General features: G+C 33.5%; 1 protein-coding gene across 1 annotated transcript; it reads right to left on the reverse strand.

The window, feature by feature from the left end:
• Positions 1 to 24,082: 24,082 nt before the first annotated feature.
• Positions 24,083 to 60,597, reverse strand: LOC133334947 (uncharacterized). The gene is made up of 4 exons (XM_061543256.1): positions 60,349 to 60,597; positions 55,998 to 56,109; positions 41,827 to 42,011; positions 24,083 to 24,903 (listed from the first exon to the last, which is right to left on the reverse strand). Exons 1-4 carry the CDS (start codon positions 60,595 to 60,597, stop codon positions 24,301 to 24,303), a joined length of 1,149 nt encoding a protein of 382 aa, XP_061399240.1. The 3' UTR covers positions 24,083 to 24,300.
• Positions 60,598 to 67,305: the final 6,708 nt, after the last annotated feature.

Here is a 67,305-nt window from a genome sequence, read left to right on the forward strand (position 1 = left end):
GCTCATGCTGTCCTGCATGTAAAGTTAAAATATATCGGTCATATTAATTTTTGATCACAGGATTTTAAATAAAACACAATGTGGTTGTTTCCGGAAGGAGAGAAGTGCCCAACGTTGGTATGATTAGGACATGTCTGTTTGTTACCACCTACTGACGATGTGAGGACATTCATTTTCTTCGCTCCTAGAGTTTGTCGCTGCAGCAATGAAAGTACAAATCAATTTCTCTAATTGCACTTCATTAAATATTTATTACAACAACTGGCCTACAAAATTACAGCATTTAGCCACCCACTTTTGTGCAGGCGAATGGAGTGCATGGAATAATTACGCCTGTTGTGCCTTCTCTGCATGTGTCGAGTATTTTGTCTTTAGATCAGTGTCGGGCGAAGCACCGCACGCGTGCTATCTCGCGAGAGCAAATATCGCTCTTCTATCACACACATTCAACTGAACCAATTTTACGCTCTGCCCGTGCTGATTTAGATGTCGCCAGAGTGAATGTCCTCATGCAAAAGTGCAGTACAAAATACATATGAAAGTCAATAGTATCAAACTGATGATAACTGTGATTATAAATGAAAATTATAATCCTCGTGATATGTCTCTTTAGCGGAAATAATGTTGGTGAAGTTATGTTACATTTATTGTGTTAATATATAATCTATATATGTATGTATCTATGTACATACATCTATATATAAAAGGGACAAATCTTTAGTTACGCCGCGTAAAACCAAATTGGAATGGGTAGATTAATATCTAATAAACATAAAAAATTCGCACATAAAATAAATAGATACATAAATTGAAGAAATATTATCTTCATTGTTATTGTATTATGTCGAAGTAATTTTTTGACATATTTTGTTAGTTTTCAACCCTTTGGTCGTTACAGAAGGAGTGGACTAATAGATTGCACTGGACTAATTGATTCGGATATGATCTAGAATTGGTAAAAAAACTATTGCTTTGTGCGAAGCTTCGTATTAGATCTACGTATGTTCAATTTTTTTATTTATTTGAATGAACTTTGAATTGAGCTATTTATACTCTTTCGAGTCAAGCTTAATGATCGGAGTTTCGCAACGAAAAGGAAATTGAGGAGAAGAACCTACACACCCACAATTATGCAATGCGTTACGCCGTTTATTAAGCGGCTTATCTGGCTTATTGGACTATGTGGCTTTACAAAGGACGTATGTTAATATCTTGTATTTATGTCGCCGTATATGCGAAATTCAAATTTGTCTATATTCGACATTTGTCCTCATTTTAGAAACATTCCTTTTCAAAGCAGATTTTTGTTGTAGCGATGTAGAATAATCCACGCACCTACAATTGCTGCCATGGAATACACATGTTTTTGCGCAGCCTTTTTAGGAAGTGTGTATATTGCTCAGAACGCTAAGTGGTCTGGCAAAATTTCTGTTGATATGAGGACCTATGTTCGAACCCTAGCCGTGCTCAGCTGAAATAATTTTTATTTATTTGAATTTCGGGTGATAGTTTGAATACATTCTTAAGTGGCTTCTCCTGGCTTTCGTTTTCATTGCAAAAACTTCGATCATTAAGCTTGACGTGAAGGAGTATAAATAACTCATTTAAAACATGGACCCTTTGACCCCTCAAGGGGAGATGATCAATAATTCCCACATTAATATATATAATACAATTTTAGTAAAAATATTAGGCAAAGTTTGGATCAAAACGTACAATCCTTTCGCAGGATATTATAAATTTATGTTTTACCAAAATTTTCTCTGGTTTTCCTTTTCATTGCAAAATTTGATTATTAATCTCAACTCGAAAGAGAACAGCCCAGCAGCATTAAAACAAGTAAAAAAAAAATACATTGAATCGTTTGTTAACTTCATATATAGCGAGTTGTGTCATGGGATATTGTGGTGGCAAGATTTAACACCCAGTGAAATCAAAATTGCAATCAATTCGAGTACAAATTTGCCCAAAAATTGAATTATAGATCCAAAATAAATATGACTCTTGGTTCTACCGACATCGACTCAATTTTAAATTGAGCTTAGATATCAAGATTTTGCATTTAGATTTTATTACAATTAAAAATCATGTGGAAATCATAAAAATTAAATCTTCTGAATGATAATTCAAACTTTTTTGAACTTCAATTTAATTGAATTTGACAAAATTGTATATATTCAACAATTTTCGCTCAACCGAAATGACGATGATTCCATCCAATTCTGTAAACAAGAATCCTTATATTGAGGGGGTTATGCATATTTGCTGTGCACCGAACTCAGTTTGGAAAGCCACACAGCGTATATCCTTCTCGTTGTGGCACCTTTTGTTAATTACTGTGAAGTGTTATTAAACGATAGCATCTGGAACAAAAGGAAATGACTGAAACAGTGCACGAATCCACAATGATTTGACTTCATTTTTAGGAAAACCCCACAATGCCAAGGAAGTAGAGCATATTTAATACTTTGACTTAAGCATTTTGGGTTGTCCTTCTCCACAAAAGCAAATATACGAACATGAATATATGTAGCGGTGTATGAGGGTATAACGAATAGCAAATTATGTTATTGAAGAAATTCATATTGAAACTGTTTTGAAACTGTTTTTGAATGGAATGTATTTTAAAACTATGGTCCGTAGCATCATTTTTTTGGCCAAATCTCATAAAAGTTAAAATTAGGGATAATTGTTAGTTCTTAGTTCCAATTTCCTTCAAATACTTGCACCTAATCATTTTAGTTCCCTTAGTTTCAATATGTTTACTATCGAGAACAAATAAATTCGGGTTTTGCAGCAAACCTTTACATTTGATCGAACTATATGTAAATTTGTCGGTCAACTTCTTGGCCTTCTTAAACCGGTTATACTAATGTTGTTGAACACATCGCATGTAGTTAATGTCTTCTGAAAGTAGAACTAAAATACGAGCCGTAATGTATAATGGCGCACCTAAAAACACAGTGTTTAAAATTAACGAAATAGGGAGAAAACTATATGTAGAAGCTTTATACAAAAGGTGTGCCGACAGCGCCAAACTTCTCTAACTGAATACAGAATGAAGAATTTATATTTTCACTGTTCCATGGATGGATTTGGGAAATACTTCGATGAAATCGGTTCAGAGTTATATATAACTCCCATATACACTGGTGACCAAAACTAAAGCGACTAAAGTTGCAAAGATAATAAAAGCCGCATAATTTTTCAAAAAAAAAAAAAAAAAATCGATAATCGATAATCGGATATTTTATTCACTTTTTTAAAAAAAATTTGGATTTTTTACATATTAACCCTGTCGTGATTGTTGATAAATTTTTGTCGTGCTCCTGTTTTTGATTAAAAATATTTATTTTGTGTTTTTTATTAACCCGTTTGTGAATCTTAAAAAGTGTAAATAGTGTTTAAAATCTATTTTTGGTTTGTCTGTGCAAATTGGTGTAGAGAGTTTTTGTGATAAATAATAAAAATCAATTTATTTTCTAATTGGTATTCTGTGTTCCTTTTCCTGTTTGTTTTCCTTGTTACATTTCTTCATTTGTTTGTTGTAACATTATTCTTGTTTATTTTCTTATTATCTTCTCAAAACAGAGTTGCCAATAATACTTATTTTGTAGAAATCAAAGGATTATGAATTCCAGCTACATTTTTTAATTTAATCTTTTTTTACAAATATTTGAATTAAAAAATGTTAACAATGGTCTGTCCGTAGGAATTGTGTAACATCTCTAACGAAGATGAATTGTGCGTTACATGTTGGTTTTGTTTAAGGGAACCCCCCCCCCCATTCTCGATTTTAAAATTTTCAATGGGCTGGTAAATGAATACTTGTTGTTGTTTTGTTGTTGTTTTTTGTAATTAAAGAAAAGTCCTTATTTTTGATGACGGGCACTGGAACATCGGAATCAGGAAATTCCACGGGAGTTAAAAAGAGTACATGTCTGGCTCTCGTATGAACTAGGATTATTGACTTCACTCTAAAATTAACAAAATGGCGGACATTTGAAAAAATATTTTTGGAAAATCGCCGATTTTTACCAAAAACCAAGTTAAAAAATAAGGAAGATCTTCACCGATTGGCTTTTTCCTAGTTCATACGATAGCTATACACTCACAGAGAAACGTGTAAAAATTTGAAATCGATTGGGCTATTAGTTTTTGAGTTATCGTGCCCGCCATTCGCAAAAAAATGTTTAGAGAAAAACGCGTTTAAAGTTTGAGAAGCCCTTCAACCATCACTTGATGCTGACACAATAAATCGGCTATATCTTCAAGAGTTCTTGAGATTTTTACTTGAAATTTTGCAGGGACATTCTTGAATTAGTGTGGATTGGAATTAAGTCAAAAAAATTTTGACCCCGAGAAAGGGGGGGGGATCCCCTTAAATCAGTGGCATGTTAAGTGTGCTCGTATCATTGCGAACGTTGTTGATACTAATAGAGACAATGTTGGCGTTCGTTGGTGCTGTGTTCACTGCAGAAAACTTTCTGCCGATTTTTATAATTTTGTAAAAGACTTGCAATCGGAGCTTGTATCCATTAAGAAAGACTTTACATCATTAAGAAGTCGTTTTGAAAATTTTTCGAATTTGTTTAATAAGTACCAGGAACTCGATGAATTTGTATCGTCGCCGTCCGTTTCTGGGCAGAAACGAAAGCGGGATCTTTACCCTATAGAAAAATCTGTAGTGTCACAGATAGCAAAATAAAAGAAAGAAAGTTTCCCAATGGTTCAAAAGGCGAGGTATCCAGCTGAGCATTTTAATGATTCAATGCCTCATAGGTGTGCTGCCGTAATCAAAAATAATGGTTATGGTGTCGATTACTAGCAAAATTTGCGTATTAAAAAAATCAAATAGTTCCTTTAGTTTTGACCAAGCTAAAATTGGGCCAATTAAGTTTTCTATAGAATATGTTTTATTTCTAAATAAATTTAGCTTTTATATTTTTGTTTTCTTTTTTTTAAGTGAATTAATTACCCATTTATTTCTGAAAAATAAAAACTTTCACTATAAATTTATTTTTAAAATGTTACAGGACATTTATACAAATTCGATTTTAAGTAAATGATGCCCAAAGACTCAAAATATGACCGATTGGGACAAAATTTTGCAAATCGTACTGATGGGTATATAGCCTAAATTGTGTCAAGTTATGTTAAAATTGGTTCGGATTTTAAATAAATGGTTCTCTAAAGACAGATTGCCTTAAAATTTTACACCAACTACTGGAGATAGTATAACTTAACGCGTGTTCATCTTGAGTTAAGAAAAGAATGTTCTTCAACGTATGTGAAATTTCTGTATCTTGTAAAAATGTGTATTTATTTACTACAATATTCTTCACGCCAGCCAATTCAATAACCTGCAAAAATATATAACAGATCATAGATATTAGTGAAATGGTTTAATAATATTGCTTTTATATGAAGGAATTTGAGATGGATTCAGTAAGTTTGAAGATTTTACGAATTGGTAACATCTCAAAAAATTCATAATTCTAGATTTAGATGACTTATAGGAATAAATTTTCAGGAAAGTTCATACTGAAAAATTAGGCACAACCCGAAAAATTGGTGGAGCCGAGACAAATATGGATTTTATTCAGTATTCTATATTACAAACAGATCCTTTTGTATCATTGTACTGCCATAAAATATTGTAAGATTTTCAGTCTTGCGTTTCGGAAGACAATAATTTATATACTTCTGAAGTGTGTTCTGAAACTAAGTCTTGGTCCTATGGAATTTGATTGCATATTAACGATTTTTTAGGCCAAAAGAGATAATGTCATCCTTCTTGCGGCACAATGTGAACTTGCGGCACAGTGTGTCGTGAATAAAAGTAATGTACCAAATGTTGGTGTCAAATGCATATCATATGACCGTGTGCTTTCAATTCTGCAAGATGTATTAGATAGATAAAGAAATATGTCTTCAGTTGAACACTGCTGGACATTGTCCTTTTCAAAACAAAACTTTTACTGTTTGACTATCTCAAACGATGGCGTATATTTGAAATTATTAATCACAATGTTGTCTAGTATTTCTTTTATGTGATTGTCATCTTTAAAGTACCAACAACAACAATTATTTGATTGTTATATTATAGAAGATCCTTAGATAGTTATTCACTTCCCCTGCTTGCTTACTGTTTTTAGAGGATATGTGTGGTTATGATTCATGTCTGTCTGACCCAATGTCTGTTTGTAGTAATATTGATTACAAATTATTGCCGAATGATTAATAGCTATTGCCAATGATGACTGTGTACAACATAAATAATGAAAATTATAATTGGCCACTGTGACGTAATGTGAATGGACGAATTAAAATTGACAATCTACATAACTCTTTGATTATTGCTAGAATAATCCACAATCATTTCACGCACATCCTATTACAGTTGATGAGTATGTGCGTAACTTTTTGTAGGTGTATTGTTTGTTTGTTGACTTAGGTAACAGATGTTGGCTTCTTTCAAGTCGGTTGAGTGTTAAGATTGATAACATTTTTATCATTTCAACAGAGCACACATCCATCCATAGAAAGCAAGCTAAGCCACAATGAGCTAAAATCTTCAATGTTCCACGCCCCTACCGCACATCCGTCTTTCATTTCTTTTGTGTAAGACTATTGAGACTGAATGCTCAGATCTGTTCGAGAAACTTGTCCAAGCTATGCTACTGCACTTCTGCCTGAAAATAGATAAATAATGTGCCAGTCGCTCAACGAAATAACAAAATAGAAGGAGTAACTTTGATTCTGAAGTCTTCTTGCTGCTCCCTTCTAAGAATTCATTCATTTGTGCTTAGTAAGTACTCCTCTGCACAAGGATTTGGTTGCTCACACTAATGGCTGAGGACACTATCGGATTTCTTTTCTTCGATATATTCGATGCTTTACTGTCGACAGTTTTTGGCAAAGATGTTTTCATGTTATTATTTTTTGTTGTTGTTATAGATTTCTTCTTTACTTGTGTCTCATTCTCTTTGCAGCGATGAATGTACCCTTTAATCCTTCTGTGTGTAGTGATGATTCGGCATGTTTTGCGGATGCTGTGGCAGCGAATAATGATAACTTTCTGAATAGAAAATTTCAATTCATTGCCATTTCTATACGGTTTCGATATGTATGGGTATGTCATTAGAATAAACTGACTTCCATACACACAAATATACACGGTTATTTTAAGTGGAAATTTCATTAAAATATATTTATTCTGTGGTAATCTCTGTCTGTTGGTAAAATTTCAAAAATATATGTGTATACATATGTATTGTATTTGTTTGCAACTGAAATGAATTTGAAATCAATTTAACACTAATGACTTTTGCAAAATGTAAACACTAGCATAAAGAAAACCTTAATATGTTCCGCCATATCATTAAACCATATGTAATGTAACAACGTCGCATGTGATTGGACAACATTAGTGTGACTCTATAAGTACGGTTAAGAAAACAAACCCCTTCGGGTTTGGTTGACCTTTTCCCAGAAAAGTCCTTATTCGTTTCATAATTGTACAAAAACATATAAAACGTTATTTAATTTAGAGGAAGAGACTTAGTCCGTGACAAAGTTACAGTTAGGAATTTTAAAATGTAGCTTTCCAAAAAATCGCAGTGTAAATTCAAAATTTCAATAAAACTCTTTAGAGAAATTGTCAAATTCAAATGCGTTACCAAGAGTGACGTATATGAATCCAAATTAGTTTGAATTTGCACATAACAAAAAATAGGGGAAAGACCACACAAGTCTTAAAAAGTTGCACACGCAAACACGGTGCAGCAAAAAGGTAACACATTGCGACTTAGTTGCACAATGGGCTGTAGTGTTGGAGTAAAATAAATTATTTGTAAATACTTCGACATGTTTGGTCGGGCGGAACATTCTATACCCTTACTTTAATCGGTCGGTCGAGACTGTTGTGACATGTTAAACATTGACCCCAGGATCTTGGAGGTTAGTGAATGTCATTGCATAGCCTCCATTTCAAGGCCCGGTCCTCGTGTGTGTATTTTGATGGCCATAGCATTTTGGAGATGGAGCGGCGCTTCCAAAATTCTGGATTGTCGAACTCCAAAATATGTAAAATAGGGTGTGAGGTTTATACGAGAGCTACAAAAATTAACAGATGAGAGTGCCACTCCGACATTTGCTTTTATTTTCCGGTGCTTCAGTTGAAATGCAATAAAAAAGGTAATTTACACTTTCACTACATACATTTTCACTATGGTGAGTTCTAATTACACGTGCAAAAACATGTTTTTAAAATTAGTTTCAGAATTCGTATTTAAATATCACTTCATTTTCAAACCACATCTGCTTATTACAGCATTAAGCTAAATTGGTTTTATGACATGTGGGTAAAATCCCCCCTTAAAGTGTGGTACGAGTCACTATGTGAGTGTATTCAGGCCATCAAATGGCAACATTCCTTAAAGAATTAGTATGTATGTTTTGGAATTTTCATTTTAATAGACTACGATTAGACAACAAAAAACAAGCGTATCGTTCGCCGTGCCATTATAATTATCACAGTCATCGTCGTCAATGTCATCGCTATCATTATCTCTTGAGACAATGACAGTAGGTTACAGATATGATGGGGTTCGCCTAATTCAATTGCCAGACCCAAGTGTCTTTCATGATGTCGATGAGACAGCCAAAAACAACGGGAGCAACAATAACCGCCGTCAACTCCATTATCATCATTCCTTATTTTATGTTCGCACACGCATTCACATCTACGCACATTTATACATACGCACATGCAAAAGGAACACTTAATGGTAAGTGTTTTTATTTAAATTTTATTTCATGTTGTTTTTTTTTACTTTGTTTTGTTTTCGCTTTGTTAGCATAATTTTCAATATTCCATCGAGTTCTTTATATCCAATCAGATATAGACATGGCATCGTCTATAAAATGATGGCATCGTGTATGTGAACGTTTGCAAAAACAATTTTCATCATGGAACACTTCATGTTTGTGGGTGACCTTCTGATGTTTACAACATTGGTTTTATGCACCCCTATTTTATATTTTCGTTACTATTATATAGCGTCTGTGTTTAGGAAAATAAGTGCCCTATTCTTCAATAGCAATCAACTCAAAATAAAAATCTATTTCTATTTAAAGATGTCTGGATATATGTAGTTTAAGGACGACTATTTTACTAAAAGTTATATTTATTTGGTAAATTTGTATTTCGCTTCAAATTTTTCAGGATTATATTTGTCATTTTTGTCCACAATGTTTTGCAAGAGCACACTGATTTGTAACATGCAATCGCTACAGCTACTTTTCGCTAAATATACAGCTACTTTTCCTTATCAACTTTAAGTCACTTCAAGGTGGAGATGTTCAAAGGGTAAATGCTCGGTGAGTAAATGAGAAACTGATATATGAAAGGACTTACAAATAGTTCCAGAATAGTTTTCAAATTAATTTCTAAGTGATTACGGTTTGTATCAATTTGATCAAATTTCTAATTTATGGAAAGGTTCCAATCGTATAGTGATGATCCGGTAGGCTCTGGACGAAATCTTGAGTCAAATTGTATATAAAATACTGGTTATTGGTTTTGGTCGTCGGTTACGTAGTCCAAAATATCCTAAATTCAAATTTATAAAATTCACACAACACCTTGAACAATCCTCGTATATTTGGAATATTCTTCATGTGTTGTAGCGTATCAAATAGTCGGAATGGTATATTTTCGTTCATATTTTTTTTTTAATCTGAAATGTAAACAAAAGACTAAATACAACTTCATGTATGTGTGTGTGAGCGTACATGTATGATTCTATGAATATGTGCTAATATGCGGTGCGTTTGTATGTGTGCCCTTTTCATTAATATCATATTAAGTGTAAAAAAGTAAATAAAACAAAGATCGTAAAGTTGTATGTGGTCTTTGTTTGTTTGTCGGAATATGTACACACATAAATTTATGAAAATTTGATAAGGATTTTAATTTATTTCTCAATTTTGGAAACAAACAACAAAACGTTACGGTACACCAGGCTATTAAACGCAACTGTGTGCGAACGTTTGTTAGACGTAAATCGTATCAATGGTAGCGTATTGGAATATTGCTTTGCTTACAGAAGGAACATCAAGGAGAACGTGAAAACAATGTATTGCCGAACCCTAAATTTGGAAATGGTAAACCAACGTTTTTGAACCTTTATCCTGAAATGGAGAGTATATACTTGAATAATTTAGTGTTTCCAGTTGGAATTCTTCGTTGTTAGCAAGAAGAATTAGATCAATAACATTCCAAAACATATTTATACCCTCAGTCTTATGGCCAATGAGGGTACATACGCTTTGATATGGCAAAAATGTGCCTCATCGAAATATTAGAGTCGATTACGATGACCATCCATCCGTCTGTCTGTCGGTTCCACTCCTTTAGGTACTCCACAAAGTGGTCAACATTTTTTTATTCAACCTATTATCTTTATCAAGCCTAGATCAAGTAGGGACCCATTGGTCCACTCCTTCTGGTACCACCCCACAAATGGTCAAAATTTTCAATATTTTTTAAATCCGATATCAAACGAACGGACTATCCAATTTGAATAAACCTTTGTACAACCTATCTTTAGTAAGCCTAGATTAAGTCGGAATATGAGACTATTGGACCACTTCTTCTGGTACCTCCCGCACAAAGGGTCACATTTTCAATCTATATAAATACAATATTAGGCGAAAGAAATGTACGATTTGAACCTAACTTTGAACAGCCAATCATCTTTACTAAGTCTAGATTAAGTCCGATGCTGGTACCTATTGGTCCGATCATTCTTGTACCTCCCCCTTAAAGGGTCAAAATTGTGTATATTAAGAAATCTAATATTAGAAATAAATGTCCGATTTCATTCAAACTGTGCACAAACTCAAACCAAGTTCAAAGGTGTGAAAGTAGTCAACAATTTGATGAAAATTAATACTATAATATCATGTGAATAAAGTACCAGATTTTAACCATAAAATTTCAGTTTTGTTGAACTTAATACAGTTTTCTATTCTGATTTGAGGAATTATCCTAATTTTTTACCGATAGCATACATTAAATACGACAAGATAATTGTCAATCCCTTTATTAACAATACAAATATAATAGTGGCTTAAATGTATCACACATAAAAATAATGTTTTTTTCTTGATTTTTTATGTTGCACAAAAAATCTCCACTGAATGCAGCATTTCAAATTGTAACAGAGTAATACAACTTTAAACTGATGTTTAATTACTGGCATGTAAAATATACAAATGCACTTAACATGCTGGTACGAGTTGTGCTGGTATATGTGTGCGTAAATAAATACCTGCTTATATAATGCGTATGTATGCAAAGGTTATGCGCGAGAATGTTTTTACATAAACTTTAAACAAACAAACAACAGCCAACAAACAACAGCCAACAACCAATCAGTCATACACGCAGTTCAAACTTTTACATGTCGGTGCATAATATTAAGAAGGACTAAAGTTAAAATGTTCACTAGTGAAAAGAATAAATTAAATGAAATTTAAATGTTCGAGATGAAGGGTGGGGTCGAACTCTACATTACTTTCACGATGCAAAAACACATACATAGTTTATAATGATACGACAATTTTATTGTTGAAAAATTCCGATAAAAGACGTTTGCTCTGTTTTTTAATCTGTATTGAATTGAGGTTTGAGCCCTGATCTTTGATGTTAAATTATGTTTACCATATAACATCTCAATGGCGTTTATAATTTTAACATACTTCTTAAGTCTCTAATTTTTTCGACAAATTATTTTTCCAAAACGCATTTTGCCCTGCCTTATGTTTTAAATTTAAATTCGAAATAATATCTATTCCTAAAGATATAAATACTACTATTAAGGATCAAAGAGGCATTTGAAATCTATTTTTCCCACTAACACTTTGACTGCCACGCGTGTTTACAAGAAAATCCCCGTCAGGCCACCCGTGCCACTGTAAGATGCGTTCTCTGCTACCGCATGAAATAATTTGGGGAAAAGCCTTAGACGCGCATGCAAAGCGGTGTTACGCAAATAAAAGAGAAGAACTGGAACGATCAAAGGCACGAGCAAATCTCAGAAAACCCACTACTTTTTGTCCAAGCTGCCCTGGTCAACCGCAACTTTGCAGTGAATGCTTCAATATTTTGCACTGTGAATAATTTTGTTAATAAACGATTTTTAAAAAAAAATTCAACAGTATTATTATCTCCTGTCATATATTTATCTAAATATGTTCGGAAATCCTTTGGAAGGAGTCACCCGACGTGTCCTGATGAGAACTCTTGCTGTCACCCGAATACGGGTGACACAGCAGTTAGTGTTAATAGCAGCGGTACATCTGCTATGCAATGAATATTTGTTGTATACACACAACTATGTTGTAACACCGCGAAATGTTGGTCCTAGACCCTCCTTCCTTTAAAAATATGCACATCGCCTCATTTTCGATATTATGAAGAAATTAGCCGTATTTGCACCAAAGATATTCCAGGACTCCAGGTGAATAAAAAAATTATTACCAGGTGAATAAAAAAATTATTATTATTATGAAGAAATTAGCCGTATTTGCACCAAAGATATTCCAGGACTCCAGGTGAATAAAAAAATTATTACCAAATTGAGTCTAGATTTTGATTCGACATCAAAATTCTATGTAATTTTTTAAATGACTGGAAATCTGCTGGAAATTCCAATGTTGTAACTTCAACGTAGTAGCACATAGAACGTATAAAGATTGTCATAACTTATACGCCCTACGTTTCTAATTTGAGTTGTTATTTTGTTATGCTTGTGTATTTTTTTTTTCATGCCATAGTCTTCTCTTGCTGTCAACATTTTAATCGCGAAATACCAACCAGAAAAGGATAAAAACTCAAAATATATTTCTAGTGTTGGACATTTGCATTACTATATCAGACGTATTTTGCATTAGTTTTTTGATATAAGATAATATATGAGAACGCTGTATTGAAATCTGGACCATGTTTCACCATTTTCTATATGGTGTATGCAAAATGTTATATTATTCGGACAATAAACACGATTTTTACATGTCCCCTTATGTGTGTTGGATCTAAATCAATGATATATTTTATTGTTATAACTTGCATCCAATAAACACCTCTCGCACCACTTTGCACACTGCTACAGAATTTTTTTTCTTTCGTCAATCTTTGACACAATTGTGCATTTTAATATATTTTTCCAATATTCTTAGAAATTTTAAACATTTCTGTTGACACTGGGAACTAAATTATATATATTCAGATATTAAACATTTTTTAAAATATTCGTCGGAAAAAATATATAAAATATTAAATATTAGCATATGCAACATTTCAATTACGCTTCTCATTGCCTCCAACAAATGGGTAATTGGCCTCATCCATATAGCTTTCATTACAGCCTAATAAACTAAACACAAAAGGGATTGAGACATTCAAACAATGTTTCCTTTATTATTTTAATTTCATTTCTTTCTTGTATAAAACTTAATTGACTTTTTCACGTGAGCTTTTTTACGCCTTCTTGGATAAGCATTGGAGCGTGTCTATTGTTGTTTCCAGTACCTTCATATACGCACACACACTCACGGTAGATGTCTACCTCAAAAAAAATTAAGGAAACAAATGTGGGGGCTAATTGTTTCATATAAAGGGATTCTGGGCTAGTTCACTTTTCGGCTGTGGCAAAAGAAAGTGTAATGCGAAAAAATGTCACAAAGTTGTATAGCCAAAGGCATTGTAGTTCTCCAGCTTGGAAACAACTTCAAGTGCCGAATGAGCAACAACAACAATAACAAAGGGAAACGTTAAAAAATAACAGAGTAAACGATGTATGAATTAAATGGCAAAAAAGTATACAACTAGTTTAATATTGTTGGTCGCATTTTAGGATATGGTTGATGGTTGGTTTGACTATGGTCATTGAAGCATATGACGTAGAACAGTTTCGCTCGACATGAATATGCTAACGACAGCCATAGCGTAGCGTTTCTGTAGCAATAATACCAGAGGGAAACGTAAATATTACATCTCGAGAAAGAAATTAATGTTCTTGTATACATTGTATAGAAGTTCTCTGAGGTATGTTGATAGCTATGTCCAAATTTACATAATAACAAGTGAAAAAGCATTAAGTCCGGCCGGGCCGAACTTTGGATACCCCCCACCATAGTTATACTGACAGATACATGCAATGAATATATAGGGAACATACCAAAAAGTGGGCATATACCGATAATTCTACAAACCGATTTATGTAGTTCATTATGTACACCAAATACAAACGTCAGCAATTTTTAATGGGGATTTTCATAAAATCTATAAGATCCAAAAAGTGGACTGATACTGATAACGCATGGTAGAGTATAAAATCCTCAAACTACTGTAATTTAGATTACAAAGTTATATGAGTATATGTCAATTGTGAACCCAATATTTTAATTGTTTATCTCAATTCTTTTCTTCAGGACGTATCACTATATTGTTTTTTTATCACAATATCTTTAGAAGGCGGAATGCTTACAACAGATGGCTAAATAGTCTTTGTAGGGTAAAAATTGACTATTCCCCGTAACGACTACTCAACCGCATCAAACGGAATAAATCAGATAACTATTTTAATATAAAAAAGGGGGGTTATATGGGGACTACCCCTAAAAAGGGGTGAATATTAATAATTTTTGTTTGGGAGATTTGTTACCATATACGACTACAAAATACCAAATTTCAGCGAATTCGGTTGAATAACCCGCTGAAGAACCTCAAAATATCGAATATTGGGGGTACCCTTATATGGGAGCTACCCGAAAAAATTGAACTATATTTATATTTTTTGTGGAGATATAAGAACTCAAATTACTAAATTACAGTAAATTCGGTGAAATAATCCGGTCAAAACCCCCCAAAAACTGGAAATTGGGAGGTACCCTTATATGGGGGCTACCAGAAAAAGTGGATCTATAGTTATAATTTTTAGTGGGGAAATTTGGTACCCAATAAGAACCCAATGTACCAAATTTCAGAGAATTTGGTTGAAAACCGCGCTCAAGAACCCTAAAATACCGAAAATTAGGGGGTACCCTTATATGGGGGCTACCCGAAAAAATTTGGCTATATTTATACTTTTTAGTATAGAGATTTGCAACCCAATAAGAACTCAAAGTACCGAATTTCAGCGAATTCGGTCGAAAAATGCGATCAAACCCCTCAAAATACCGCAAATTAGGGTGGAGGGTATAAAAATTTCAAATTGCTGGGTTAATTTGCACGTGATGTGAATCATATGCAAAATATGAGCTAAGATTCTTTGCTTATTAAAATTGCAATTTGGTAAACCATAAAACATCCATGATCTATTTTTTTCTCAAGATTTTAAATTATGACATAAACATTACAGAATTGTACGTTTCGATATAAATGGTCCCCAGTACCCAGTATTCTAAAACGAAGAATTTACTGATATGTTCTTCGTACTTTGGACTGACATGGACCCTTCATCTTGTACATTGAATAATTAGAAACTGAAAAGAGACTGTGATATAAACAGCCACCAGTTAGTTGTGCAACCAAACCTAAAATGTTAACAATCGACTTGCCCAAGGCATGAGGTTGTTTTGGGATCAATTTTACATTCCAGCTGTGAGAGGGCGATGGAAGTCCCAGCTACAATCCAATTAGTGTTCGTTCGCATTTGCATGTCGTGTCCTAGCCGTTTGCTTCGTCTGGGTGTGTGTGTATGCGTGATGTTGTAGTTGTTTTTGTCGTTTTCCGCCATGCCATGTTGAATGTGTCAAATTTGAATTCAAACGTGTTGTTCATTTTAAGATGTCCAAACGAGAAGTACATTAGACGCATTAATTTCGTTGTCATTATTGTTGCCATTCTTAAGCATTGTTGTTTATTTCGTCGAATATCTTTAAATGTGTTTGTAAATTTTTTCCTTATATTTCTCTGTTGCGATGTAGCTACATTTTGCTTTGTCTTCGATTTCTTCCGACAACATAAATCTTTTACGCTTTGTTTATTTCCCTTAGTCGTATTGGTCATTCATGAAATAGTGACAAGTACAATCGGATACAGTTAAAAATAACAAAAACGGAAGTACACATCCAAGATGCGTCCAATGGCTACAGTTTTTATCAGGAATTATTTAAATTTTAATTTGTTGGCTGCCACCTACAACGATTGTGTCGTTTAATAACAATTTGCTCAAAAATTTGTATGAAGGTAGAGATGAGAACGAAAACAAATGGGTATAAACTTCAAATTTATGTACAGCAAAAAGTTTGTACATAATGTACATTAAAGAAAAAGTTTTATAAATCATTATGTATCGATTTTGTATTAAATGGGCAATATACAGTGGTGGGCGTATTATATGCAACTAAAATTTACTATGTGGCCCAATTTGACTCATACAATGAATAGATAAAAAACGATACGATATGTTGACTGTATAACTTTGATATGTTCTGGCTTAACTTCCCAAGCCGGATCAATCACGAATCCTGATTGACATTACGGGCATCTCCTCCACACATTCTATCTGCGGAGACCGTAGTATGCGGATGACCTACGAGCGGGGGAAGTTGTTGTTTTGCTCTCCTTGCTATGTATATGTATTAGTAGAAATAAACAAGAGATCTTCTGCGATTGCAGAGGTCCCTTTTTATTGAACGTATTTCTAAAAAAAATTTTCTAAAATTTGACCACAACACAAATCTAGCTTTATACTAATTTTTGGTACCATTTATTAACTTTCGTACTCTTATAGTACTTATTTCCAAAACTAATTCTAAATGTCATGATTCGAGCTCTATAAATTCACCCAAATCTTAATTTTAGCAAATTTAGTACCACATAGTACACATTAATATAAATCCAACCGAAATCATATTTCACAATTTCAGGATTCCAGCCCTATCGCATCAGCCAAATATAATTGTACCAAATTTAGTATCAATTAGAACACATTAATATAAATTAGCTCATCCATACCCCAAACACTAACCTTATTTCCAAATTTCAGTGTTCCAGATCTATCGGTACCCAAATCCACATTTGGTACCAATTAGTACGCATTAGTACAAATTTCTGAAACATACATATCCCAATCCTATACTCCAACAGTGACCCTAACTCCGAATTGCAGGATTTCGGCTTTATCCGTTTACCCAAAATTTAAATTGTACCAAATTTAGTACACATTAGTACGAATTTCCAAAAGTTCCTGCATAGCTCAATTCTACATTCCAACAGTGAACTTAACTCCACTTTTCGGTTTACCCAAATGCACATTTTCAAATTTCAGGATCCCAGCTCTATCGGTTTACCCAAAATCCAAATTGTACCAAATATATTACCTTATTTACACATAAGTGTACATTTCAAAAACTACCTACATACCGTAATGTTAATTTCAAATTTCAGGATTCCACACCATCCGTTTCTCCAAATGCAATTTGTACCAAATTTAGTACAGTTTAGTACTTTTCGTATACATGAGTAACGCTTTCAGAACCAGCTCCTAATATCGGCCGTTCAGTACTTTTTTTTAGCACTTTTCGTGTCGTTCTGGTACGAATTTCCAAAACCTAACCTTATCTGACACCTTCGGACTAAGAGTGATTCACGATTCGATGGCTGGCACAAACGTGCACTTTATTCTAGACTTGTAACTTTGCATATGGACATTTCTGGAAAAATGTAAACCAAAGTCGAGAATTTGTTTCTTTAAATCTGCTTAAATACGTAAAGTAACGCCAAAAAATATAAAGAAAGACAACATATGTCATTTCTTCTTCTTGTTCTTAGCGTAAATACCAATTTAATGACTATAAATGCAGACACTGCAGAAATAAAAACTGCAAAATCAAAAATGTCGCGTGAGTGACCGAAAAAAATCCTTCGCAAATAAAAGATATGCCAAATTTTGAAATTTTGAAAGTGCAATAACAATGCTTGATATCTCTCATTCATGTAAATAATATTTACATTTCAAAATGTTCACACAATTCGCAAAGTTTTCCCCTTATTGGCGATGATGTCTAAAGTCATGTATATTTGAAATCGCGTGAGTGACCGCTCTTTTGTGGCTTTTGTCTCAAAAGTTAAAAACCGGAAGCTCTCTAATTTGTTTACCACTGATAGTGCTCCTAAAGTTCTACAGAAACATATTAAGGGATTAAGGGGAATTGTAAAATATGTAATTGTTTTTGATTTATTTAACGTTTAAAGTTAGATTTTGCCTCTGAATGTCGTGTAAGTGACTCCTGAAGTGCCCATATATCGACGCCACCGAACCATAGTATGCTAAGTCAACTTTGCATGTTTTAAAGTTCTTTACGTTTTTAGATACTACGGCCCTTAATTTAAATTCACTGAAATGTTGGTAATCATCGGCCAATCCTAACCAAAGTTATAAGCAAAAATGTACTTAGCATGGCACGTACGATTAAAGAAACTTCCATACTTTGAAAGCTTCTACTGAAAACCTCACTTTTCAGACTTAGCATACTATGGTTCGGAGGCGTCGATATGGGGAATTACAAAAAAACTTTTAAATTCCTTGAAACTGGGGTTTGCAAGCTTATAACTCGCGAAATATGAACATATTGCATATAATTAAAATTCATTTCTATAAAATGAAGTGTTCTTGTCGAAATCTTAAAATATTGGTAATAAATAATAAGTTTGGTGGACGCTGGTAATGTAGGGAAATGAGTAAAAAAGGGCCGAAGCCAACGAGTTTTTTTGTGTTCCTTCCTGATTTATGGCTAAAGTACACAACTCACTCATATGTGATCAGTGACTCAGTTGCAGAATACCCCATGGACAATATGGTGATAATATATGATTTTTCGATATAATCACTGCATCCACCCAAAACGGATGATGAAATTTTGAAGCCGATTTTTCTTATAACCAGGACGCGCAACCAGATAACGGATTATTGGATTGTAGAACTCGTGATTTTGCTTCGTTTAGTGTATATCTCATGAATGTGCTCACCGTAGCTTCTTTGCAATTAGATTCCAAAAACGAAAATTTGGTGCTTACATTTTTATAAAAAACCTTTTTTTGAGTTTAAATTTAAGAAAGTCCAATCAAATACCGTGGAACTCCGCGTGATTTTAGTTTTTTTTTACGTGCCGGTTCTAATGAGCCCAGCCGTGTTCAATTCCGCTCAATAAAACGGCGATTAAAGTACCTTGAATGTGGGAAAAACTGCAAAATTTTATTTTGACAAATTCGCGTATATAATCGCGTTTTTCTTCGAATTGATTTCACATACATTCATGCTTGTATTCTCGTATTCGCGAATTTGTGTGAAAATAGGTCAACAATACATCGATACTCGAATAAAATGCGTATTTTATCCAAAATTGATTGCGGCGGCACATCTGCGTTTCTTAACCAATCCTTTTAAAATAGATGTACTTTTGTGTATTTTCATAGGAGATTACTGAAATCTGATGTGCACGTTGCGTCATTTTTAGCCACTTTGGCTAAATGAAACCTCGAAAAATTCATAATTATTGGAAGAGATTGATTCGGTTTATACGAAAACCGCATGCGCATCAACTGATTTCAACGAATACGCGAACTGTATGCTTTTTAATATTGGTCATTTTCATATGCTGTAACTGCATTATATTTGGTCATTTTTAAAGTCAAAACTCTTAACAGATGAATGTACCGATATTTAACAATCATCTAAAAGAATTTGTAGAAGAAATCGTCACATGTTTTAGAAGATCTAGACAAAACCGTATTGCCTTGACCATACTAAAAAATCAAAAATTCAAAAAAAAAAAAAAAAAAAAAAAAAAAGACACTTTCTGGCAATTCAAAAATTAATTTATTTTATTTTCAGATATTTTCATGCTTTTATTTGTTTTGAGTAGTATGCAAAGAAAACAAATGTGTTTAACCATTTGTCAAGAAATTCGCGAATTACAACAAATAGGAATTCATTTAATTTATATTTGAAATGCGAGATTTAAACCCGCTATAATTTTTGTGCGCAGCATCCGAATTTGTGAACGCAAACAGATATCGAAGCGGCATATTTTCCTTAATCTATGTACCAAAAATTATGAATGTGCTCGCAAAAATGTTTTTAAATTTTTTTATGGAATTTTGTAATTTTTGACTTGATGACTTTTTGAATTAAAAAAGTTCAGTTTTTTTTTTAAACCGAGAATGTTCCCTTAACCCTGCTATTACGTTAAAGGTCATTTGGTGACCCATAGAGTTTTATCATCAACGATTTGTTCACGCTCACGTTTTTTGTCCTTTCTTCTTTTTTCTGAAAATACGTTTCTCCTTTTTCCATTTCTCCCGATAATTCTCCATCGCACTACGTGTTGCTACTGTCTTCAGGGTTGCACTTCTGATCATACCATGGGTTCTTGATGGTTGTTTTTGGTATCCAAGTGTTGCTTTTGCTGCAGTTTGTAGGGAGTGGGCAATTCTTTTCTTTCTATACTATTATCGGGACAAGAAGTGTTTTCGTCGAATCAGTTGAGCAGAGTAGGCTTCTGCTATCTGTTGTGTCGACGTCGAGTTTCCGTGTTGTGTTAGATCGCACCTTTGCTGCTACATTAAGACGAGAGCGAACCTTGGCTGCCACGAGGTAGTGGTCCGAATCGATATTCGCTCATCGGATCGATCGAACGTCTAATACACTGGATGTCTTCCGTCTATCACAACATGATCAGTTTGATTTCTCCAGGTGACCTTGTGTATATCGATATGATTGAACCTGGTGCTGATAACCATGTTTTTTGCTGCGGCGAAGTCGTTGTCGGATGTTTCTTCATGGAGGCTGAATTTTCCGACGGTGGGACCAAAAATAGTTTCCCTTCCGATTTTCGCATTAAAATCTCCTAGCAGAATTTTAATGTCAGCGGTCATATACTGTTTCTAGACCCTCGTAAAATATGTCTTTGGTCTGCTTATCTTTGACTTCGGTCGGAGCATGGGCGCTAATGAGACTGATGTAGAAGAACTTCGCTTTCGAACAATTCGCTCATCTACCTGAGTGAATCTGAAGACGATGTCTTTTATTCACCAGTTAAACATAAATCCGCAGCCAAATTCATGTCTCGTTTCATGGCAGCTATAATACAGTGCGTAGTCGTCCCTTTCCCTCGCATTTCCTGTAAGGCAATAATATCGGCTTTGTTCTTCTTGAGTACATCCGCCAAAGCGAAAACGACACATGTTCTGTACAACGTGCTCACATTCCAAGTGCAGATTCGCAGATCGTGGTCCTTTATACGTTTGCGGGGGTCGTCAACATTAATGGGGTTTGTTTTTCTTTTTCTTAGCTTTTTCGCCTCAACCCATTTTTTTATAGTTTTAATTGGCGAACTAGAATCTTAGTCATAGCCTGGTAATTATCCCCGCTATGAGTCTTGTTGAAATTGAGATACTCTAAAGGTTATATTTTGTTTTAATATGCGACTCAATGTTTGACTTATAAGGCTGTATTTCCTAGAGGCAGACGTTGACGTCTCAAGGTCACACGCACCATCAGAAATAGCATTTTGGTCAATATAAAACCTTTTGATTTTATATATGTAATTTAATGTTAAAGGATTAGTTTTGAAGACAAAATTAAAAACATTTTAAGGAAATAATAATAATATGGCCGAATGTGCCCCACTTTAAAATGCCTAATCTACCCCGAAAATACTTTTTCTATCCATTTTCTAAAAACATTATATTTTAAATTATTATTACAAGAATATACACATAAGTACTATTTTAAAAACTACCTCAATCATGTACCCCAATAGTAGTCCTAATTCCTATTTACAGGATTCCATTCCTATGTGCTCAACTAAATACAAATATTACCAAATGTAGTACCATTTAGTACTTTTCATAGACATAATTACGAATTTCGTAAGCCATTTCCATACATCAACAATACTTCCCAACCTGTATTGCATATAAAGTTTCAAGATTCTAGTTATATATGTTCAATATATATATGCAATTAAAACTACATTTAGTAAAGTTTAATACTTTTCGTACACTTATAGGTCGAATATCCAAAAATCCCTTTGTACATCTTTCGAACTTTCTATCCGTGATCCACATTCCAAATTTCTAGAAGGATGAGGGGTTCTCGCTCCTCCCGTTCGCTTAATACAAAATGGTACATTTTAGTACTCTTTGTACTCTTCTACTTCGAATTTCCAAAAATCCAGCCTTATCTCACGCCTACACATCAACAATAACCCACACTCAAAATTTCAAGTTTCTAGCTTCAGCCGTTTTCAGATGAATTATGTCATATTGCCCTATTTATATAGTTAAGGTAAATTTAGTACTATATTATCCAAAGAAAATGCAAAACTTTCAAGAATTCAAATCCTTAAAATCGATATTGAATAAATCTTAATTTTATGGGATATCAATGCCAATACCAAAATGTATTTTTCTATTTCACATTTCTCCATAGTAGGTATCCAACATATTGGATCGTACTATTTAATAAATAAAACACAATTTGTTGAGTACATCATGATAAAGTTTTTGAAAAAAATTTTAATGGACAAAATACCGAAAATTCATAATACTTATAATTACATAACTTAATTAATTACTTACATATAACGTTTCTATGAAAACTTATTTACCTTTACACTATTGAGATAGAGAACATTAAAAACAAATAGCCTATAACAATTTACATTGCATTTCAGAAACACATTGACAAAAGAACTTATACTGAATTATTCTTTGGTTATACTTAATTTACGTTGGTTAGTTTTGTATTTTTATTTGTATTGTTTTATGTTTTCTTTTTCTTTTTTAATTTAATATTATTTGTAGCTTTGTTTATCGATCTTTGTTCTAATTATTCAGTTATTAATTGATACTAATCTAGCAATTATTTGTTTGGCCAAAGGCAATGCCAATATTTTGTGGCTATTAACAATCAACCTTCTCTTATTTATTTATTCATTCATTCATTCGTTCATTTCGTATATTTTGTAACTCAAAAGTGTTTAAACTTAAAATTAAAACAAGAAATTATTATTTAAAAATTTGAAATTTTATTATGGAAGACTACATCAAGATTCATTTGCTTTTCAAAAATCCTGCTCCTTCTTAGGAAGTAATTAATACTAAAGTGAATCTGAACGATTAAAGATCAAAATAAATTACTTGAAGTTAATATGTATATATAAATATTTAGGTTTGAATAATATTAAAATCTATTAAATTAAATATTTTACTAATGTCGCTTCCAGAGACTAGAATAATAATTGGTCAATAGTTAAGTAAAAATGCAAATAAAAAAATATGTAAATAAATTAAATAAGTAATAATTGTAATGGAGCAGAAATATAGTCTGTCCGATAGAAATATCTTTGTCGTAGTGGAGTTGGCTTTCTTCGTGACCAAAACAGTTCCATTTCACAATGCGAAACATTGTTCCTAGTGTCCATTAAATTGGTATACTTTAAAATGTGTTGTAAAATCGTAGGTGAATTTTCTTGAAAATTTATAGATCAAACGATTATGATTTTCTTAATAAGTGTTGATTTTGAATCTTTTATTTATTCGACGAAGAATTTACAAATATTATAACAGAAAATGTATCTGTTATTTTATTAGAAAACCAGTCTTGAAATTTAACAAAAGATTATGAATGACACATTTTGGACAAGGGAATAATGAATGTCGCGATCGATGGCGGAAATGGATAGGCCAACAATTAAATTTTTGTTTTCGAGGTGTCATTCGTTGTTAATTCAGTTCTGTATTTGTGTTTGTTATTTTTTATTTTTATTTATTTAGTTTTGTATTTGTCATGTTTGGCTTTGTCTTTCTTTAGTTGGGATCAAATTCTGTTTTTACCACCTCAGTGTTTGTTGTCTTTGAATTAATTAGAGGATTGACGACGAAGATTTTTATTGTTTGTTTGTTTTTGTTTTTCGTTTTTTTTTGGTATTTGTCATAAATATCGTAACGGTCACACATACAAACTCGTACTCTATTTGTAAACATCGTGGTCGATGCCTGTGTATGTGTGACTAAATAGATGTTCGCTAAAAGTATTGTTGTATGTCCTTAAGCCTAGTTTTGACTTATACCTATCCGAAGGTTAAGAAGAAGAAGATAAAGAAATTCATGTCTCATATTTAGTAGCGGGTTGTCTGTGGTAGTGGTGGTGTTGTTGTGTTTGTTGTTTCTGGGTCCGTTATAACGGCCAGCATTGCCCCATGTGAGGCATCCTACAGCTATACAAGATGACCATCGGCATCCGTAAATGCAACTGTAGCACCGCCGGCATTGAATGTGGTCAGACTATGGGGATTTGCAGGATCATAAGCCGCACTGGCGGTCATTAACAGGTTATTACTAATCCCAACCGAACTGGGTATGTTGAGCACTTGCAGGCTGCCAGGAGGTCCGGGAACAGCCATCATGCCTGTGCCCATTAGCGAAGACTGTTGTTGTAGCTGATGTTGTTGTTTGTTTCGATTGGGGTCTTTCAGTATGCTTTGTGGTTGTTTAGGCGTAGAACTGGGCACTGACATCAGACTTCCATTGCCCACACTCGATGTTGTTGTCATCGTTGACGAGGTAGATGATATATTAAGTGGATGCAAATCGTGCATCATATGCACACTGCCCATGTTGGTGTTGGTGTGATGGGTGACATCTGGCGGTGGCACATGTGAGACTCCCTTCAAAATGCCACGCCTCAAGGTGCCACTTCCGCCATTGCCCATGGATGGAGGTGCCGCCAATATAGTACCGCTTATCATTGAGGCCTGTGACACCGGCTGCAAATGAGCCATTGGCATGGGTTGGGTGAAGTCTATTTGAGCGGCATAATCCTGCAAAAACAATAAACGTAAAAAAACATATAAATTAGTGTCTTAATTAAAAACAAACAAAGGGGAACAAGCGTAACAAATATCCAATGCAAGTCCGAAGATGTCCTTGTGAATTATGTTTTATTTGGTCAAGCTTCTGTCTAACCGCAAATGTTCTACCGACCGACACAGAGAAAATAGTAATAAAATGCGCGCACATACACAAGTGTACATGGACAGTTGTTTGTATAGTTGTTATTGTGTCGTCCTTCATAACAATTCATCCAAAGTCTTTTTTATGTCTGTTATTTTCTTAGAAAATGCTTATATAAACCGACATTTTAATGGGAAAACTTTTGCTTGTGATGAGTTTTTTTCCTGCTCCGACAGCTGCACATGTATTGGTGAGTGAGTAAGTGTGTGTGTTTTTGCGTACACCAATACGAAAACTAAACCAAATTCTGGAGGAAAAAAGCAAGCTGATAAAAGTGAAAGACAAACAAAAGGACTGGATTGTCATAGCAAGTTTTTGCCACAACCTCTAAATACTAGTTTTTTTCTTCGTCTTTTTTTGTTTTGGTTTGACGATAGAGACGATGGCGAAGTTAGTTTCTTTATCCTGCTTTAAATTCACATTCCATTTTTCGCCAAAGTCGAAAAAGGTATGAATATTGTAACAGATTAAGTGTTCGTTTTCGAGAGAGAGAGAGAGTTGATGCAAAACAGTCAATTTCTTTTTCGGCATGTCCTGTAGTCATGTCGCAAACTATTTGGTGTTTTTTTTTTTGTTATGATAAACTATGTCAGATTTTGTTTCCTATAAGTAGAAGATGAAAATGAAGGAAATGCAAACAATGGTTTGTTTTTGTTTAACAGGGAGGACGTTTGTCATTTTAGTTTACATGACATTTTGTGTTGTGATTATCATGCCCTGCTATGTATTTGTTTAATATTTGCGTAAATTCGGATAATTCAAAGATCTATGAAATATGGTAATATTGCAAAATATGTGCTAATTTTAAATATACTTATTTTTTTAAGTTACAGAGAATTGAGGGAATGAGAATGAGATATCTATGATGAGCAATGATTTGCAAATAAAAATGATAACATTTATATATACGTAATAGGTATTTTAAAAAATGGCAATTAAAAGATATTGACATTCATCATCGTTTTGCATTTAACGATGTCAATATTTCACACAGATGGTTCGGTGTTCGATAAACACCAAACCCAATTTAAAATTTTAAACTTCGATTTAATAAAGTTGATATATGAGCACAGTTATAAATTTTAAATAAAACTGTTAATAAAACGAAAAAGATATTGGGGAATAAACAATGGTCCATAGCACTCTAGGCCACAGGCACACATTTATACATACGTACAAAAATATACACCCACTACACATGAGCTTTTAGTGTTATTTTTGACATTCCAATGAGTCACGACCTGCCTGGTCATTCAGTTACCGGTATGGCCAAATGACCGTTGGCTGTGATTACGACTTACGTAAAGCTGGTGTCGAAGGCAACCTAACCATCAATGCCACTGAAAAATACCTCTGCTTGGCGATTCACGGATGGCTGGTTGGCAATACTACACCTACTAGCTACAGTTCAAATTTGGACAGAAAAAATTACAGCAAACAAAACAAAAAACTTTAATGCCTATAAGCTGGAAAATGTTATGCAGTCAAGAGTAAAGTTTCTGATCCAGCCACCGTTGGACTTAAACCCCACAAGTTGATAAGGCATAACTGTAAGTACGTATGTGTGTGTGTGTGCGTTACTTTATAGATTACACATATGCATTTTACTTTATATAGAAAAAAACGCATTCTCATGATATTTTTGCATAAAATTTCATATTGTTGCACTGTAAAAGTGCACCACATTAAACATATGCCACGGCACGAGGCAGTTAAAAAAATGAAAAAAAAAACACACACACATCAAATGTTTGTATGTAGAGGTTGGCTGCTGTTTGTTCACTAATCTGGGCAATTAATAATGATTTCATTCACTCTCTGGGGAGCAGCAAATTGAAATAGTTTTTTTTTCATTTATTCTGTTAGTTGGTTATGTGTTATAGGGATACAATCTATAATCATTTGAAAAGAAAAAATACATATAAACCCATTGGTATTTTTAACTTTAATATATGTATGAAACCAATTGAATATATTATTATTTTGTAAATAGAGAAGTGAGTTTTATTGAATCATTTTTTTAGCTATTATTAAATGCGTAGACCTACATCAAAAGTTAACATAAATCGAAGGTTATAGAAATTGTTTTCATCATAGATTTATCACCAAGCTCCCAAGCGATACAATTGAAGTTACATGACGAAAGAAAGCAAGAAATATAGTTTGTTAGTTCTTCGGGTTCATTTATAGAAACCAATCGCTTATTTTGGATACCTGGTAAAAATTGTAATAGTAGATACATCTGTCTATTAAGAAACGATATTATGAATAGTAACCAAAACATGAGAGATATATTATTACTATTATAGAGGATTGATTCATTCTGAAGCCAAGAGAAAAGAATACTCTGCACATCATTTAAAGAGTATTCTGTTGATAATGGTTACGAAAAAATTTACAGTATTATGTTGGGTATGAATCTCCATTTTGTTGGTAGAATTTATTAATTTCAAATTGCCAGTTTGTAATTTTTTTTTTATCCCAGATGGGAATATATATATATATATATATATATATATATGACTTTAAATGATCCAGCCTTGTTGAAGATGCCGACATGTTTCTTATTTATTATTGTTGTTTTCCTTGTTTTGTATTCTTTCCACAAATAGTTTTCAAAGAATTCCAATTGTTTTGGTTTCTCGTTTTTTTTATTTTGTACTCCAACCGAGTGATCACAATATGCTGTGCTAGCAAAAAAGAAGTCTATAAGGTTTATTTTTCTCAACTTCATAGTCACTCCCTAAATGTTGTTGGCCCTGTTGCTGTTGGGAGCATAAACTTCATGTCATCGTTTAATGTTGTTCAGTTTTATAAATGTTGCCATTTTAATATACCAACGGAGGGCAACATGGCAAACATGGGCTTCAGCGAAAACAACTAAAACAACAACAACAACAGCAGGCAACAACATAAAAAGGAGATGCAACAACATAAAATATTATAGAACACAGACTGTGGCTTCCGAATGAGTACAACTCGATTGCCTTTTGCTGCATCTGTTTCAGATTAAACGAGTGATGGGGAGGCATCCAGTTGCAGATCGTAGGGGCTGGTTGCCATTGTTTTGTTGTTGTTGTATCAGCTCTATTGCTTTTGTTGTTTGCCTTGGTGCAGACAAAGTTATAACTGTGTTGGTGGTAGCAGCAGTTGTAGTGGTGATTGTAGGCGGCTAATACACTTGCATGCCTGAAATGGTAAATATGTCGTGGCACAGAGAACGGGGAACGAATGAATGCTAACAAAGAAATGCAACACTGTGGCATAGTGTGAGTGCTAGTCTCGTAAGGTACTCATTGTCGAAGGAAACGGAAGGTGTGGTTGATTCGTATGCCATTCCGTGCTAACAAATGTTGTTTAATTTTTCACTTGTTTTCTTTCACAGTTGTTATTAGCCGCCGAGATACCGGTGTTGGAAGCGCATGCTATTGCTTTCGTAACACCTTCATTTTACCTTGTGCATGCGTTTTTTTATCAGCACTATAACCGTGTTGCTGGTATTTCTGACATGGAGCGTGACTAGAATCGTCGATTATTGTCAGAGTTGTCTTGCCTGCACTGCGATTGACACTGGATCGATTTGTAACATTGACAAATAAAAATTACTAGGTTTCTGCTTTCAGGCTTTAGTAAATGCAAATTTCTTAACTTTTTCCCCTGTGGAGAAAAAGAAGTTAAGAATATAGACATCACGATATTCCTTTAATATTATTTATTTTTATTTTTGGTGAAATCATAAAACAGCGTACACATGAATTGTGTTACAAATTGCAATCAATAAATTTATTTTTGCTTGATAATTGTCAATTGGCATGCCGTTACGTCTTTCTTAATATACCCATTGCTTTATTATTTTGCAATAAAAATATACACTTCTCGCCGGTACGAGAGTTTGACAACAACTGTCTTTAACGAATGTGTCTTTCATGTGTCACACGTGAATTAAAGAAGAAGTAGAAGAGGACAATAAATATGTTTTCTCACCCTACCACTTTCCATTTCGCGCTGTGTTAAGTCTATGAAGCGATAAAACAAAAATTACATGCGAATGCCATGACTTCAATCCACTTTACATGTACAGCAAGTCTCGTTAACTGAAAATAACATATTGGAAAAAATCTTAAAAGTCAATTTCACAACGAAATAACTTTCCAAAAATTTACTCACACTTCGTGACGGCATACAGTCACTGTGGATGTGACATGTGGACTATATGAATGAACTTCAGTAAAATGGGAATCCAGTTAAAAATGGATGATGTAATTCTCGTGTCTTTACTACTCTAATTATAATGGAAATGATGTCTATCTGTAATGGCCGGTAGGAAAGATTTCGAAAGGAATTGGCAAATAACTGGACTAAAAGGACGCCAGTAATACAATATTGTTGCTGATTCAGCAAATAAGCCAAGAATATGTGAACAATTTCGATAGCAATACGAATTGGTGGTAATATTGTGATATGGCGACAAACACTTTTCAACAAAATAAATTAGAAGTTTTCTTTCGTAAATTAAAGTTTATTCCTTTAAGGGAACCCCCCCCCCCCATTCACGATTTTATTTTTTCAAGATTTTCAATGGGCTGGTAAATCAATACCAATGCTTGTTGAGGTTTGTAACTTTGCACATATATATTTGAAGATTTAAAAGAGAAGAAAAATAATTTACAAAAAATTTTTGTTACTGTTTTGTTGTTGTTTTTTGTAATTAAAGAAAAGTCCTTATTTTTGATGGCGGGCATGATAACTCCTCACTGGAACATCGGAATCCGAAAATTCCAACGGTGTTAGAAAGAGTGCATGTCTAGCTCTCGTATGAACTAGGATTATTGACTTCGCTCTAAAATTAACAAAATGGTGGACCTTTGAAAAAATATTTTTGGAAAATCGCCGATTTTTTTCCAAAAACCAAGTTAAAAAATAAGGAAGATCTTCACCGATTGGCTTTTGGAACCGATTGGATTATTAGTTTTTGAGTTATCGTGCCCGCCATTCGCAAAAAAATTTTTAGAGAAAAACGCGTTTAAAGTTTGAGAAGCCCTTCAGCCGTCACTTGATGCTGACACAATAAATCGGATATATCTTCAAGAGTTCTTGAGATTTTCACTTGAAATTTTGTAGGGACATTCTTTAATCAGTGTAGGTTCGAATTATATCAACAAAAATTTTACCCCGAGAATGGGGTGGGGGGGTCCCCTTAAGCAAATTTTTTTTTGAAAAAAAAAATATTTTTATTTGATTTTAGTAATACACACTCACAAACTTATGAACAAAATAAGTCATAGAATAGAAATATTTCATAGAAATCGATGAATATATGACGTTTTTATGTATGTAATATTCCCTCCAATCTAAATAATTCTAATATCTAACAGAAATATGTTAAAGATATAGCACAACAATATGTTTTCTATCATAATAGAATCCACATTATGTATGTGCAAAATCGTTCATATAAATATATATGCTTTTTTAATTTTTTTTTAATAAATTATCTTTCCAATTATTGAAATTGCATGTCTAACAAATATATTAATTGATATATTGTATTTTCAATTATAATTTTTATTTCATTAATAGTAGCAGAATATAACTTTTTTGTTGTCTATTGCTTTGGTTATTAATTTCGGATGCCTCGTCAACCGTTTGTTTTACAAATTAAAATTCAATATAAAACACGTCATAAAAATTCAATAAAATCACAATAAACAACGGTTTTGATGAGTGTTCAAGTAAATGGGTCGCCATAAAAATTTAATTTTATATGATTGCAGTTACATACATAAATATGTGCAGACATATAGATACACAAATGTAGATAAACATTTACATACATATCTACGGTTCAAAGTTCAATAGTATTTCAATAGAAAAATAGACAATTTAATTTAAAAAAATGTGTTTTAATTAATTACGATCGAGTGGTAAGCGTAGCGGCAAAGAAAATTAGTGATTAATAATATCAAAATTATTTATATGTAAATCGGATTTTTGAAACTGTTCATAAATATCTGAAAGTTTTTCCGTTTTTTATAATTAAAAAAAACATACATATTTTGTTGATAGATAATAGTGACACAGAAACAGGGTTTACACAACCTGCTTAATGATAATTCATGGTGGCGTATGAACAATTGTTATTCATACTTTGCAGCCTGTGTGAGAGTGAGTGGGTGTGTGTGTGTGCTTTGTATAAAAGACTGTCCCATGGTCATATTTAACTGCTGATGAAACAAATATTTACCATTTAATTTCGATTGATTTGTTTTTGATGTTATTTTTCAGATTTTTAAAATATTCAATATGTATATATATATATATATATATTAATGTTATCTTCAGCCAGGCATATCTGCATATTTGTTCATTGTATGTAAATATTGACTATAATTTCAGGCAAGTGTATGAATGAATGCATGAACGACGACAACGAAACTCAAACAATCACAAAACAGATTTGGGACAAATAGTAATTTGTTGGTGTGTCAAAAAAAAAAAAAAAAAAAAAAACAGGACAGGACAGGACAAAAGGCCTCAAAACCACTGCAGCAAGTATGAACTGTGTGCGATTTGATTGTTTTGGGAGGTGTTGACAACGCCAATAAATGTCGGACCTAATCTGTCTGCATGAAAGGGGACAATAACTCTGTAAAATGTCAAAACTAATTTTCATGTCGTTAGACTAACAGCAAGGTTGGACAGACTGAACATATATGAAAGTGCAACTGAACATATATGAAAGTGGGAATAGATGGATTTCGATGTGCATTAGTTGGCCCTAACTTTTTATTTGTATATATTATATATTGTTAATTCAAAAAATAGGATTATAAATTTTGAAAATCTACAACAGTTTCCATTTATAAAGAATATCCTAAAATGATGTTCTTTTTAAGCTAAGTCAATGAATATTCTGTAAGGTATACAACATTGCCCAACTTTCTCTATTAAATAACATACATGAACATATAAGGATGTCGTGATCACTTTCCAGTCGATCGAATTTCTCAATTTCAATATTAAAATGTTATGCCACAAACTTCCCTAATGTAGAATTAATATTTCACAACAAATTCAACTAATCCTTTCTAAATACTCGTTCATCTAATATAGAACTTTTACGTATTATTAAATTATTTCGTTTATCCTGCCACTTGTCTATGGTATTCATGATTGATATTTCGTATTTTCAATATTCTCCCAGAACTTACCACTGTCTGACACCTTAAATAAATGCTTTACGAGTGTGACTTTCATTAGACCATGGTTGCATGGTGTAAAGAGTTGGGTGGGGAGGTAGATGCGGTTCAAACAGAACAACCAAACAAACGAGTTCACGCGAAACTATTTTCAAATATAAATAAACTAAAAAATAGTTTTAACACCGCAAACTTTTTATTTTCATTTCATTTCGTACCAACAAGCCAGGGCAAGGACGGACAGAGACGACTAGGCAAACAAAGTTTTTCTTTTACCTTTGTAAGGCAGAAACAACAAGAACGAATACAAAAAAGCAGAAACTAAAACTTAGCTACGTTTACCACACAAACAGAATAAGTATGACATTTGGCAACACTAAAACCTTTCCATTTTCAATTTAAACGATACCAACTGCTAGGAAAATGACTTTAAAACAATTTGCTACAAGTTTAGCTAAACTTTCAACTCCTTCTCTGTATTTCTGCGCTTAGTACCTATAGCGTCCCCAAGCCACCGCAAAAGAGACAGGGCAACAGAACAGAGTACAGGGCATGGGGACAAAACACAAACTTAAAGCCGTTGGCATAATAAGTTTAGTCATGTCTTATTCCCCCATCTTCAGATTTGCGTTGCACGACAATCGGAGGGGAGTGTACGTAAATCCGATCCGTGTGCTCAGCAAAAGCAGCAAGGGAAGGGCCTAAGACGACGGAAACGACAAAAACGCACCCAACTGTCTGTGTTCGGTATTGTATATATGGTTGAAATGGAAAAACGAGAACTTTTTAAGACTTTTGGCAACAGTGGTTGACTAAGAACATTATAGAAATAATAAAAGTTCTTAAGGCCTAAAACTCATAAGAATATTAAGCCTTGGCTTTGAATGCCTACGTATGTACATACACACATGTACATTGTTTGATCAAGTTAAGACTAAATAATTTGAAGATATGTTCAAAGTTGCCATTGTAAAGCGTTTGTTCTAATCTTTCAGACTTATGTAAATGCTGGCATTGTTCGGAATGGGTCGGTGGATGGGTGGCGTGGACACTTTCCAATTGTATAGCAATGGGATTGTCGATACAATTCCATGTGGGCTAAGGTGAATGCATAAAAAGAATAAAAGAATGCCTCTATATTCGTTGGTGATCAATGAGAGTCGGCAAAGTAAATCCCATAGAACGAACTATGCCAGTAAAACTAGGCGTATAATAGTCTTAGGTGATAATTGACTTTTTTTGTAAGGTAGGACACAAAGGCCACAAATACAATTGAATGCAAATCTATGGCAAAAAGGCTTAAAATCTCAATAGAATATATTATACATACTAACGTAAATATTCCTCTATAGGTGTTGGGAAATTCGCTGAACTTATGTGGATTGTAGGCAGATGTATTTTGAAAATTAAATTGATTTATCGAATGATAAATAAGAATGATGTTCTTAAATATTTGTGAAATCATTTGAACTATAGAAGATAAAGAGTATGTTTGGTATCACAGATAAATTAATTGAAAAAAAAGAAAAAAAAAATATCTTAAAATTTATATTTTAATTTTACTAATTTTTTCCTGTAAATTCTATATATTTCACTTAAAATTAAAGTATTCTCAAAAATAATGTCACGTTTTTCGTTTAAAACTTTTCCAAGCGTTTTTTTGTACTCTTTTAAGGATTCTTCATTATCTTCGATGATGTTGTTTTTAACGTGCATACCGCTTCTACGGTCGCCGTTGTCTTCGTCAATGAAAATCAGTAATTCGTTTTTTAATGGATTAATTTCCTTTATACTCAATCACAAAAGTTTTTGGCACACCCCCTTCAACACAAACCATCAGCTAAGACAGTTTTGGCTTAAATTCACCCAAAATCTTAAGCCATTGTATTGCAACAGCTCGGCCTGGAATGGGATGGTATGGAAAGGGATATCTGTTTGAAACAGAACAATAGAACAGCAATCAGAACAACAAGAAACAAGTAAGCAAGCAAGCTGGCTAACAAGGAGGCAGTCGATATCCTCTATATAAGTGAGAATGTGGGAGTGATTGAGTGTATGTCTGTTTGTCAATATTCGTTTTCAACTTTATAAAATCCGCAAGAAATACTTTACAATAGACCAAACCAAATAGACTTACTTGTTTTGTCAATACCCCGGCAGAGGAGGGTGGAAGGAAATGGTTTGTGGGGTAACCATTTATAACAATGCTATGCTAACTTCGACACCAATACAGCAGAATTCTATTGGGGGCGGATGTGTGTGTGAGAGGGAATAGTGCTCTTTGGGATGACGATGATACCGCCAAACAATTTAAAGCTTTTCTATAGCATCATTTAACTGAAAGTATTTTATAAAATAATAACGGCAACACACTACTGGCAAACTTTACACAGCAAATCCTATAGTAAATATCATAGTCGAATATCTGCTATTGTCGTGACAATAGACGGAAGCAGTTGTTGGCTGATGATGATTCTCGGAGAGCGTATGGTACATTTAAACAATGAGTATTAGACAATACTCATTGATATCGAATCGAATGGATTTGATTTGTGTCGAATTATTGATGAGAAACGGGAACGGGAAGCCCAAATAGAAATTAAAACCACCACTGGGGTTAAACAAACATTTGCCGAAAGAACACATGATGATACTGGATGGGAACTGTTATAATCGTCTTGATAATAACAATGAATTTACACAACAAGTGCAAAGATCAGTGTTGTTGTTGTATTATTTATATAAGAAATTCCACATGGTTTCTTTATTTTCAACACCAATTGAAGTATTAATAACTTACATTTATTAAATAAGAGAAGAATATTTGTTCAGTGTTGAAATCATCAAATATCGACTCAATTCAAGTTTTGTAAGTATTTAAAAATATTAAATATTACTCAATATTAATTTAAAGCATTACGAATGGAATTTATTTATTCGCAATGAAATATCTAACTCCACTTAAATGTAGCGTCTTCCTGGTTAATGGGATCATTATATAATCGATATACCAAACTTATAGTGCAACTGAAAAGCAAATACAAAACTTTTCAAAATTCCGGAAAGGAGCATCCATATTGATCATTTTTGCAGGAGAGATTTATCACCCAATTGAAAAACGGAATTATCGAAATTTAGGGCACCGTTATAAAGGGGCTTCTACCCAATTAGAACCAATCCTATTCTTACTTATCAAGTCGTTTATGTTGAAAGTGAAAGGAAAAATGGACTTTCCTTATATTCAGATATTTAAAGGTTTGGGTTTCATTTGTTTCAAAAGTATTGTTAAGTGGTATTAATTCTGTTGTGCCCTTAAACATGATAGAAAATATTTATCACGCAATATGTTTCGAAAACTTTTCTAGAAAACCAGGATTTGTATCAGAACCAAAAATGGACTTAAACCACTTTCAAAATGAACGACTTATATAATGGATGATTAAGATGCCTGGTAAGTTGTTGATGTTGCTGTAAGGCGGTGCAAACGTGGCTAGTAAGTAGTTATTACTGCAGAAAACTACTCTATGTGCTTAAATTTGATAGGTATCCTGGTCAATGGTCAGATTTACTTATTTTTTAAAAACATTTGCATTGTACGTATGTAAACAACGTCCCATTTCATGAGACCATTTGTTTTTTATTTACAAAATAAGCATCCTCTTTTCACATAAAATCGACGGTATTAATAAAAAATTGATAACATTTAATATAGAAAAGTAGAGGCATCGATACTTCGGCACATCGTAAATAGTCACATTCGAATCCAGAGAATCTATCGCCAAGTGTTGGCAAAATATACTGCACACCAAATGAGTCCATACATTTTCCGACGGCTGGTCAGCAACAAAATATCAAAAGTCCTTTTTTATAACACACAACTATATTGCCTGCTATTGCGTAGTAATAAAATTAAATATCGTTCATAAATATCTCAAATGTTAAAGGGTCATCTGGACGAATAAGCTAATCATAAACATGAAAAATGATTTGTCTACGAACAAACGCAGAGGAGCTCTTAAAATATCATAGCGACATATACATACAAACTTTTAATACTAAAAAAGTTACAGCATAGGGAAGCGGAACGGGACATTTATTAGAAACATAAAATTGTTATTCCTTTTTTATCCATCACCTCACACACACACACACATAGGAAGGAGACACACAACAACATGATGGTATCTACTACAACTAAAGAATTTTTATTTAGATACTTTAAAATTGCAAAAACAAAAAAAAGCAAGTCATAAAATGCAATAGGAAGAAGAACTTGTTTATTGTCCTGTCCTTTATAAATAATGAATTTAGTATATTCAAATTTTAGTACACTTTTTATAAATGAAGGGGAATGCCCGAAATGGAAACATTTTTTTATATGAAGAACAAGGGGACTCTGAAGTTTATTTGTATTATTACTATCGAAACACCATAACACCAAATTTCCACGTGTCTTATGGGAACCACCCCCCCATTCTCGATTTTAATTTTTCAAGATTTTCAATGGGCTGGTAAATCAATACCAAAGCTTTTTAAGGTTTGTAACTTTGCACATATATATTTGAAGATTTAAAAGAGAGGAAAAATTATTTAAAAAAAAAATTTTGTAATTGTTTTGTTGTTGTTTTTTGTGATCAAAGAAAATTCCTTATTTTTGATGTCGGGCATGATAACGCCTCACTGGAATCCGAAATCCGAAAATTCCAACGGTGTTAGAAAGAGTACATGTCTAGCTCTCGTATGAACTAGGATTATTGACTTCTCTCTAAAATTAACAACATAGCGGACCTTTGAAAAAATATTTTTCGAAAATCGCCGATTTTTGACCAAAAACCAAGTTAAAAAATAAGGAAGATCTTCACCGATTGGCTTTATCATAGTTCATACGATAGCTATACACTCACAGAGAAACGTATAAAAAATTGGAATCGATTGGGTTATTAGTTTTTGAGTTATCGTGCCCGCCATTCACAAAAGAGAAAAACGCGTTTAAAGTTTGAGAAGCCCTTTAGCCGTCACTTGATGCTGACACAATAAATCGGCAATATCTTCAAGAGTTCTTGAGATTTTTACTTGAAATTTTGTACGGACATTCTTGAATTAGTGTAGATTCGAATTAAATCAAAAAAAATTTGACCCCGAGAATGGGGGGTGGGGGTCCCCTTAAGTTCTGAGTTTTAAATGTGTCAAATATTTGAATTAGTTTTTAACAAAAAGAAATCTTTATATTTTTCCGTTAAGCCCCAAATATTCGGATCAAGAACATCTACAACTATACGTCAGGGAATTGTGCCTTAAAAAATACGTCATCATATTTATTACTTTACCAATAACAGCATATTGTCCGCTATGACCGGGCTTGTGTTTTGCAAAATGTACGAATAGCTTCGATTTGGATGAATGATATTTGCACGAAAAGGATTCTCGTCGGGCTGTCTCAAAAGGACAAAATGAATTGAAAAGGGCAGCCGTAATTTTCACCAAATGATGTTTATCAAATAATTCAATTTTTGTATTGTGTGTGCGTATGTGTGTTTATTCTTTAGTAAGGGACCACCCTAAGAAAACAAGAGACCAACAGCAAACAATAGTCATAATATATGTCTGCTACTGGTTTTATTTGTATTTATGAACAAACACTCTATATAAACAAACGTACACATGTACTAACACAATGGGAACACAAGTCGTCGTGCAACAAAAGGTTCAACAATTCTAAGCCACAATGGATTTGACCAAACAACAAAAAGCCCCTCAAAAAATGAAATTGAATTTTTTATTAAGTTTTTTTTTGTGATCACCCATCTCATCCCATCTCTTTGGGAAATTTTTGAACGTCTATCGCAACAAAAGGATTGAAATGATGAGTTTATTTTTATTTATTTGTGTTTTGGGGATTCTTTTCCTCCCCATGCTCATCCCACTGTTAATCACCAACATCATTTCAGTTTTTCTTGTGTTCATATTTTATTGGATTTCTTCGTTATTTACTACACCCAAATAAAGAAATAAAAAATTTAAATCAGTTTCATTTTATAATTTATGACTAAACATGTTGAGTTCATTGAAATAAAGATTGTCGTTATAATTCTTAATAAATTTATGCAACTTGAATTTGTAGTAAAAGGAGTTTGTTTCAATTGCTTTGGGATATGGCAGAAGTTTCTTAGCCAACCAACCAGCCAGCCAACATTATTTCACAAGGAGGAGAAATAGAAATCAACACAGTTTTTAGGTCAACCCAAACCCCAACATAACATGGCTCTTAAGCTGGACACAACCAGCCCCACACCCGCAACTTGTCGGCATGCGCATACATTAATCTGCCTGGTTGCAGTTGCAATCATTAATTTGCCACCACCTCCACCAACACCAGTCTTCACATCTTCTTAAGCAACAACAACGACTCCACAGTTTTGGCTTTGTTATGTTAATTAGACTTGTTAGCTTTCAAAGTTGGGGAAAAGTCAAAAGTTCTTTATTTCTCATTCATGCCGATTATGAAACAGTGCATACCCTCGCACACAACACACACACACACATGGATATACACTTCTCAAGTGCGAACAAGGGGATATTCTTAGCGGTTTGTGATTCAACTGAACGTTTGTGAAAATACTGAAGTAGACGAACGAGTCACAACACCAGTATGGCGAATACAAACTAGTGAGTCGGGATTAGACAAAGATTTCCGCCGAGACTAACAACTTAAAGTAGTTGTTTGTCTTCACAAAGCCCGAGGTAGTGCTACTGCTAAAGCAACGCGAGTTAATCATGCTGCGGAAACACCATCCAGCTATACACGATGACGGATATGCTTGAGAAGTTTTGAATACAAACAAATGTAAACAGGATGGGTGCTCTGTCCATTGTACATCTAATGAAATAATTTCATAAATACATATACAAACATACATACATATGCATGTATGTTTAACTTTAGTTGAACAAACATTGCATTGCTTCTAATTAGTTGTTTGTTTTTAGTGTGACAACGAATTGAATATTGCAATTGTATGAAATAATAAAGAAGAATAAGAAGAAGAGAAGCATCCATACATGGAATAAAATATCAAGAATTTTGTAAAAACAGGGAAAAAATTATATATTTTGAGTGTTAGGCAATTATGTCAGTTGTATGCATCATGGTATTGGAACGACTTTTCAAACAGGAAGCGAATAAAATTGCATATTCGCTTCTTGTAGATATTATTGTTATCATTATTTACACTTCGAAACTTTTGTCTAGGAATGTATGCTGCTTTTTAAATCTTTAGTTATATATCACATATTAATCAAAAATTTACCGTATGAAATAAAATAGACGAAATTCGCTATAGTCAATTTTAACCAAATATGTAGGGTATGTGTAGCAGAGAGGTTCCGAAGGTGAAAAGCATGTGAGATGAATGTGAGTAAATATTTGCTGACATACATACAATCTGAAGCTATTACATATGTAGTACACATATATTCTACAATTTGAAGGTATTTTGTACATTCTTCTGCAGTTCTTAGAGATACACAATTTATACGACATTTGTTTAATAAGCATAAATATAAAGTTATTTTGAGCAAGGATCGTGCAAAGGTGGAAAATGACGATGGAATTACACAATTTATATCTTAAATCAAATTTTGCGTTGAATATTTGGTTATCAAAAAATGTATAAAGTCATTACCCAAGAACTTGGCCCAGGTCGAATTTGCGTTTTAGTTTTCAAAAATACTAGCCGAAGGTTTTAATTCCCAAAAGGAATTTCCGACCCCAGGATTTAAATATAAATTTTCACGCGGTGAGACTCATTTTGTATTTTATTAGATTTATAATTTGTCAACATTTTGACCAACAAATTTCATTCATGCTATTGAGTATAATTATATTCTAACGTAAGACTGAAATATATTGTACTTTAGACAAACTTTGCAAATCCGAATACTTTTTTCTAGAACTATGTCTGTGGAACAGATTTCTAGAATTTCCACAAAAAGCTATTGAAGTGTAAAAGTGAACAAAATTACGATTAACACATTTTAAATAAAATATTCAGTTTGACATTTATAAGATGGACATGTTTGCATATTTAGATTTTCATTGAACCATTTTGATAAAAATTAACATTTCAATTTTAAAATTGTTATTGTTTTATCCATACGAATTCTGCAATTTTCATCGTCGGGTACATAAAGTTGAAAATATTTTTTTCGTTTTGTTTTGTCGTTTGGCGTACAGACAATCGCAAATGATACGCTACTGCGCGTTAATTGTTGGCATTATTTTTCTTTCTGTGTGTGCACTTTTTTGTGAGTGCATGTGTGTGGGTGTGTGTTGAAAATACCATAAAGTACTTTTCTATCCGACGAAAAACGAATCCAATTACAAAACTCATGCAAATTAAAATCATCCAAATTGAAGTGGAAAAAAAGCTCTGAACAGAAGTTTCAACATCATTGACTGGCAATGGCAGAACAATTACCCTGCCACCAATATTGCTGCAGTGCGGCCATAAAAAAAACTTTGATGCTCATCACATTTCCCCCGTTGAAACATTTTCAACAATTTGATTTTATTATCTCGAAGGACTCTATACATCTCATGCAACAAGCTCTTGGCCCGTCTCCACCCCCACTGGGCCTGGAGTCAATGTACGTTGTTATTTTATATATTGTTAATCATGGTTTTGGATTATATCGAACAATTAGTTAACCACTTTTTTGTTGTTGTTAAAGTGTGCAGCTAGCTCATTTGGAAATTGCTCTTTGCCTCTGTAATGCAATTCTTCGTGCGCCAGCACTTCTTTGCCGATGCTGGACTAAACAATTGAAGCTGCTGCCGATTTGTCGAAAGCAACTTCAACAGCTTGAGCTTCTTGCCACGTAATGAGGGTGAACTATTGCAAAGTTTTGGCATAAATTAAATTCCGCTTTCTTTGTATAATTTTATTAATTTTAACTTGAAATGGCGCTGTTCTAACGGCGAAGGCTGTAGCAGCGGCATCGCAGCAGCTGGTGTGAATCTACGGTTACAGCTGTTGCATTTGCGTCTATGGCAGCGCACTGCAATACAATATCAGTGCATTGGAACAGCGCTGGGTAGCTGCTGATTGAGTTGTTAGTTTGTGGGGCAGAGCGGCGGAGGCGCATACCCTGACACAGTTTGCAATTTGTTGCTACCACAACCATTGAGCGAAAAGTTTAAAATGAAAATTAATTTCATTGAGAAATGTTCATAATTAATTTGCATAGTTTCACTTGTGCTAGGGTGTTTGCTTGGTTGATGGGTTGGCTCTCCCAACCATCAGTTGTGTCCCTGGCCTAGCTGTAGCATCTTCAGGGATGTAAGGAAAACTAAAGAATTCTATAAATTGTAGCAGTGCTCAATGCAATGCATAATTTGCTCCAATATTCTCTGTGTCGGTTGTTCCTTTTATCGCCCCGACTTGGAAGTGTCAATGGCGTTGTAATGTTGCGTCGAGGTCATTATACAGCAATGCTACTGCTGTCGCGTCGTCTCTAGTGAGGGCTACTTACCATTGGCGGGTACGAGAGATATCTGTCACTGTTCATGTTGTAGTAGGAGCCATCCGGTGGCGGTGCTGGCGACGGGGACGGAATATAAACAGCCTTGTTAATTAGCATCTGATCATCTCGTGCTCGGTGATCCATAATGTTGGCCCCATTATTGTGACGGGGATGTGGCAATGTTCGTGCATTAACTGTAAAACAGAAAGTAAACAAGAAAAAAAGCGAAATGTAATTATAAACGTATACAGACAGACAGACATACATACATAACAACTACTCTTATGCTTAGTACAGATAATGTGGACATGAAATAATTGAGAATTTAATAAGCATTTTATGGACGCAATCAGACCATTTCACCCATAGCCACAAATGCTTCAATTAAATGTGGCAAACAGATTCCATTACGACAGTAACATAACGAAGTACATTAAAAACGTATACGATTGCAATAGGGTTAAATAGCAACCGAGTTGTTCTTAAATGTTACAGACATTGAATTTGCGACAAACAGAATAATTGAACAGATACATATTTTAAGTAATCAGTACTTCATAAAGAAAGAAAAAAAATGTTCTAACACTTCAAAAATCTTATGTGTACAGAAGAATTGTTATTCTGTATGAGAAATTTCACCTACATTTCATGGAAAAATTTTATTTATTGAAGTCATTATAGAGAATATCGCCTGTATACATACAGTGGTGGTCAAAACACATTTCACTGAAATTGACTATATGGAAATATGTAGTAATCCCTTTATTTGGAGTTTAAAAATAGGTGAACTTTTTTAAACGTTTTAGGTTTAATTGAAACAGTAATTGTAATATTTCCCTAAAATTTTTGGTATTTTGCTGTAAAACTTATTGATAAAATGGACATTTCGATTTTAGCTGGGTCAAAACATATGCAACTCTTTATTTCTTCTTTCTATTCTTTTAATATTATTTTTTTTTTTTCAAAACACTTAGGCCTGAAAAACTCTATTTAGTGTAAAAGGTGTATTAGTTGTCTTCTGGTTTGTAAGTAATCGTATTATTATTTCTCATCTCAAGGTAAAAATAATAGTGACCTTTCTTCTTTTCATCGCTGATCCAAATGTCTACAAGTTTCCTAAACTGAATTTAAATATACTCGAATAACCGATTACCTACAATGACGTACACCTCTATTATAACCAACCCGTTTAAAGCGGTGGATGCTGCTATTTGCTATCGAGAATTGAAAGTAAATGCATTAATTATAAAACCACATTGTTTTTTCCTGCTTTAACGTTTTATTGCCAGCAGCAAACTACGGTAAGAATCATTTTAAAATGAAGCGCAAAATTTCACTCAGCTATAGTAGCAGTCGAAGGATAAAATGGCAAAGGGACAGAATAAATAGACGCAAAAAACACGTAATTATTTTCTTTGGCTCAGAGGACGAGTTAATGAAATTTTAGTTTCGCTCTAACAACGCCCTCAAAGAAGCAGCAGAATTCATTTGCCGTTGTTGAAGGACAAAGAATCGAATATCCCTGCAGCACAATAAACCTAAGCGATGGAATCACAGCAAGAGCCACTCTATGCAATTGAAGAATACCCAGGGAGAAAATGTCTTGCAATTCTTAATGACATTGTAGTCGTAATTGCAGCGACCGTCGCTGACGACGTCGTTTTCACCGTCCTCGTCTTGGTCTTGGTCTTCGTGGTCCTCCTCCCAGTCGCATTTGTTGCCAAGCAATTGAATAAAACTATAATTTGCCATGACTGCAATTAAATGTTAACGTTTTTCAAATGAACACCGACCCCAATGAAACGAAACGGAAATCCAAGCCCAAAAGAAGGTAACTCTAATAAGATAACCATTCGCCAGATTGGCAATATTATCCCTACAAAGTGGAAGTACCGTACCGCATAAATGATTTAAAATTTATATGAATTACACAATTGAATGCATTTCAATGGCGACGTACCATGGAAAACTGGGTGTGTATGCAGATACGTTTGTAATATAAAACGCACACACACACATGTTATCCACGATGAGTTAAGCAAATATTTTGTTGTGGAACTGAGAGAACATTGCAACTGTTGTATATTTGTTTTTCCCTATTTTTCAATAATCTATTAATACAGACCAAAATGTATGGCCAATTTTGCAAAAACATTTTTTTTTTTGCTTCACAAAATATTTGTGTTTATGGTGGAATAATTGGTTGAAATTTAATTATAAATCGCATCGTTAATACGTTTTCATAATTTTTAAAATATTTATTATCACACTTTGGGGTGTAATCAAATTTGAAATTATAAATACCGGCTGTTGTTGTGTAAAATATTCCACAACATCCAAGGGCTGTTAAAGTTTGTGCAATTAATAGATAATAATGTGTATTACATTATTTATGAACATATAGGGAAATTATAATCTCGATATAGTTTTATGCCTCATAAATTGTTTAGCTATAGGTAATAGCCATGGGGACCAGGAATAGATATTTTCAATTTGTAAGTATTATCGTTGGGCTTAAGGTGTTTAATTTGATTTGAAAGTAATCGCAATGTAAATACGATTCGATTGTTTTGAAAGACATTTTAAGATTACTGTTCGGCTTAAAAAGTTGATTCAAATCTTGTTCAATACAAATCAATAAGTTTTTGAGGAAAATTGGTTCGTTGCACAAGCCATAATTATATATGTAGAAAAACGTGATTCAAATAAATATATTGGAAAAAATAGTTTAGATCATATTGAGTCGGAGAAGAAAGGAATCCAAAAAAATGTTTTCTCTATTTAAAAGTAATATTCTAAATGAGGTGTATTGAATATCGGCCTCTTTTCTATATATAGTTTCAATAAAACAAATGATCTTCGCAACAAATCTTCGCAATACCTAAGAAACCCGTATAAATTATTTTGATCGATTTTGTATTATTTCCAACCAGGTAGGATTTCTCTTTAATAATTATGTTTATGCGGCAACAGTCGCATACAAATACAACCACCATACATCGAAACTAATTGCAATAAATTTATTTTCATAATATAATAAATAAAGTTTACTTCACATATGCCAAACACATGCACAGTTGTCAAACTATTGTTGCATAAAATTTACAGATATTAGCTTATTTATGACTAGAGAAATGGTTGTAAAATTTTTTGGTTAGTTTAGAACAAAACAAAAACATTTCGTACTTGCAACTAAGTGACATTACTATTTCGCTCGTAATTGTGGTTTTTGTTTGATTTACATTTTGCTTAGCTAAGTGTTTTGGCTAATGGCTATTGCGACACGTAACATGGCTGCTGTTTGTTTGTTGTTGTTTATTTTTTTTATTTTTACAAAAAGTGCTGCATTTACAGCGTGTATCGGCGAGTTAGTCATGTTCATGTTTAGAGTCTTTGCAAAATATTTGCTATCCGAAGGTAATGGAATAATTCTGAACATTCAAACATATGCACTGATTAAATTTCATGTCCATAAAGAGAATATTCGGTTTTTATTGGCAGTATTTGTGCATTTGTGTGTATGTAGGACATTGAGTTTATCAAAAAAAAAAAAGAGAGAAAAAAACGAGGTAGGGAGATGAGTTACTAAAGTAAATTTTATTATTTACCAGTTTGGTTTAGTTTGTACGTGTATGTATGTACTTGTATATGTGTGATTGTGTTGTTTTTTTTTCTTTACTTTTTTTACGTACATGACCTCAACTACTGTTGAAGCTACGTTTGTCGCTCAACTACAAGTGCTGTGCGCAACGATGGGGCAATAGCAAATACGACGGAAGCGGAAATGCTTCTTCAATGCCATTTCCTTCCTTCCTTCCTTTTGTACAGAACTCATACTGGTCGTCATTTTTTATCCACTCGCTCACTTTCATTCCAATAAAAACCTACTCATAATTGTCTTATTTGTTGTTGCTTCGTTTCTCTGTTTCTGTGAATTTAATGGTGGAATATTTTTTCGCTTTTTTCGAACCTCGTATCTAGCTAAGTAGGACCACCAGTAACAATAATATCACCTATCGCATGGCCCGAAAGTTGATGCCCACATCCACTTTTAGAGTTTTTCATAATTCGCCTTGCTGTTCTTACTTCCCGGGAGCTTTGTGGACATACCCTAACCCATCATTTTCCGCTTTACTTTTATTTCATTGGACAATTCTTGGATACGGGCGATACTTAACTTACTATAGATGTCTGGATTTTATTGTCGTTTATTGTTTGTCCATTTGCAATGGCGTTCTTCGAGGAATCCATATAAAACTCATTTTTTGCACCTACTCAACATTGCCCTACGTGGCGGTGTGTTGTAATGACACTTTGTAAAGTGCTACGCCCATTATTCGATGTGTTGAAGGCACAACTGGTGGATTGATTTCAACAAGGCTTCTTTGAACCATAACAATGGTGCCAAGGATACGCCAACATCAATTACATTTTTTTCGTCAGATATGCCAGTTCTAATGAAAATACTCGCTGATTTATAACTTTCAATATGTGGCAGCAACGAACACACATTTAGCCGTAGAATCGCCGTGTTAAATAATTAAGCAGAGAATTCTTTCAACATTGATGATATTCGTGGTTCTTTGTACATGCGAACAAAGGAATCATGTCTCAGGACAATACTGCTACTTCTGGCTTGCGGAACCTTAGCTAGATGATAGCGAACATGTTAACCGCAAACGCAACATGTAGTCAAGCCAAGGTATGTGGAAAAGGTGAAGACGGTTGCATGTTCGCAAAACATACCTCGAAAAATATGCTAACAGCAGGTGCTTGTTAACCACAGCAACATTGCATAGACAGCGACAAATTGTTGCTACAAACAAATTAAATTTCTCCCATATCACTTGGGAGTCAGTCTTATGTGAAAGCAGAACAGATGAAGGCAACGAAAAAGTTGGCATGTGAACTCCAACTGCCAACACTTTGCTAACCATCACTGTGGAAGGGGAATGACTAGGTAGACTGTGTGGCAATGCCAGTCATGCCAATCACACACGTTTGTACTTATATGTATACAACCATTTCTAAGGTATATATTTGTTAATGTTTAACGTTGATCACTGACAATCGTCCTGGAATTATTGAGGGAGTTTAAAAAATATATAGCGACCACTACCACAACAAATCTTCTAATTTTCACTATTGCCTATTATTTCCCATGGCAGATAAAAAAGTATGATTTTGATTTATTTGTATGAAATTAAGGATTCTCCGCATACAATGTATATACGGACAACTTTAAAGAAAAAAAAACACACAGAAAACACAGAAAACTTACAAACTAAGCAGGTTTTCAGTTTGTTTTAGTTTTACGCAAATTAACAGTGTTTTTTTTTAAGTTCGAATCGAACCCATTCGAACGAATTACTAACAAACCATTATTTATGTAAAGAAATGTTTTCTGATTCAAACAAAAATAAATGACATATTTTTAAAACTCAAGGAGTCGCACGAATTTCCTGCCGCGGGAATTTGCAGGAGGTGCTAATAGGTTTCATTATCTGAACCGATGTAGCTTAAACGTAACGCATGTTCAATTCTAAATAATAATTAAGACAAATATAGCGTATTTTATGCGATCAGCAATCGGATGAGAATATATATGTAGATATGTTATCGTTTTGCATGTTATGTAGAAATTCACAGCGACATAATTCCCTGATCCGCAGTGTGACATAGGGTATAAAAAGATATACTCGTCTACACACAATACTCACACAAAGTCACTGTAGCTTTACGTACACATCCATATATGTGTCCTTCTGTAAACACTTAGATATGTGAGCGAGTACGAGTAAGCGTGCAAACAATCATATCAATTGCATGCCTTAAGAAACTTTAATAAACAATGCTTTTGTTGTAGTTCTTACTGAAACTGTTGTTCCTATTTCATTCTTTCGTTCTTTCTTTTATTTCGCTCATGTCATTTTCTATTTCCGCTTTGTTGTTGCTTGTAATATGCCTTGTTCTCATTATCGTCTAGCATGCTGATGTGCGGCGATGCCCTGCGTTGTGCTGACTGCCTGCCTGACGTTCGTCGCTATTGTGTTGGTCGTCATCTCTTTATTACAACACTTTCATTGCCGTGCGTATCTTCTGTTCGCAGTTGAAGTGTTTCAGTGCAAAATTTCTTGCTAACAATTTGTCGTCTGTTTGTGAGCGTGTGTGTGTGTGTGTTTTCATGTAATTGTGTTAGCTTAAGGAAGTAGGTCGCTGCGTGCGTGCGTCAGGGAGTGTGTGTGCGTACGAGTATGGATGTATGTATTAAATTTGAAAACTTTTGTTGTTTTCGTATACTTTTATAGCTTGTTGCTTTCATTTGGAGTTACAAACTGTTATTAGATACCTGCTACGAAAATATGTTCGTACACACATGTGTATGTGTATTTGAATGGCTGTACATATACGTGCATCTGCATATAGATACTAATACAACAGTAAACTCTACATCAGCAAACAACAGCAGTAAGACATTTCATTTGCGTCTGTATTGTCTTTTTTTTGTATTTGATACTTTATGTGTCTTAATTTATACTAAATTAATAACATGCTTAAGGATAATTTTCTTATGCTGATGATTCCCCTTCTCCTCTTCGCTAGCTCACTCACTCTCTTTTTTGTCGCTTATGTTACCCATTGCTGCAAAGTGTTTCGTTTTTATTCCCAATGACATTTTTACATGGCAAATTTATTGTGTTTCCCCAAATAGAATTAATTTGGTTATGGCTGTCTGTCAGAAGAAGAAACAATGCGCAGAGGTAGTTACATTTCAAATGAATTTCTAAGATGTATACATTTACGATAGCAAATGAACAGAGCAGAAATATGGTTTTTTCCCATCATTTATTTTACTTGAATATATGTATATAGGAATTATATACAAAATAACAATTACAACCTTTATTAATATAATATGTTTATTTTTAACATTTCGAATGCCCATTATTCCTCAGATGTTATGGAAATGTATGTATGTTGTATAGACCTACGTTACGTTATGTTGTCGGAAAATTGTTTAAAAAAACTACCAAATATTTTATTCAACAACTTGAGTGTTGTTAAAATTCTACCATATAATATTTTCTTACAAACACAATTACCATATTCATTTCTATTTATAACCAATACTCTATGTTACAAAAATATTGGAACACAAATTTAAATAGATATGAAATAATATGTTGAGAATATTCCAAGAACAAAAAATAAAAATAATTTTCTCTGGAAACTATTTCAGCATTATAAAATAAAGGGCACGGCATTTATGACATGAAATGAAACGAACTTCAATGAAATTCGAGTGAAATTATAAGGCTACTTAACACTAGTAAGAAATTTTCGGATTATTAGGAACGACTCAATCAATTGTGATCAAACTAGAGCTTTAACGTAAAATATATCAATTTATTGTGAATAGGATGACAAAATTAGGCAAAACACGTAATAAAGGAATAAGGGATTGGAATATATATCGGCCGAGTTCAACTGTATAACCGCGTGTGCTTTGTATAACTAAACCTCAAATGATTAAAACCAAAAGGATAATAAAAATTAGTTAGAGAGCATTAGTCGGTGTTGCCGACTGAAATATATATATTGAAAATATATTAGAGGCTGAGGGTATAAAATATATATGACTTACTATTTAAATTATTTTGTACTGTTTTACGGTTTATTTTGTACTGTATGAGGTTTAGTGGACCGTTACAGCATAATTTCAAAATAAAATCTGGGAATGGAAAATATTATGGTAAGCAAAGTTGATATCAAAACGGACACTCAATTCGATTTATATTAGATTTACAATTTCGCAAAATTTTGAACCCTTGTAGGAGAGAACCGACATACCCAGTCCCCGGATATGAGTTTGCGAAGGTACCAAGAGGATGCAGCAATTATAGTATTCTTCAAACATGATATAAACTTGGTGAAGATATTAGGTCGTGTAGATTTAGAATCCAATTGCCTATTTGTTTCTCTTCAAAATTTCGACCAATTTGTGAGGGTGGTACATGAGAGAGTGAGCCAATGGTCTCCATCTTCGAGTATGATGATAAAAATTGGCTCAAATCCGTAACTCCCTTCGAGCGCACCAAGTAGCAATACAGTCTCAACCTAACTCAAATTTTCGAAAATTATGTACTTCAACTTCAAATTTTGTACTTCAACATAATAAATTTGACAATTTACCACAGAGATTAAAATTATTTAGTCAATCAATAGGTTCAAACAATGTTGAAGTTTTTGAATATTTTTTAAAAATGCATTAGGATTGTCTTGTATGAGGTACTTCTACTAAAGCTTGCATGCATGAACCAACATAATGAATCTTTATTGTCGTTTTTGTTTTTTCAAATATTACCGCAATTATCAATTTAATTTTTAGAAGTTTTGCATAGTTCATTGCATATGATAAATTATATTTCTTCCATTATTTCTGTAATTTTATAACAGCTTTTCTCAATATTATTGATTTGTGGCATTAGATATTATTATAAAAAACCTTCAATTAAGTTTTTGCAACTAGATGTGTATCTATAGTTTGCTCTTTTTCCTATGCCATTATGCAGGTTGCAGATATTTATCTAAAAAATAATATTTATCAGAGCATGCTTTGTGCTTGCACAATCCCCTATAGTTGTCGGAGATGTTACAATAATTTACTTTGACCCCATTTACTATTCCTAATAGTTATGGCAAACCCATAGCCCAGGCCGGAACAAACCCATTACAAGGATTCTATAAAAATGGAGTATGCCATAAAAAGGCACAGCACCAACGAGGAATAACAATAGGAAAATTCGACACAAACACACACACACATACATTTGCCCACCAATGCAAGACAAAGGAACACACAAAAAATCAACATCGCCGTATTGTTCAATTGCAGAAGAATGGCACAAAAAATGTGACTCGTTGATGGTACCAACATAGAATTGTGATGAACCCTTCAAATCGCATCCCCCACCACCCAAAAGTAGTTCCTCTAATGGCGGTCTATATTATATGTTTTGTTTACATGGATGGTAAGTGCGGAGCCAAACGGGAAATCTTGGAAAATGAATGTATTTTGTTATGGAAGATTTGGCCATGTTTGATATTTTCACTGCTATGGATAGGTAGTAACGTTACGTTTGCAGAGCTTTTAGGGAATAATATGCTTCTTCCTGAATTCTTGTGACTTCGTCTTCCTTCCCCTGTTGGTCGTAGTCTATGAATCCACTATTTGCTAACGAGGTTCCTCAGGTTTTTACAAGAAATATGTATTGTGTTCTTTATGTATTTTATGTTGAGAATATTGTTTGTATGGAAAATCGTGTCACAAGCCGCACTTTTTCTTGGACGCGTTTTCTTATCCTTCTTGTGTGAACTCAAGCACAGTGGTAATGGAAATAAATTTGTTTAACTAATGATATTAAAAAATGTTTGATCTATTCAATATTTTTATAAAAAGGTTCGGACATGAAGTTCCTGCATATTATTTGTTATAAATACGAAGAATTTTGTAATGAAAGTAGTACTGTGAAGTTCAAATCTACAATATGACCTGAGTTTCGACGCTCTAGATCCTAAAACAGAATATGAGTCGTTTATTTTGAAAGTGGTTTAAGTCCATTTTATGTTCTGATAACATGTTACGTTATATACTCTATCGTGTTAAAGGGCACACAGTCTCAAACATAATTAATACCACTTAACAGTATTTTTGAAACAAATCAAAACAAAACCTTTAAATACCACAATATAAAAAAATTGAATTAAACCACTTTCAAAACAAACGACTCATATGTAGATTTGAACTCGATACTTTCAAACTAGTTATTTATTTCAACTCGCGCATTTGATCAGCACTGTCTTGTATAAAAACCACTGTAATTTTTTGTGAAATTGGATTGCTGGAGCATATTTCGAATCAAATACAGAGAATATAGTCGAGGGGACACACAAACACATTGGCAGACAGAAGGATAGAAATGTACATGAATTGTGCTGGCTCTGTTTCGTCTTCATAGTCGCCTGGTTCTCCTTGTCATCATGTCTTTGAGCATTATTTGTTGTGTTGTTGATGTCGTTGTTATTTTGCTCTTGCCATTGCCTTCTCCTCAGTGCCGCTGCTGATTTTATAGTTGTTTTTGCACAAAACATTAATGTAAAAAGTATCCTCCGGGTAATGGATGACAAGATGACAACTCCCGTTGAGTATTTAGAATATATCTGTATCTGTTCTGTGTGTAGTGAGTGAGTATGTGTGTGTGTGTGTGAGTGAACACATTCCATGTTTAAAGGAAATCAACAATATTCTGTTAACAAAAATTATCTCTTGTAATGGAAGAAAAGACAAACAAGTAACAAATATCAAGAAATATGTTGATGGATTCGGGATGATGTTGATACGACTTGTTCTATAATCGGCAAGCGAGGAGTAGTAGCAACAACGTCAACATCGTCATCATCATCACCACCATAGGTAAAGCCCCCAAACAGCCATAACATGCCAAGAAAGAAAATCATACAGGGCACCCGACTATGGTGTTCGATATATGGACGTCTTTGTGAGTTTGTACGCGTGTGTTTGTATGGACATTGCTTCCAAGACAAATGATAAACAACACAAACTGAGCCAATTTGACCATGTTCTGTGAGAGAGAACAGAATCTTGCCAAAACTAAATGACCCGCATCTTACGGGTATCTATTTATGGAAAATAATAGGCAACTCTGAAAGACATCACCGTTCGTTATACGCCGTTCGTATGGAGAGTGAACCTTTGTCGTTATCACTATAGTCGTCGTCATCATCATCATGCAAATGTTTGATTCGATTTAATGATGCTCAAATAGTTCGTCCTTCTCATTAAGCGAGTCAAAGGACCGGCAATATGAAATATCAAAAAGACAAAGAAGAGCCTTGAAGCCAAATTGAAAGAGAATCTTTTTCAATTTGTTGCCATTGGAGTCCTTTATCATTTGGGTATTAAAAAAGGTGCATGCAAGTGTGCCTGTGTTTGTGTGTGTGTATTGTAGTTTGAAGTCTAGCTATAAAATAAGGTGGAACTAACATGTAGCCAGAACAGGTTTCATTTCTTATACGAACCATTTAATATAGGTAATGACATTCATCATTATGAATCAAAGAAGAGAATATAAAAAAATAATTATGGCCATAGTGGCAAAGCTTCTTGTTAAAAAAATAGTCAAATATAGTCTTACCAACGACTTTTTAAGGGATAACTGAGGTTAACCGATTTTAACTTCTGATTTTTTTTTAATTTTTAATTAAAATAATCATAATTTAAGACCACATCGGTATATATGATGAATTTTGAAGTGTTGCACACAGAATGACACATACCTTCGGTAAGGAATTTGCAGAGTATTATGTCTGGCAATTTACAAAGGGAACACAATAGAATTTCAATTTAAATCGAATCAAATTACTTATGATAAGTAGCAAGTTGCGATGTTACTTGAACCCTATTTATATTGGTGCGAATTGCTACAGATTTATATATAGTATTAATGTATAACTTTATCCGATTTTATGTAAATAATAGACATTGTATCCAAACAACACGACGAATTAAGTATAGAATGACATATAACATTTTTGCTAAAATCTAGTCTAATATTTATGTGAATTTATAAGGGCTGTTTGGACAGATGGTCCGATTTTAATTCGTAGCACCAATTGGTTTGATTTTTTTCTTTTTGGTGAGAGTATTCGAACGTTACAATTTTTAAAGAAGTTTACTCTCCATTTCCTAGTTTATTTGGATGTGCATGCATGTCCTCCTTATGAAAGTGTATGGCAAGTTTTTACTATTAGAGTGAAATCGAGTAGACAATTATTTTTACGAATTTGTGTGTGTAGTATCAAAAGTTTTTTTTACGTTGCTGTGCCGATTTTCAATGTAGGTTTTTGTTTCATTTGAATGGAAGATATCAAACATAATTTAACCAAAAAATATAGTTTGTCCATTGGAACTATGCTAAGCTTATTTTTATATACTAGTCGCAATTTTTTTTATTTTGTTTTAAACAACTGTAACGCTTTGCCATACTGTCTTCCACGTGGGTAACACATACATGCATATATCTACGATTGATGTAGTGCATTTGCCAAAGTCTAGTGTCATCGTTTCAGTGCTATCCGTGGCAAATATGGAAATGCAATGCATCAGTAGATTACTGCCGGTGAAATGAGAATTTCTTGACGTAAGCCTTTCAACATTGATAGTAATCGCCAAAGGTAGGACACAAGGCTTCACGACGCGAAACTAAGAGAATTACTTATACATGTATATGGCGCTGTAGCTGGATGTTCATTTAAATGAATTCCCATGTGGTTGGCGGTATAAGTATCAGCTACAGCTACATCATATATAGAAGACATTCTCTTCCTAGAATGCTGTGTGCATTTGTATGTATGTGTGTGTGTTTACATGTGAACTGCAACATGTGTAGAAGGAAGCATATCCACCAATCTTCGTCCGTTGATGTGCGAATAATTTGAAACAAATTGCAGCACGTCAAAGTGACAGTCAGTATTTCCCGAAGCTCGTTTGTTTATTCTATCGTCGTCAGATCTATGCTGGTGTGTCTGTTGGAAATTGCATTTACTCCTCTGCTTTTTGATGATGAAGAACTCTGAGTGTGCGAGTGCGAATACATTTGCCACAATGCCATACACGCAATGTCTCTAACTTAAAGCAACAAACTGCACTGTTCCAGCGACCTATGTATTTCGATGTGTCGAACTGCTTCTTTGCTCGTCCATCCGTCTGTCTATATATTTTGTTTGTTTGCTTTTTCGTTTTGTGTATGTGCCTTAAACTTTGTTGTTTTGTTGAGCTCTTGTCACGGCTTCGTCATTTCCAGTTTACATTTTACGCGTAGTATTCCACCGGGATTTTCTGGCTGATACCGAAACCCACACCTTATTTCAAATCGAGAGAAAAACATTCATCAGTGCACATCTCATTTAAAACGCGTTAAATTTGTTTATGCAAATTCCACCTATTACCTTGAAGATGGGAGGGGGGTCTAGTCCCGTTTTAAAAATAGGCAATCGTATTGTAGTTGCTGTTGTTGGTCGTTTTCTATTTTTGTTACGCTTCGTATAAACAGATAACTATAAAATTACACGCCAGGGTGTCATTTACTTTTTGTTCATTAGCAACGCTGTCATTTGTCGAATCGAGTTTGTGATTTGTTTGAAGTGTTCATTATTTAAAGACGTGAAAACATAGAAAATAATTATTTTCATTTGATTTAAATCCCATTATGGATTTGTCAATTAAATACTACAAAATATCCATAAAAATGTTTCCATGTTTTAATTTTGAACAAAAGCATATAAATATTAGATTATAAATAATAAAACAACATGAGATGATTTTCGAATGTTCTAAAAGTGCACGTAAAATAATTCTGAAGACTGTTACATAAAATATATTGTAATATAATTACAATTGAAATGAAAATATATCACGGAAATTAACAATTAATTACAAGCAAAATAATTTTATAAAAATCCATTACATATCTTTACATATTTACTGTAGGGGGCTCATTATGTCGGTTCCTATAGACACGTGTAATATTCGTTCGAATTCAAAATGTTAAATTACAACCAATTGGTTTGGAAAATATAATTAAAACCTCGAATAAAAGATTCATAATTAAATATGGACTGATTATATCATAACTTATAACATTAATCTCATGTTAGCTAATGACAATATATTTGTTTTTTTTTTTTTTTTGTTATGTTGTATCTAAAGATGCTAAACAATACACAATTTAGGTCAACAAACTTCTGTTATAACTTTTGTTGTCGAAAACCCATACCGACCTACAAATTATAGTTCAACATATCAGAATAACAAGCAACGAGTATTTCATTGAGAACATATTCTTGGCTGGTGCATAAGCAATGGCTGGCTGGTAGCAAACAGCCAATCGATAGCACACCGACCAACATATGTAGCCACGACTTGTTTATTTCTCTCTTTTTAAGCCAAAGAAACAAATCTAGGTAAAAACAACTTTTCAACTTTGCTTCGTTTTACTTCTGATTGCTGCATATGACCACGAATAGATAAAGTCCAACATACAAATATAAATACAGGCATATGTATATAATAATGTTGTTAAAGCTTTACATGTACTTACCAATATTATTAGGATAGAGGGCTGGCATTGTGCCATCTTGTTGATAACGGGGTGGCGGTAGATCAGAATTGTCCACCAGATACGTTGAAGCTGCTTTTTTACGAGCCTCATCCTGAAAGAAGAAAAGCAAACGAGTCAAAATATTATTTTCAAATATTAGCTGGCAGAATTAAAGAACCATGAAGTTGTCAGGGATGTAGTTTACAACTTTATTGTCACTCTAAGAAGAAACAACTCTTCAACGCAGGTAAAACAATTTAAAATATTTAAAAAACCCTGAGTTATAAACCAAGAAATTATTTTTTTTTTAGTTTTTAATCATTCACAATTTTCAACGGAGGAAAATATTATAATCAAAAGAAAAAAATACAACTACACATAATAAAGATTATCAATAATAATTAAAATATTTTCAGGAAATATTCAAAATATATTGTTTTATCTAAATTTTGTAAATTGTATTGGAATTTCCAATTTTGAAATAATTACTATATCCAATATAAACCCTACGGTCAATAACCAAAAAAGTATACGTAGATCAATAACCGTGGTACATTTGTACCCATCCAAAAATAGCTCTGTAACTCATTAAAAAATTGGACTATCGTGAGGTTTTTTGTTTTAAATTAGTCTATACGGATCTGATCTAGATGTAGGAACTCAAAATTATATACACATTAAAATAATATATATTTTAATCCATGCTTAAATGATAATCTATCTAGAACAATCATAGTAAATTCGAATGGGCTAAGCTTTTTTAGTTATTTCTTTTATCCATCTTTCCGGACTATGTTCCTCATATATGTATTTACTACGAACAAGGACAAAAGAACTACATACGAAGGATTGCATTTTTTATGGCATCTACAGAGTCGTAAAATGGTATACAATTATAAAGCTTATTATAAACCTCACATATAGCACGAAAGGGATCATTTAATTCATAATTAGATTTAGCTAAAGAAAGTTTAAGTGGAATGTAGTTACGCGTGTTACGTGGAGGTACATTTAATTTTATTTCTCCAATTAAAAAACTCGAAGCTATATTGCCTCTTAAAAGTTTAGTAATAAAAATTACGCGGAGCATTAAACGTCTTCTCTCAAGAGTTGGGAGATCTATAAGTTTCAATCTATTTTCATAAGGCGGGAGAGCTAAATCTGTATTCCATGGTAAACCTCTAAGAGCAAAAAGAAGAAATTGTTTTTGAACGGATTCTATTTTGTCAGAATAACATTTGTAGAGAGGACTCCAAAGTACGCAACAGTATTCCAAGGTAGGTCGAACAAGAGTTACAAAGAGACGTTTGGTCACGTAGGGATCATCAAACTCTTTAGACCAACGTTTTATAAAGCCTAACAACGACTTCGCTTTATTAACACAAGCCTCAATATGTAAGTGGAAACGAAGTCTATTATCTAGAATAACACCAAGATCAACAAAGGAGTCTACATTTTCTAATGTGTACGATCCTATTGAGTAATTACAAGACACATGTCGTGTTCTAAAGAAAGATAGTTTTTTGCATTTCTTGAGATTGAGAGACATGCCGTTGAAACTACACCAATTTGCAAGGGAATGCAGATCATTTTGTAAATAAATATATTGATTTGAAGAATTAAGATTTGAGAAAAGTTTAACATCATCAGCAAACATTAGCACTCTTGACGTTGTAATAGCTGATGGGAGGTCATTTAAGTACAGAACAAATAAAACAGGACCTAAGTGACTGCCTTGTGGAACACCAGAAGTAACAGTTATGTTCTTAGAGAAAATTTCATTAAATAATACTTTTTGTGTACGGTGTTGTAGGTATGAAGTTATCCATTTTAAGAATAATGATGGAAAACCCATGATGTCCAATTTATACAATAATAGGTGATGTGCTACAGTGTCAAACGCTTTACTGAAGTCAGTGTAAATGACATCTGTTTGAAGTTTATTCACAAAACCATTATGGACGTAACATGTTAGCTCTAATAGATTAGTTAATGTTGACCTCCCAGTTAAGAAACCATGTTGACATGGAGATATTAGAGGGGCAACAATGTGGGATAACCTACGTGTTACAAGTAATTCAAATAACTTGGGGATAGCACTTAATTTCGCAATTCCTCTATAATTTTCAATGTTACTTCTACTACCAGATTTGTGAAGGGGAATTATAAAACTGGATCTCCAAAAATAAGGGAAATAACCAGAAGACAACGACGCATTAAATATATTAGTAAGAGGAATATATAATTCATGAGCACAGGATTTAAGGATATATTCGGGAACACCATCCGGACCAGGTGATTTAGAGTTATTTAACGATTTCAGTCCATTTAAGACTTCATCTTCCGTGAGAGTAATAGGGAGGAAGTTATTTAATTTGTTAATATTGTAGTTGTAGGATGAATTTGTAGAGTATGTTGAGTAGGTACTTTGAAAAAAATCTGCAAACATATCAGATATTTCTTTAATATCAGATGATTCTCTACAGCCGAAATTCATACTGCTAGGAAATTCCCGTACTTTACGTTTAGAATTTACAAAGTTATAAAAATTTTTGGGGTTATTATGAAGACTATTACTCATTTTATTTAAGTAGCTTGCGTAACTTCTAGAGTTTTCATAGTTATAGGAATTTCGGGCTTTTAAATAATTTACGTAATTCACTGTAGAGTTGCATTTTTTAAATTTTTTATATAGCCTACTTTTAGAATTTTTTAAACGTTTTAGATATGGGTTGGACCACGCCGGACCTCTATCGATGGTATATTTTTGAATGGGGACAGATATTGAAAGTGCATCATTTAAGAGTTTATAAAAGCATGAAATTTTATTATCAATACTACCCTTACTGAACCAATTAATGCTTGATAACGTTTCTTGAAGCAATACTAAATTTGCTTTAGCAAAGTTTAATTTTTTTATTTTACAAGTTTTTGAGGCGACATTCGTTAATTGATTGTATTCCAAATTAATACTCAAAGTTGGGTGGTAATTATCTTCTGGTTCCACAAAAGGCAAACACCTACAGAGGGAAACATTTGAAGTTGTAGTGAAGACTAAATCCAGAATTTTATCTTTAACGTTTCGGATGCTGTTAATTTGAAATAAACATAGGTCATAAATATACTCCCATAACATATCCATGCCAGTAGATGCAACAGGTATATAATCAATATAATGTTCACCCCTGATCCATGTAATGTTAGGCAGGTTAAAGTCACCTAGGCAAATCAATTCAGTATTTGTTGAATATGAGGATGTAATTTCCTTAATAATCTCAAAGTGTTTTAAGTAAATTTCTAGATTAGAATTTGGAGCAATGTAGGAGCAAGTTAATAAGATAGAAGAATTTGATATTTTTAATTTAATGCAGACTAATTCAATATCCGGATAAACCGGCATTGTGATGCGTTCTGAGGCAATGGAATTATGAACAGCAATCAGCACTCCACCGCCTATTTTATGTAATCTATCATTACGGTATATTTGATATTGATCAGAAAAAAGCTCACTATCGAAAATATCTGGTTTAAGCCATGTTTCCGTAAAAGCTAGAATTTTATATTCATTATCGAAAGACTTTAAGTAAATATTGCGAAGTTTCGTTTTTAAACCTCTGACATTTTGGTAAAGTATATTCAGTGAATTTTTCATAATTAGTTTTTTGAGAGAGGCAACACTGTTGGAGGTTTTGCCCTTTCTCTATACAAGAATTCTTTTACTAATACACCATCTGGCCAAAATTGTTTACTAACAAGAATACTAAATAAGTTATTTGGAACAATAACCTTAAACGAGGAAATTTCTCGAGGAGCTGCAGTGTTAAATTTAAAAACTTTGTATTCATTTACGTTAATGTCTTTTAATTTAGTACCAATGTAACTACGTATATTTTCCACTGTAGTGTTAGCATGTAATCTAGATATAAATACAGTTTTCCTAGGAGCAACCACAATTAATTCGTTGTTACTCGTAGAAGGTTCATTTAATGGTATAGAAGGTTGAGTAGGTATAGGGCTAGGAGTATTTACAACTATTGGAGGTATAATAGGAGGGCGTGAAAGGACATTTGGTGCGCTTGAATTGGAGGTCTCGATCGGTGAACTACAACTATCTCTCAGATTTAAAGTTATTGCGGCGGAACCACTATTTGAGTGAAGCGCTGGCAGCGCCAGATGGTTTCCACATGGACTAGGATTAGAATTGTTGCGTGGCGGAACCACAACGGGTGAGTTTAACGCAATTAAGTTGTCACCCTGCAACAACTACTAACGATTTTTTCCTTTTTGGAGAACCATCTGCAAACTCAAAGTTATTGAACATTTTTTCAAAATTTTCAAGGCGAGAATAAACCGAGTCAACGCCCCTTTTCAAGGCAACCATTTCAAGTTTAGCTTCCTTAAAGAGGCGATAAAAGTCTACTTCATAGGTTCTACATTCTACACATGCCCATCGCAAACCATTGTTACGATCACTAATTTTATCGAAAAGTCTTCCATTGAATCCAGCACACTTGAAATGAGCATGCTTATCACATAACCAACATGTTATAAGCCGCTCAGTTGTGCTTGTAATGGTACAACCTTCGTATAAACAAGCCATTATTTTAAGTAAGTGCCTAAAAATATGCTACACAAAAAATATTTAAAAACAATCAATAAAAACAAAAATGTAAACACAAAAGAAAAAACAGAGAAATGTCAAAAAACGAAAAATTACAACAAGAAAATAAAACACAATTGCAAACTCAATAAGGCACGAAAACAAATTTAACTTATCACTTCAATTTTTAAAATTAAAAGTGAGATTTCACAATGCACGTATTTTATTTTATTTAGGAATCACAATTTTTGAAACAAAAAGATTTTTGAAGGGTATCGATTCAAAATAAATAATATTTATTAACACTGATTTCGAACACCACAAAAAACACGTCAGAACACTTCAAGAGTTACCTTTGATTTTACGGTGATTTACGATATTTGCACGAATGAACTGTTTACTTCTAATATTTTTAACTTAATTCTCGGTTCGTTGTTCTTGATTTCAGTTTCGTTTCTCAGAAAAAAAGTTTACAATTGGTTTCTTTGATACGTTCATTTCATTTAATATGCCATTGGCTGGGCTGGAAGATGGGCAGCAACTTCAACAACATTTAAGGATTTTTTTTTAAGAAATTCAAAATGTATCCAGCATTTATTGATATGTTTTGAAACAAGCTATTTGATGTACGGACAACAATGCTTTTGAACTAAAATCACTATCATTTTTTCACAGACAATAACCTAATTAAAGTATGGTATTGATTAAATGGAATCTCACATTCTATAGTTTTTTTTTACATCTGTTTTACAATATAAGTTAACTAATTCATAGTTTTCCCTGAACAAGCTTCTGATTAGACCAAAAGCTTACGCCTCAAAGAGCACAATTATAACCGAAGCTGGGCAAGTGTTGTATTGTATAAGGACAACGTCAGTGATAAACCAGGGCCACTGCATCAGCATAATTATCCTCAGAATTGTACAAAGAATCTTTGCTTGCATTTGGTCTGTTGCGATGTTGATGGTAAGTAACGAGCCCATTCCATGAATTTGCATCATCTCTGCAACATGGGTATAAGTTATCAGAGTCTATTCGTGTACACATAAATGTCATGTAGGAATGTCTCTGTTGAACATCAGATATGTTTAACTTTTGCTTGGTGTGCTTGGTACAGACTCTGAATATATGTACTAACATAACGTATGTGGGAAATAGGACTAACCAAGTATTGGATCGTTCGTTATATATGTACGTGCCGTGGTGAGAGAAGTAGTCAGTCATGTTGGCTAAGTACTATTTAGAAGTAAACTATAAGCTGGTATGCAAAATATTTCTTAAATGAAAGCTACTTATGTTGGTGGGAGTTAACTCGAATGCCATTGTGTCAGATCATGCACACATATATGAGTTTGTTTGTGTGGGGGAACACACACACACATGCAAGAATTCCGATGTAACCAAAAATAATTTTATTGGGTTGCTCGGAGAATTGTTTCTCTTCAAAAGTTAAAAAAATAAATAAATAAATTACAAACAGTACGCTGCGATTTCCTAATTTATTTATATCTTACATTTCTTATAAAATCCAATCTCAAATTATATAAAAAAAACTAAGAAATTGAAATTAATTTTCGAACAATCTAATATTATGAATTTTACTTGTGACTTTGACAAAATGGAGATGTGTATCATACGTTGAGGGTGGTGGTAGTGGTGGTATCGCTGTAATTCTAGTGTGGAAATAAATCTACCAGATAAACACATTCATATGTATGTAAACACTCACACTAGTGTAGATTTGCTATGATTCAACTTGTCCATAAGTCAACGGAGTCATTCAAAGTCATTTTGCATTCTGTTTGTGCAACCTTCAACACTGCCTTGATCCGACTCCAGTCAAGTAAACTTGACTCGACTGACTTGTATTTGTCATAACTGTAGCATTTAATGTTGATTGCAAATGTTGGTGCCACTTGACTCTTGTTTTTGGCCAATCCTTGCAATATGGTAACTCACATACATTCAAATACATACCTATATGTATGTATTTACAGTCAGTGTAAAGTTCAGATTTTTACGAAGGAAATGGCGAAAGGAGTATACAAAAATGGCCAATGACATATTTGAAGATGCAATTTGCTGCAATTTTGGGCAAATTTGTTGCCATGCAATTTTCATTACGTGGTTTTATTCTCTTCACTTTCGACACTCCAATCCTCCTCCCACCCTGTTTACAACATCACAGTTTAACTTCTTAACTAGTTGATGGCGTTAAGTGAAATTGTAAAAAAAAATCAGCCATCATCTGACATCCATTATTCTGATGAGGAAGCTGATGATGCAGTAAGCAATTCGTGTTAGGGTGAGTTTCTGCAGCATGTCAGTGATTCAATGCTAAAAGTCATGCATTTCTTTACCGGAGTTAAGAAGTTAGCTAAAAGAAAAAAATAAGAAAATGGCTTTAAGTGATTTTTCCAAGGTTTTGGTTGCAGTTGTTCATTGCAGAACCCCGTTGGCTGTTAACCCTTTTTGCGCATACATGAAAAAAGAGAACTTGCTATTCGAGCCAAATATAATCTCTAAGCCCACACATTTTTATATTTTTTGTTAACTATTCGGATTTTCCATGGAATAGTTAAAATAGTTCTGTAATAAAAAAATAAAATAGCCAATTTGTCTTTTAGACACACAAATAATACCAGTTCTGAAGTGACCGATAATAGAAATGGACCTTAAAGTATTATAATTAAAAAGCTATTCGACTGTTGTGGAATTAAAAATATATAAAAAAATTTATCACTCAGAACAGAACACATAAAAAATTGATACATTTAATTCGAGTATTGTCAGGAAACTTCCCAGCTAACAACTTGTGTGCAAAAGTCTCCGATTATGATGTCGAATTCGAGCTGAAATCGGAACAAAATTGTATGCAGTTGCCCACGAATTAAGAAAGTTTTGTCGGAAAAAAGGAGAGGAACGTTCGAGTTTCCTACGAATTCTTAACGAGTTCGTAGGGAAACTCGGGTGAAATAAAGGGAACTTTCGATTTTCTGCACAAATTCGGACAACACTCTGTAGGAAAATTCGAAAACAGGAAAGTTATCGGATACTTTTTCAGAAATTCTAAACAGAACAACCAGAATATTATTGGTTGTTTATATTCGATATTCGGATATTTATTTCATGTTTTATTCGAAAAAAAATCCATTAAGAAATAGACATTTATGTGTAGTAATTAAAAATGTATTTCAATACAAAGCTTCAATTCTTTCTTTACCATGAACAATAGAAGGCTACATTTGGACATTAAGAATGGGGGCTTCCATTTTTTCTTCCCATAGATTAATTCATTGTGGAAAGTTTAACACATTTGTTTATGTTCTGAATTAGATTCCCAAAGAAAATTCGTGAAAAATCTGATATCGGAATCCTCGGCAAAATTGAGGTGGGTTTATGAGCGATATATATGACCTTTTTACCTTAAAACGTGGCCCATAAAAATGTTTATGATTGTTTTTTAGTAACCAATATGTAGGGGAGACTGGGGCACCTTCGGCACTTTTTTTAGAGCTCTATATCTCAGAACTTAATCCACATAAATAACAACTTTATGGCTGATTACTGTCCTCTGACACTTAATTATAAAAAATAGTACCAAAAAGATATAAAAAAATAGTATTAGTTAAAAAATTGTACAGTTTTGTAAAAAAAGTCAAATTTGCCGAATGTGCCCCATGGTATGTGCCTCCGGGGTAGCTTCGGCATTTGATGGGGCACATTCGGCACGATAGTCATAGCCGGGTAATTGTCATCGCTATCAGTCTGGTTGAAATTCTGATCTTCCAAAGGCTCTATTTGGTTTTAAAACGCCACATAATGTTTGAATTATAGGGCTTTATTTTCTAGCGGCGGACGTTTTCATCTCAAGGTCGCACACACCATCAGAAATAGGGGTTTCCTAGCATTTTCGTCCATAAAAGCACGTTTGATCTTATATATGCAATTTCGAACCATATTAAAGGATTAGTTTTAAAGACAAACTCAAAAACATTTTAAGGAAATAATATTGCACAATCTGTATATGGCCGAATGTGCCCCACTTTAAAATGCCGAATGTACCCCGAATGTAATTTTATAGTTTTTTCATTTTTTTCGATCAGTTTTGTAAAAACATTATATTTTTAAATATTTCTATAATAATACACATCGTAGTTAATCACTTTTTAATAATATTGTCTTAAAAATTTAAACAGTTTTATACACGAAATACTTACGAAATGGAATTGAAATATTACAGAAACATCTATAAAAATACAAAAACCTATGTAGCTAAATAAGCTTATTAGCTAGAAATTTCAAACTTTGTGTCAGTTCTTTATTTCGATATTCGACACCAATGTATCGAAACTAGTGATGTACGGTGAGAGCTTCATATCGAAAACGCGATTGCCGAAGGTGCCCCGATGCCGAAGGTGCCCCAGTCTCTCCTACATATATAAAGAAATGATTAATTTTGTCCTATGTGAAAAATAAACAAATAATCTACTTCAAGTCAAAGCAAAGTTATATTTTAAATAATTTTACTATTTTTTACAATTTTGATTCAATTATATTTACAATCACAATGTTTTCCTGCGGATACTTAGTATAAACTATATTTGTCATAGATGTATTTTTTTGTCAGATATTCGCATAAAACACTTTTAGAATAAATCAAACAAACATTTAAGTAATCGAATATTTAGATGTTCTTTATACCAAAACTGTGACTGGCTTATGATCTTCACTCATGGGTTTGTAGCTGGGTTTAACAGACTTAGTACGAATGACTGTCCGGAAGGCAATCATGCAAATTGAACTTTGGTTCATTGATTCGACCAAATATTCAATTCGATATCAAATTAAATCCCAAAGAAATCCCAAATGAACGCATCGACTTATCTCGCATACATATATGTATGCATGTTATGTATGTACATACATGTCTACATTTACTTGAACTCTATTTATTATCTGTTATGCACAGAAAGACGCAAAAAGCTGGGCCAATGAATTTGTCACATGATTTGTATGGACTATCCAATGGATGTTGAATAAAAATTGAGAACAGACTTTCTTCACCAATTGATGGTCTTTTGAATGCTGTTTTTCTAAGTGCTGTCACACACCAGAAATGTAGCTTGTGACATACACACACACACATTTATTTGCCTGCTTGTGTCACATGGAATCAATATTCATATCGAGAAATTGAAAGACCCCAAGGATGAATGATAATTAAGGGTAATTGCTTAATTACTAAATCAATAAATTCTAAATAAAATATATAAATAATGAACTTGGGCCAAAGATATCAATTGCCAGACCACAGCATCCACATACGTGCACACACACCACAACCAAATACACACACTTTGCCATGTATTAATTGAAGTGTACTACAGCTACTGTTACGCCGCCCACAAGGAAAGGAAAAACACACACACACAGGGCACAATTTAGTAGTTGCCATTGAACGCCATTGCAGTGGATAGCAGACGCAAAAAGTCCTCCGATACAAATTAATTCATTTAAAGTTTCGAACACTATTGACAGCCATTCAACATTCGATATAAATATGGGTGACAAAAAGATATATTGAACAGAAAAAAGTTTTAAATTGGACGACTAAAAATAATTACGACGATGTTGGAAGAGAGGGCGAAAGAACGGATTTGACGAATATGAATTTTATCTAGTTTTAAATTTCAATAGTGCCATTAATATACTCAAACACTATTCATGGCTAACATAGATATACTCTTACATACCAGCAATATATCTATGATTGCAATATATTTAAAAATCTGTGCCTCGTCAATTGCGCGAATGGAACAGATATAAATATGTAAAAGTAACACACATTTGGACTAAATCGCTTTATATGAAAAGTTCCGGAGAAGCTCTATTAGACCCATAATCCACACAACCCAGTTGCACCAAATCCGCAATGAATGATATATAAGAGAGCCATATGTATGCCGAATGTGTCTAATTGTGGTCTAGGATTTATTATCTTCTGTAAAAACTTGGTATGTCGAAGTTGCTTTCTGTGATGCACTGATTCAGAAATATCCGAATAAATAAAAATAACATCTTCGGTATTCATTATCAATGTTATTGTTTATAGTAATGTTAATATTTAATACTAATACGTTTTATACCTATTTGTTCCATCTATTTTTTTGACCATGTAAAATGGCACCTTTATCACTAAAACCGTAATAGAACATAAATATACCTTCAAATTGAGGGGTTACTTATAAAAACCCGCCTTTCCACTCCGACAACAACAAAAAAAAAGCGTTCCAACTAGCTATTTCTACGGAAAGTTCTGTATCGAACAATGAGGAAACATCTACAAAATTATTACTTTATTTAGTTTTGAAATAATCCCACTGGAATTAGTAAAAATTAGATTAGTGCACATGTGTTATGCATGTTCACTTATCAATACATTTGATATTCCTTTTCCATGAATCACAGTTAATCCTTCATTAAGGATTTGTAAAGCTTTGTATTATTGCCATTTTATGAATGCCAACGACCGATGGGCAATGATTGAGGCAACAAGGTAATGAATGGCTCTCTACTCACCTGCAGAACACAACAACACTAAGCAACAGGGATGCGGCTAACACCCCACTCATTATATGGACTACAATGGGGATTAAGGATAACGAGAATGTGGCAAGAATATCCTCGAACAACAGACAATGGCTT

Source organism: Musca vetustissima, unplaced genomic scaffold (genome assembly GCF_032173495.1).
Source record: "Musca vetustissima isolate MV318-11 ecotype Yass unplaced genomic scaffold, APGP_CSIRO_Mvet_v1 utg21181, whole genome shotgun sequence".
NCBI lineage: Eukaryota > Metazoa > Arthropoda > Insecta > Diptera > Muscidae > Musca > Musca vetustissima.

Coding starts and splice junctions, on each gene's coding strand:
- LOC133334947 (XM_061543256.1), bottom strand. CDS start 60,597: ATGGCTTGTTTATACGAAGGTTGTACCATTACAAGCACAACTGAGCGG. Junction 56,110..60,348: donor TGAAAAGGGGCGTTGACTCG/GTTTATTCTCGC, acceptor TTCTTCTTTCAG/GATGAGGCTCGTAAAAAAGC. Junction 42,012..55,997: donor CCTCTATCCTAATAATATTG/GTAAGTACATGT, acceptor TCTGTTTTACAG/TTAATGCACGAACATTGCCA.